Consider the following 70,870-nt stretch of genomic DNA (forward strand, 5'->3'; position numbering starts at 1 on the left):
AAGTGAAGTTTTTGTATCAAAAGTTAGTGGGAGAAGGGCTAACGAAATGGAGCCCAGACGATGAGCAAAACTTAGAAAACTTAAAAACTGATCTGGTGAACGCTCCAGTATTAAGTCTACCTGATATCAAAAGACCTTTCTATCTCTTTGTAAATACTGAAGGGGGAACAGCATTTGGTATATTAAGTCAGGATTGGGCAGGAAGGAAGAAACCTATAGGCTATCTGTCGAAACTACTAGATCCGGTTAGCAGGGGATGGCCCACTTGCTTGCAAGCTATAGTAGCCATGGCTCTCTTAGTCGAAGAAGCTAGAAAAATAACTTTGGGAGGAGAATTGAAAGTATATACGCCCCATAATATACGGGGGGTCTTGCAACAAAAAGCAGACAAGTGGATTACGGATGCAAGACTACTGAAATATGAGGGCATCCTTATACATTCCCCCAAGTTAGAACTCGAGACTACAAGTTTGCAAAACCCGGCCCAATTCCTGTATGGGGAACCGAGTGAAAACGTAACCCATAAATGTGTACAATTAATAGAATATCAAACCAAAATTAGAGAAGATTTAGAGGAAGAGGAACTGCAAGATGGGGAAAAACTATTTGTAGATGGGTCATCCCGAGTAGTAGATGGGAAGCGAAAATCCAGATATGCTATAATAGATGGCAAGACCCTAAAAGTAAGGGAATCAGGTCCTCTTAATGTGAGCTGGTCTGCTCAGGCTTGTGAACTATATGCTGTATTGCGGGCTTTACAAGTACTAAAAGATAAAATAGGAACTGTCTTTACCGATTCCAAATATGCCTATGGAGTGGTTCATATGTTTGGAAAAATCTGGGAGGAACGAGGTTTAGTGAACTCCCAAGGGAAAGGACTCATACATGAAGCATTGATCAGGCAGACCCTAGAGGCTCTGAGAGGACCTAAGCAAATTGCGGTAGTACACATAAGGGGTCACCAAAAGGGAGTGTTGCCTTGAATAAAGGGAAACAACATAGCAGGTGAAGAAGCAAAGAAAGCCGCTTTACTAGTACTAAAAGAGGCAGAACAAACACAAATTAAAGTAAATCATACCATGAGCTTTACCATCCAAGAAAAAGAAAAACTCAAGCAATTATGGGTCACTGAAAAGGAAGGAAAATGGTTTTTATTGGACGGAAGGGAAGTTCTCCCGAAGGGTGTTGCATGGAGAATAATGAGGGAATTTCACAGGCAAACCCACTGGGGGGTACAGGCGTTAGTGGACCAATTTGGGGCTAAATATATGTGTATAGGAATATATGATATAGCTAAGAAAATTGTTGGAGAGTGCCTCACATGCCAGAAAGTGAATAAGCAACAACTTAGAGAAAGATTACGTGGAGGGCGTGAGTTAGCAAAAAGACCCTTTTAGAAAATACAGATTGATTTTACTGAGCTTCCAAAAGCTGGGAGATATAAATACTTTCTAGTTCTGGTGGACCACTTGACTCATTTTGTAGAAGCCTTCCCAGTAGCTCGAGCCACAGCAAAAACTGTGGCCAAAACATTATTAGAAAATATTATACCACGGTACGGAAACGTAGCAGTAATTGACTCTGACAGGGGGCCCCATTTCACTTCAAAAGTTATTAAGGAGATTCTAGGTCCCTTAGGAACTAAGTGGGAATATCATACACCATGGCATCCTCAAAGCTCAGGGAGGGTAGAAAGAATGAATGGTGAAATTAAGAGAGAGTTAACCTAATTAATAATTGAAACAAAAATGAGTTGGGTAAAATGTCTACCTTTGGCCCTGTTAAATGTGAGAACACAACCCAGAACAGACACTGGAATTTCCCCTTTTGAGACGTTGTATGGAATGCCATATGACCTAGAAACACCTATCGAACACCCGAAGGTAGAGGAAAAAGTATTGCAGGAATATATTGTGGAACTTATGAAGAGAAGGTGGGAATTAATACAAAAAGGACTGATAGTACAAAGACCGCCTCTAGACATTGCAACACATAAAATTAAACAGGGAGATAAAGTATTAATTAAAACTTGGAAAGAATCTTCTCTAACCCCCCGCTGGGAGGAGCCTTTTCTTGTCTTGCTTACCACAGATACTGCAGTCCGGACCACTGAAAGGGGGTGGACTCACGCTGATCGAATTAAAGGACCAATTCGGAATCGTCACTGGGAAGCGACCAAGAATCCGGACAATCTGAAAATTACCTTTCGGAGGAAAACGGATGAGTGAAATTATCTTTTGTAACAACCTAAGCTGTATTTGTTATCCTTTTATTTGTATAAGTGTAGAAATTGTAAAGAAAAGTGGTGGGTCCATTGTCTCTATGGGAGTCCTCCTAGCGGTATTTGTCATAAGTGTTACAATAATGGGAGAAAACTAACTAACTGAGCACTTCGAGTCGGGGGGGTAGCAACTAGAAAACTGATAAGGGATTCTGAAGAGTGGTGGGATAATCTTACCAAAAAAAAAAAAAAAAAAAAAGAGGTATAAATCCTGGAAAGTATAGTTTCCAAACAGACGAATTTTGTCTGATAAAAGCTAAGACCGTACAGGTTACTTTGCTGAAAAGCAGTAGCTAGAGTGAGGTGTGGAGCTTGGGAAGTTGGGAAGTGAAAGATAAAAAAATAAGGGTGTATGTAAGTCAAGGCCGATTAAAATAAAGGAGGTTCCCCTGAAGAATACGACTGCTGCCAAGAAGATGGTACACCTTGCTGCTCTAGACAACAGAGTAGGCAAGGAAAAAGGCAGAGGCGTACTACTGTGGGGACTGGGGTTAATGAACCACCTCCAGGAAGGGCTCATGAGACTCCTTGACTTACAACTCCCAAAACAAACCATCTCAAAACTTCCCCGGAACCTCCTAGCCCTCTCTAAAAATGAATGTAAAATTCTAAGAGATTGTCAGAACGCCTGGAATGCTAATGGCAATAGAAAAGTCACACCACTCTTCTCAACCCTAAATCTAAGCATTTGGATAATAGGTCTATTACAAATGGTATCAGGGTCAGCCCAAGGAAGAGAAAACCCCCACCAACCTTATAAATGGAGCTTAATTAGGTGGGAAGAGCAACAAATCATTGCCCAGAAACCTGTAGTGGGAAGCCCCAGCTTTAAGACGACTCTTTGCCAACTGGTACCCATAAAACCATATCTAGACGTTAAGGGCTTTTACTTTTGCCCTAGCTCTAACCCTGGGAAAAGGTACTGTAACCATCCCAACTCATGTTATTGTGCCTATTGGGGATGCGAGACGGTAGCATCAGATTGGCCCCCAGGGGGAGGAACAGACAAATTCCTGTCTGTGGGGTGGGGACCCTATGGATGTATTCCTCCTAAGCGAGACTCCAATGGTGGAGTGATATTACCTGGGAATTGTAAGCATTTATACATTAATATATCCAATCCCACAGACCCCGCCTGGCAAATAGGAAAAACTTGGGGAGTAAGGTACTGGGAACCCGGGACAGATAGGGGAGGTCTTATTTTTATAAAGAAGGAAGTAGCGAGACCCACTCCTCAAGCAATAGGTCCCAATATAGTAGTTAAAGGACTAAAAAAAGTCATACCCTTTGAAGCAAACTACTTTGACTACTAGCAATTCCTTGATCACGACTAGTACCTTACTGCCCATGAGAGAAATAGTGAATGAAAATCCCCTATGGACAGTCATGCAAGCAGCTTATAGCACGTTAAATGAAACTAATCCTAATGTAACTACTAATTGTTGGCTGTGTTATGATACCAAACCTCCTTTTTAAGAAGCCATAGGGGTTAACAGCACCTATAACATAAGTAGTGATTCTTCCTCCCACTGTCAGTGGGATGATAAGAAAAAGGGAATAACCATGCAACTTGTCACCGGAGTAGGAGCTTGTATAGGTAAAGTACCGAAATCTAAGCAATCGCTCTGTAGTACTATCCAACCAGAAATAAACAGAACCGAAACATGGATTATTTCCCCGGGTGGGGCTAGATGGATATGTTCTGAAACAGGACAGAACTTAGAAAGAATCGAGAAATCAGTAACTGCGTTAGAGAAATCTTTAACTTCATTATCGGAGGTAGTATTACAAAATAGAAGAGGAATGGATCTCCTCTTCTTACAACAAGGAGGACTGTGTGCAGCTCTAGGGGAAGAGTGTTGCTTTTACGCAGATCACACAGGAGTAGTAAGAGATACTATGACCAAATTACGGGAGGGTTTAGAAAAACGAAAGAAAGAGAGGGAAGCAAAGCGGAGCTGGTACGAATCCTGGTTCACCCAATCCCCCTGGTTAACTACTTTGTTATCTACTATAGCAGGACCTTTAATAATATTAGCGTTAATTCTGACCTTCGGGCCCTGTATATTAAATAGAGTTATCGAACCAGTAAAAAACTGATTAGAAGCCGCTCACTTAATGTTATTGAAAAAAAACCAGTATGAGCAGATAGAAGAAGACAGAGTTGTTGAACACGAAACTTCCATCCTTTCTCTAGCCCGAGAATCTATTATCCGCTTTGATCAACAAAATGATAAAAATAAAAAGGAGGGATTGTAATAAACCCATGTTGTAAATTTGTTAATCAAACCGGTACGTTATCTTGTGCAAACATTTATGAAACAGTACAACTGGGGAAATGTATTGGAGTTGTGTGGGTGAGGTGAGCTGCGCGTGTCCGGAGGGGTGGGGTCGCCGCCTGCGGTGTGGAGGGAAAATGTTGCCTCCATCCCGCAACCACCGGAGAGCCTGAGGAGACCCCCCCGGCAACCAGACGTGGAGCCGCAGAAGACATCGGGCTAAACTGTATCAACTTGGAAATCTACCTGGAGACAAAAACACTATAAAAGAGGGACTCTGGTGGGGGTGGGTTGCGTGCCGTTGGTGGAGCTGAGACTCCCCAGCCGACCAGCGCTGTTTTGCCTGCTTGCTTAATAAATTTTAATTGGATAATTAAAATTGGCACATGATTCGCGATCCTCGTTTATACTACTGTTTTGCATGTTTAGTGCTTGCTTAATAAATTTTAATTGGATAATTAAAATTGGCACATGATTCGCGATCCTCGTTTATACTACTGTTTTGCATGTTTAGTGCTTGCTTAATAAATTCTAATTGGGTAATTAAGATTGGCATACGGTTTTGCTTATAACAGCCATGAATAAAACACAGAGTGGCACAGAGCTGATGTCAGACATCTGCTCTGGTTGTGGCTGGGATGGAGTTTTCTTCCCAGCAGCCCATGTGGTGCCGAGTGTTGGGTTTGTGAGCAAACCAGCGTTGCAGCTGCGAGCGCTGGTTGTGTTCGATGCTGTGGGCAGGAGTGCGGACCCAGCGTGTGGTGCCCGGGCCGGGTGCTGAGCTGGGCTGTCCCTTGGGCAGGGACAGGCTGGAAGGCTCGTGGAAAAGGGACATATTTTAAGGAGCAGAAACACAACCTCCTCACGTTTTCCTCAGCATTTGCTCCAAACTGAGAATCAGTGGCAACCAGGAGGATCCTCTTTGTCTGAATCCAAGCAGCAAGAAAGAGACACTAACGAGAGATGCCCCTTTGCGCAGACCGGGCTGAACTTTGCTCAGCTCTAGGGGGATGTAAGCAAACGACTTGCAGAGGGGCTGCAAGGCTGTTCCAGCCCCACAGTGACAGCAGGGCCACTCTGGTCCCTTCAGGGGGATTCGCTCTGGGGACAGAGGAGCGAGGGCGACACGGGCAGGAGCAGCCCGGGGCGAGGGAAGAGCCCGAGCTGCTGCGGCTCTGGGGCCATTTCTAGTCAGGCCGCGCAACGGACACCCCCGTTGCTATGGCAGCGGGGCTTTCCAGGGCCGGCCCCGCGCGGCGCAGCCCCTGTCGCTATGGGAACGGGTCCTTCCCCGAGGGCGGCGCGCTCCTTGCGGGCGGCGGGCTGGCTGAGCGCCGCGCCGTGCGGCGGCGGGGCCGGGCGGGAGTTCGGCACGGCCGGGGGGTGACGGGCCGAGCAGCCCCGGTTCCCCCGGGCGGGCAGTGGGAGCCGGTGGAGGTGCAGGGGGGGAAGCTCTCGGCCCCTGGATTCCCCGAGCGCGGCTGTCGGGGCGGGCTCAGGGAGGAGCTGGGCTGGGAGCTGCGAGGCGCTTCCCGCATCCATCCCTGGGGCGGGCGGGCTGGGGCTGGTGGGGCAGAGGAGCCCCAGGGGTGAGCCAGGGGGGGGTCCGCTGGCACCAGCACTGTCCCGCGGGTGAGCGGGAGGAGGGGCCGGTGCCGTGGCCAGCACGTCCCCAGCCAGGGCAGCACTGGGCGGCAGCAGAGGGGTCAGGGCTGCGACTGCGGAGCAGCCCGAGCTCAGCGTCCTGTTCCCAAATCCTCTGCGCACTTGGGGTGCAGCGTGCGGGTGTTGTGATGACAGCAACAGCTCTGTGCCGTCACCCCTCAGGGGCTCTCTCCGGGCAGGACCTCGGTGAAGGTGTCAGGAGGATGGAGCCAGGCTCTTCTCGGTGACAGCCAGTGGTAAGACAAGGGGTAATGGGTTCAAACTGGAACACAGGAGGTTCCAGTTAAATTGGAGAAGAAACTTCTTCTCAGTGAGGGTGACAGAACAGCCTGCCCAGGGGGGTTGCGGAGTCTCTTTCTCTGCAGACATTCAAACCCGTCTGGACACCTTCCTGTGTAGCCTCATCTGGGTGTTCCTGCTCCAGCGGGGGGATTGGACTTGATGAGCTCTCGAGGTCCCTTCCAGTCCCAGACATTCTGTGATTCTGTGATTCTGTGAAGGTGCAGGAGACCGCCGGGCAGTGGGAGCAGCTGCTGCGGCGGGAGAAGGAGCAGCAGGTGGCTCGGCTGCTGTGGCAGCGGCAGGACGCGAGGCAGGAGCGGGCAGAGCTGCTGGCGCAGCACCAGCAGCGCCTGAGGTCGCTGGAGCAGCAGCACCAGCTGGAGCAGCTGCGGGAGCTGCAGAGGTGAGAGCGGCACCAGCGGCACACGCGTGGGGCCGGTACCCCTGCTCTGGGCAAAGGAACCAGAGAATGGTTTGGGGAGGCGGTGAAAGGAGAAAATCAGAGTCCAGAAGCGCTGGGTTGTGGGCAACTGGGTGTCTCGTGGAGTGGGGGTTCGCTTTGTAGGTGGACACAAGGATCTGGCTGGAGACATCATGTCAGAGTGGAGGCGCTGTGTTTTGAAAGGAGTTGTACCCCATGTTTTCTCTACCCCAAATCCCTTTTGTTCGGGTGAACGAGTCACTGACATGTTTTGGGTCAATGAGAAATCTGGTTTTGGAGAAGCCCCTAACCCCCAGATGTGTCCGTCCCAGATGTGTCCGTCCCAGATGTGGATGCCGGTCAGTGGGATGCCCTGTGACAGCCCACCGTGCTGGCCCAGCTCCTGGGACCTGGTTCCACATACAGTCACACGTGTGCACACACACACATACATGTATACACACACACCTACATACACGCACATGCATGTGCGCACACACCTGTGCAGATATTCTCATAGAATCCCAGGATGGAGGGGCAAGGATCACCTGGTCCAACCTTTCCTGGCACAAGCCCGGTCTAGATGAGCTGGCCCAGCGCCCCGTCCAGCTGAATCTTTAAAGTCTCCAGTTTTGGAGAATTCACCACATCCCTGGGGAGATTATTCCAATGGCTGGTGGCTCTCATGGTGAAAAATTTCCTTCTTGTGTCCAGTCAGGATCTCCCCAGGAGTAGCTTGTACCCATCAGCCCTTGTCTTTTCCCTGGGACTCCTTGTACAAAGGGCATGTCCATCTTTGTAGCCACCCTGGAAACACTGGAACATGGTGCTGAGCTCTCCCTGAGCTGCCTTTTCTCCAGGCTGAACAAGCCCAGTTCTCTCAGCCTTTGCTCGTATGGCGGCTGTCCAGTCCTTTGATCATCTCCGTGGCCCTTCTCTCGACCCTCTTCAGCCTGTCCGCATCTGGCTTGGCTGAAAGGGACTTAATTTTCTTCATGCAGTTACATAATTATTACTGTGGTAATCTGAGGGTATGAGGGAAAGAATGATTTGAGGAGGACAGGACACTTTTTATAGCTGTCACGTGTTTTGCAACACAGTGTTCGTTGGTCCCTGCCAAGACGATCACAGAGGTGGTGGCTGGGGTTCTGTGATGGAAATGCTTTTGTTCTGGTATTGAAGCCCAAATCGCCTCTAACAGTCTTAGAGCAGTGAATCTGGAAGTGTTGGTTTGCCTCAGCAGGCAAAGCCTCTGCTCCTCAGCGGAGCTCTGTGACCGCTGTGTCACTTGTCAACACCGTCACTGAGTGCAATGGCAGTGTAAAAACCAGGTGCTTTGGAAAGCTCCCCCGCTCTCTGCTGACGTTCAAAACCTGTCTCATGTGCACCCTGAAAATACACGTTGAGGCAGTAAAGCAGACCTCAGGAAGGTCTGGCCCTGCAGGCTGGACATCCCCAGCCCTGGATCAGCCAGGTGATGCAATAGCACAGCCTCTCGATGTCATAGTGCGTTTCCGTGACACTCCCAGGCTGTCCCCAGGGTCCCCTGGCTGCTGACACCACAACCTCTCTTGCCAGATCTCTGGCTGCCCTCACTGCTCGCCACGCTCTGTGCCGCAGAGACGAAGCAGATGCAGACATTGTCATCCTCATCCCTTTCGACGGCCATGGCTGAGACAGGTGGAGTCCTGAGACTCCTCCTTTCCTGCCCTAGTTCAGCATCAGGGGTGAGCTGCATTGTGCCTGAGGGGATTTGCATCCCCAGGCCTTGAGCAAATCCACTGATGAGGAATCCACAACTGCTCTGGGCAACCTGTTCCAGGGTCTTGCCAACCTCATAGTAAAAAATGTTCTTTTATCGAGAACATTGGTATTCTCTGGTAAGACAGGACTCTCATGGTACGGGAACAAGATGTCACCAATGGGTGACTGAGATGGCTTAGAGAACCCCTGTCAAAGATATTAGCAAAAGTACTTTTAATATGATGTTGTAAAAGTGCAACTTAACCAAGTTTGATGGCAAGTTCACTCTATCAGTGTACGGCACAATCATTTGAACAGTGATTGAAAACTCCTAAGGCACAGGTCAAAGTACCAAGATGCACTTCTGCTCTTTCCTCAGGCTTTATCAGCATCTCGCAGCATGGACGGAGCCCGGGTGGGGACTTGGAGACCTCATGGCCCATGGGGCCCCATCTTGGCCCAGTTCACCAGCCCTGGACCCAAATACTCAGTTGGAGGAACAACAGGTAAAACAAGGATCAGAGAGGTGTGTTAGAGCACACCCGTGGTAAAATCAGCTACAAACCTGTTTCTCTTTTTCCCCCTTCTCAGAGAAGCCCCCTGCTCCTAAAACCTTCCCACACAAACCCAGTACATGTGAGGTTTGTTTGTTTGTTTTTTAGTTTTTATTTCTCTATGATTATCACTGGAGCCAGACTGTCAGAAGGTCCAGTTTCTCTTTAAGATTATTTAGCAGTGCAGTTGCAGAAGCTTTTATGCTTAGAGATTTACTGTTTGTTACTACAAGGCACAGTACAGCTCACCTTTATTACTCTTGGAGGAAAAAGGATGGGAATTTTGTGAGCTCTGCAGCTCAGTCTTCTGCAGCTTCAAAGGAGCTTTGAAATGGGGTTGCCTGCAGGTGGCCTTTCACATGCTGTTCTTCATAGGTTACCTGAACCACAACCCCCCAAAGCCCCCGCTTACCCCTGTCAAGGGGCAGAACCTCATCAGCTCATGTAGCTCATGTAGTGCTCATCAGCTCTCATGGAAATCTCCCTCCTGCTCTGAGATAAGCCTCATCTCTGCTCCTAGTCCTTGCAGGTTGAATTCGCTTTGCTTGATTGTCACTGTGGAGAGCTGGCAGTGGAGAAGAAGGTGGAGGAGAAAAATCCTCAGAGCAATTCCTGAAACATATTTCTGGCAGAAAAACAAACCCCTTCTTTCAGGCATCTGCTCTGAGCTACTTAGGATCAGGATTTCACATCCACTGGCCATAAAAACACACAAAGAGAAAAATGGCTGCCCACACCTCCACCAACTTGCAATAGAAGGGCTGTGGTGTTTCCAAATCCTTTACATTCCTGCAGAATTTAAAAACACTTGGGGAATACCCAGTGATGATCACAAACCCCTGGTGCTCTGCTGCTGTACACATGAACTCCCATAGTGCTCGAGATTGGTCCCTTGGCAACCTGGCAGTGTGAAGAGCCGGCGAGAACTGATGGGAACGGCTCCAGGGGATCTCCTCTAGGAGGTCACAGCTGCTGCAAGGCTGAGCTGTTGCAATGAAAAGTTGAAATCTGCCATCACAGATTCATAGAATCATTTTGGTTGGAAGAGACCCTCAAGATCATCAATTCCAACCATAACCTAACTCTGGCACTAACCATATCCCTAAGAGCCTCATCTGTATGTCTTTTAAACCCCTCCAGAGATGGTGACTCCCCCACTTCCCTGGGCAGCCTCTTCCAATGCCTGACAACCCTTTCTGTGAATAATTTTTTTCCTAATATCCAATCTAAACCTCCCCTGGTGCAACTTGAGGCCTTTTCCTCTTGTCCTATAACTTGCTGCCGGGGAGAAGAGACCAACACCCTCCATGCTCCAACCTCCTTTCAGGCACTTCAGAGAGCGATAAGGTCTCCCCGCAGCCTCCTGTTCTCCAGGCTGAACAGCCCCAGGTCCCTCAGCCGCTCCCATCACACTTGTTCTCCAGGGTCTTCATCAGCTCCATTGCCCTTCTCTGAACTCGCTCCAGCACCTCAAGGTCTTTCCTATAGTGAGGGGCCCAAAACTGACCCCAGGACTCAAGGTGTGGCCTCACTGGTGCCAATACAGGGGACAATCACTGCCCTGGTCCTGCTGGCCACACTATTCCTGATACGAGCCAGGATGCTGGTGGCCTTTTTTCCGCCTGGACACACCCTGGCTCATATTCAGCTGCTGTCAATCAACACCCCCAAGTCCTTTTCTGCTGGGCAGCTTTGCATCTGCTCTTCCCTGAGCCTGTAGCGCTGCCTGGGGTTGTTGTGACCCAAGTGCAGGACCCTGCGATTGGCCTTGTTGAACCTCAGACAACTGGCCTCAGCCCAATCATCCAGCCAGTCCAGATCCCTTTTTAGAGCCTTCGTACTGTCCAGCAGATCAACACTCACACCCAGCATGGTGTCATCTGCAAACATACTGAGGGTGCACTCGATCCCCTCATCCAGATCATTGATAAAGAGATTAAACAGAACTGGCCCCAATACTGAGCCCTGGGGACACCACTCGCAACTGGCCACCAACTGGATTTGGCTCCGTTCAACACAACTCTTTGGGCCCGGCCCTCCAGCTAGTTCTTTATCCATCGCATGTACACCATCCAGGCCATGAGCTGCAGCTTCTCCAGGAGATGCTGTGGGATACAGTGTCAAAGGCTTTACTGAAGTCCAAGTATGCAACATCCACAGCCTTTCCCTCACCCACAAGATGGAGCACCTTGTCATAGGAAGAGATCAGGCTGGTCAAGCAGGACCTGCCTTTCATAAACCCATGCTGACTGGGCCTGATTGCTTGGTTGTCCTGTGTGTGCCATGTGATGTCACTCAGGATGATCTGTTCCATGAGGTTCCCTGGCACCGAGGTCAGATTGACAGGCCTGTAATTCCCTGGATCCTCATTCTGACCCTTCGTGTAGATGGGCATCACATTCGCCAACTTCCAGTCGACTGGGACCTCCCCGGTTAGCCAGGCTTGCTGATACACAATTGAAAGTGGCTTAGTGATCACGTCTGCAAGCTCCCTCAGCAGCCTTGGATGGATCCCATCTGCCCCCATAGACTTGTGTGTGTCTAAGTGGTGTAACAGGTCACCAGCCAGTTCCCTTCGGATTATTGGACTACATTCTACTCCCTATCCCTGTCTTCTGGCTCAGGGGGGTGTGTACCTGGAGCATAACTGGTTTGACTGTAAAAGACTGAGGCAAAGAAGGCATTCCACTTCTTTCCAGCCTGCTCCAGTGTCTGTCACCCTCAAAGTAGAGAAATTTTTCCTCATATTCAGATGGAACCTCCTGTGCTTCAGTGCCTGTTGCCTGTCATCCTATCGTTGGGCACCACTGAAAGGAGCCTGGTCCAATCCTTTTGACATCCTTCCTTAAGATATTTATAAACATTGATGATATCGCCTCTCAGCCTTCTCCAGGCTGAACAGACCCAGCACTCTCAGTCCCTTCTCATAAGAAAGGCGCTTTAGTATTAGTATATTAGTAGTAGTAGTATTTTATTATTACATTGTTGTCTTATTAAACTGTTTTTTCTCAACCCACAAGTTTGTCCCTTCCCTTTCACTTCTCTCCCCTGTCCCCCTTTGGAGGGGTGGAGGAAGTATGTGACCAACTATCCTGGTCTTAGTTGCTGGCTGGGGTAAAAGCATGGCAGGGAAAAATAATAGTATCTCGGGAAATCTTGAAAATCACTTTCCAAGATGCTGACACTCTTTTTGGTGGTGGGAAACGGCATGAGAAAGGAAAGCCATAAAAAACTGCAGCTCTGGAGGTCCAGAGTGGATCTGAGGATAAAGAAATGTCATTCTGAGCATAGTGCTGTGGACATCCAGAGGAGTCTGGATCAGCCATGGCTTTGTGTTTCAAGGAACAGCTGGGGAGGATGGGGAGACAGCAGCACAGGAGGGGACATACTGGGATGAGAACAAGGTGGGGAAGCGCATGGGGTGTCTGCAGCCTGCAGGGAAACAGCCACAGGCCTGGGACAGTGTAGAACGGCCTGTGGTGGAGATGGCCAAGGGTGAGGCTGAATGTCCCTGGAAGGCCCAAGGTCTTTGTCCCCTTGGCTATGGCTGATGTCCCTGCCACTGAGCCCTAAGAGGAGACTCATCATTGTCATGGCCATGGGGCCTCATTGCTCCTTGTGCCTCCCCAAGGGAGGTTGGGAGGTGTCACATTGTTGTCCCTCACTTGGCATCGCACTCCCCACATCCCCAGCAAGAGCCCTGAGACACACAGGAGGGACAGGATCTCCCTTCGTAGGGGCAGGGGCTCAAGGATTGACCATCCTCCTTCATCAAACAAACCAAGGGTTTTCTCAGCATCAGAGCTGCTGCACTTTGCCTTTGCCTGATGTAATCACAGTCTCCAATTATCTGTTCTAACGAGTCCCTGGGGAGGCTTTGTCAGTGATGGCCTCAGTGGCACCCATTAATGCTTCAAGGAACTTTGGAGTTTGCTTCTGACTTGGACTTCTTGAGGAGATTCTTCAGTCTGCTCTTGGTATCTGAGGTTCATGGACTCAGCACCAAATACGCCATGGGGCTCATTAAAATACAAAAAGCCCTAACGAGCCATGTCTTTTCCTGTCATTTTCTTCAAGTCTGCAAGACTTGTACAACTATTTGGAGAGGTTTTGGTGGGTTACTTCGTGATGAAGATTTCAAAGAAGATTTCATAAGGGAGGGTTTTTTCTTTCAGTGGTACTTTCTATCATTCTTGATTTCATAGAAGAAGTGACAGCAGAATTCTACACTGGGCATTGATCCAGAGGGTCACCTGAATACACCGGGACAGGCAGGAGAAGCCTACCTTAAGGTCGAACACTGTATGGACAACCTTGCTCCTCATCCCTCCCCCCCAGTCTGCCAGTTCCCTCCTTGGCCACCTGGGACTTGCATCACTTTTCCTCACATCAGACTTCTCCACTGAGGTCTGCAGGTGGATGATGCAGCTCCTCTGCATCAGCTCCCACCTGCTCTCCTTAGAGACCTGGCTGCACTCAGGCACAGAAAGGTTTCTCTTCCATGCCAACAAGTAAACACAATACAATTTAATAGAGTAAAACACTTTCCACGACTGTCTAAGCTGCATCTGGTGAGGTCCACCGTCCACAAGGGACTGTTTTAGACAGAGTTAGGAAAGGATAGATATAAACACAAATAATGTGTTGACTGCCATGTTAATTAGAGCTCTGAAGAATGGGGCAAGTTTGTAACTCCCTGAAGCTCCAAACAGAAACCAAACAGTTGAGAGGCAACTGAATGACCAAAGAGGAAGCGGAGGAGAAAACCTGAGAGTGCTGGGATGGGTGTGTGTCCAGACAGTCTGCTGAAAAGTTTTCCTTTGACATGGACCTTGAATCAGGAGAGCTGGAAACTCCTGAATGACAAGGCAGATGAAATAATAGAGTGTTGGTAATAGAAGTACAGGGGAAGACCAATGTTCTCCTCCTTCCTGGTAATTCACATTTTGACATTTTTTTTAAATATGTAAAAAAGTAATACGTAAAAAGCTTGTCCGTGTAGCTGAAGACATGTGCGTCATATCCATTTCTGTTTCTGGAAAACACTTTCCTTTTTGAAGAAAAGAAAACCTCTCAAAGACTTAAAAAAAAAAAAGTATGTTGACATCTTTCTTGGCTTTGAATCTTTGTCTTCAGTTCTTCTTTTAAGTTTCATTGACATCAGCTGACATCTGATGGGCCTACAGGCATTAAGCCAAGATCATTTTCTGTCTTGTATAGCACCCCATGCCCTCTAAAACTTCTCTGCCCAGGACTCTTCACACTTTGCCCAGAGCGAGTCACACTGAGGCGTTGACTGGTTCACTGGTTGAGATGTTGGTTTAGATGGTCACCTACAGCACAGGTGGATTCATGCCCCATAATCGTCTGCTCTGACCAGTTAGAGCCCAACATCACAATGGGATCATATGAGAAGTGAAGTTGAAGGGCCCTCAGGAGTCTGCAGTCCAACCTGTCACAAACTGGGTCAGACCAAGGTGTTCAAGCCCTGATTCAATCAGAGTTTGAAAACCTCCAAGGACAGAGGCTGCTCAGCCTCTCTGGGTGACCCGAGGCAGCACTTGGCTGAGCTCCTAGGGCAGGGGTGTCAAACTCATTTTCACTGGGACCACATCAGCCTCACGGTTGCCTTCAAAGGGCCAACTATAGTTTTAAGACTGTATAAATGTAGGAAAAGTTGTATATATACAGTCCTAAAATTACATTCGTCCCTTTCAAGGCAACCATTGGGCAGATGTGGCCCCTGGTGAAAGTGAATTTGACACCCCTGTTCTAGGGAAAAAACTTTTCCTTATGTCCTGGCTGAACCTCACCTCTTTCACCTTCCACCCATTGTTTTTTGTCCTTCTGCAATGCACTACAGTGAAGAGCCTGGCTCTGCATTCTCCATCACCTCCTCGTTGGCACTGGCAGGCTGTGATGAGGTCCCTGTCAGCCTTCCCTTCTCTGGCATGGACAAGCCCGGCTCCCCCAAACTCTCCCCACAGGCAAAGTGCTCCAGTCCCTGGCTGTCCCCAGGGCCCTTTGCTCAACCCACTCCAGCTTGCCAATATCTTTCCTGAATTGGGATCTGAGATCTGGATGGAGTATTCCAGAGAATCCCTTCCCTCCACCTCCTGGCCGTGCTCCTGGTGGCACAGCCCAGGGTGCTCCTGGCCTCCATTGCACCAGGGCACACGCTGCCTCCTGCCCAGCTCCCTGCCCAGCCGGACCTTTCCCACAGAGCTGCTCGCAGCCAGGCAGCCCCAGCCTGTGCCATTGCCAGGGTGAGTCCCCTGCAGGGGCAGACACGGGTGTTTGTCCTTCTGGGGCTTCCTGAGGTTCCTGCCAAGACGTGCTCTCCTCCTTGAACCCCTTCATTGAGCAGAGAGGCCTGGGTGGGTGTTCCAGTAAAGACCCAGACACAGAAGGCATTGAGTCCCTCAACCCCAGCATCACTCTCTGCTGTTATTAAATTCCCCTCCCCACCCAGTAACAGCCCTGCATTTCCCTTGTTCTGCCTTGGTCTCTGATGCAGTGGTCTCTTTTCTTGCAGCCACCAACTCCAGGTGAGCTTTGCCCTTCCCAAAGTCATCCCTGCACAGCAAAGGCGATGCACATAGACTCCTTGTCTGTACTTGTCCTTGCTGTCACCCCTGGCAGCTGCTTTGTGGCCCCTGTCTGCACCCTGTGCTGTGACAGCCCAGCTCTGCTGCCCCACACATGGTCCCACAGCCCCACGGTGCAGGCACAGCACAGGACAGGGTGCATTCGGGGTGGGGAACGGTCTCCCAGTGTGATGCCCACATGGTCCTTGGTGCTTTCTCACCCCATGGCCTTCCTGTGTGGCAGCCTCTCCAAGCTCCTGGAGAGGCCGTGTCAGCTGTGGGGTTCACAGACAGCCCTGCTCCAGGGTCTGCCAGGGTCTGGGCCAGGACAGAGGCTGGGCAGGGCTGGCCATTCCCTGAGACAGGCCCTGAGCCCAACAGGAGGATGGAGATGGCCTCACAGGGAACCTCACCCGTAAACCTGGGCTGAGCGGCCAGTGCTGGAAATGACCCATGAGAGGTGGCCAGTGGCTGGGCAGTGCCAAAGGCCCTGGGCCACCTTCCTGGTCTGTCCATGCCACCAAGGTCACAGAGCAGCCTCCTCTCTCCTGCACCTGCAGGACATTGATCCCTCCCACAAGCCCTGGCTCTGCACCACAACCCCTGGTGTGAGTCTTCACCCTGCATGGCCATGCAGCACGACATACAGGCTGATGTTTTTCTCTCCCAGGTACTTTCCAGCCCAGCTCAGCTCCCTCGAGTCTCTCCCACCTCCCCTGCCCTCTCTCCACCTTCAATGTCCTCTCCCCAGCAAAGCCCAGTCGGGGCTGGTCCCACACCAGTGCCCACTGCAGGTGCTCTGGGCAGTCACCCCACAGCCTCTGCCCCTCTGAAGGGCACAGCAGCTCCTGGGGGTCAGAAAGCGGTCAGCCCCGGAGGTGGGTGAACACGCATGGCAAAAGGAAAAGGAGGCACCTGTGTCCTTTGCTCTCCTTTCCAGGATATCCTGAGAGGTCCTGAGCCCCTTCATGCCATCCCATCTCCCCAGACCAGCACAAAAGCCCTGGCCCTTGAGGTCCTCCTTGGACAGTGCCTCATGCCCAGAGGAACCAAATGTCCAACAGCAGCTCCATCACCCAGTTCCTCCTCCTGCCATTCACAGACACATGGGAGCTGCAGCTCTTGCACTTCTGGCTCTTCCTGGGCATCTACCTGGCTGCCCTCCTGGGCAACGGCCTCATCATCACCACCATAGCCTGTGACCAGCACCTCCACACCCCCATGTACTTCTTCCTCCTCAGCCTCTCCCTCCTTGACCTGGGCTTCATCTCTACCACTGTCCCCAAACCCATGGCCAATTCCCTCTGGGACACCAGGGCCATTTCTTATATGGGATGTGCTGCCCAAGTCTTTCTGTTTTTCTTTTTCACTTCAGCAGAGTATTGTCTCCTCACCATCATGTCCTACGACCGCTACATTGCGATCTGCAAACCCCTGCACTACGGGACCCTCCTGGGCAGCAGACCTTGTGTCCACATGGCAGCAGCTGCCTGGGCCAGTGGGTTTCTCAGTGCTCTGCTGCACATGGGCAATACATTTTCGCTGCCGGTCTGCAAGGGCAATGCCCTGGACCAGTTCTCCTGTGAAATCCCCCAGATCCTCAAATTGTCCTGCTTAGATGCCTACCTCAGGGAAGATGGTCTTATTGCTTTTAGTGCTTTTCTATTTTGGGGATGTTTTGTGTTCATCGTGCTGTCCTATGTGCAGATCTTCAGGGCCGTGCTGAGGATCCCCTCTGAGCAGGGACGGCACAAAGCCTTTTCCACATGCCTCCTTCACCTGGCCGTGGTCAACCTGTTTGTCAGCACCTCTTCTTTTGCGTACCTGAAGCCCCCCTCCATCTCCTCTCCATCCCTGGATCTGGTGGTGTCTGTTCTGTACTCAGTGGTGCCTCCAACATTGAAGCCCCTCATCTACAGCATGAGGAACCAGGAGCTCAAGGATGCTCTGAGGAAGCTGATGAGTGAATGTTTTCAGCCATAGCCTACCCACCTTCCTCTTCAATGGCTCCAGTGTACAACATGACAGGCCAATCTTTGTTTCCCTCTTATACATTTTTTTTCTTTTTCCACTTGTGATATTGTTGTTCTAAAAGAAATGCCACCCTACATCTCCTCCTGCTTTAATATCCACCCATGTTATGTGATCCAGAGACCTTGTTTAACCAGGGAGTGTCTTAAATACAAGTGAAATCAGTGAACATGATTTTTATTTTTTTTTAATTTTTTAGGGTTTTTTTCTTATGTCTGAGACCCATTCTCATTGTATCAGGGATGAATGGGAAATGAAAATGGTGGAGAGAGGGCAGGGGAGGTGGGAGAGACTCGAGGGAGCTGAGCTGGGCTGGAAAGTACCTGGGAGAGAAAAACATCAGCCTGTATGTCGTGCTGCATGGCCATGCAGGGTGAAGACTCACACCAGGGGTTGTGGTGCAGAGCCAGGGCTTGTGGGAGGGATCAATGTCCTGCAGGTGCAGGAGAGAGGAGGCTGCTCTGTGACCTTGGTGGCATGGACAGACCAGGAAGGTGGCCCAGGGCCTTCGTCACCCCCCAGCCACTGGCCACCTCTCATGGGCCATTTCCAGCACTGGCCGCTCAGCCTAGGTGTACAGGTGAGGTTCCCTGTGAGGCCATCTCCATCCTCCTGCTGGGCTCAGGGCCTGTCTCAGGGAATGGCCAGCCCTGCCCAGCCTCTGTCCTGGCCCAGACCCTGGCAGACCCTGGAGCAGGGCTGTCTGTGAACCCCACAGCTGACACGGCCTCTCCAGGAGCTTGGAGAGGCTGCCACACAGGAAGGCCATGGGGTGAGAAAGCACCAAGGACCATGTGGGCATCACACTGGGAGACCGTTCCCCACCCCAAATGCACCCTGTCCTGTGCTGTGCCTGCACCGTGGGGCTGTGGGACCATGTGTGGGGCAGCAGAGCTGGGCTGTCACAGCACAGGGTGCAGACAGGGGCCACAAAGCAGCTGCCAGGGGTGACAGCAAGGACAAGTACAGACAAGGAGTCTATGTGCATCGCCTTTGCTGTGCAGGGATGACTTTGGGAAGGGCAAAGCTCACCTGGAGTTGGTGGCTGCAAGAAAGGAGACCACTGCATCAGAGACCAAGGCAGAACAAGGGAAATGCAGGGCTGTTACTGGATGGGGAGGGGAATTTAATAACAGCAGAGAGTGATGCTGGGGTTGAGGGACTCAATGCCTTCTGTGTCTGGGTCTTTACTGGAACACCCACCCAGGCCTCTCTGCTCAATGAAGGGGTTCAAGGAGGAGAGCACGTCTTGGCAGGAACCTCAGGAAGCCCCAGAAGGACAAACACCCGTGTCTGCCCCTGCAGGGGACTCACCCTGGCAACGGCACAGGCTGGGGCTGCCTGGCTGCGAGCAGCTCTGTGGGAAAGGTCTGGCTGGGCAGGGAGCTGGGCAGGAGGCAGCGTGTGCCCTGGTGCAAGGGAGGCCAGGAGCACCCTGGGCTGTGCCACCAGGAGCACGGCCAGGAGGTGGAGGGAAGGGATTCTCTGGAATACTCCATCCAGATCTCAGATCCCAATTCAGGAAAGATATTGGCAAGCTGGAGTGGGTTGAGCAAAGGTCCTTGGGGACAGCCAGGGACTGGAGCACTTTGCCTGTGGGGAGAGGCTGAGGGAGCCGGGCTTGTCCATGCCAGAGAAGGGAAGGCTGACAGGGACCTCACCACAGCCTGCCAGTGCCAACGAGGAGGTGATGGAGAATGCAGAGCCAGCCTCTTCACTATGGTGCATTGCAGAAGGACAAAAAACAATAGGTGGAAGTTGAAAGAGGTGAGGTTCAGCCAGGATATAAGGAAAAGTTTTTTCCCTAGAACAAGGGTGTCAAATTCACTTTCACCGGAGGCCACATGTGCCTCATGGTTGCCTTGAAAGGGACAAATGTAATTTTAGGACTGTATATATACAACTATTCCTACATTTATACTGTCTTAAAATTAGAGTTGGCCCTTTGAAGGCAACCGTGAGGCTGATGTGGCACCAGTGAAAATGAGTTTGACACCCCTGCCCTAGGAGCTCAGCCAAGTGCTGCCTCGGGTCACCCAGAGAGGCTGAGCAGCCTCTGTCCTTGGAGGTCTTCAAACTCTGATTGAATCAGGGCTTGAACACCTTGGTCTGACCCAGTTTGTGACAGGTTGGACTGCAGACTCCTGAGGGCCCTTCAACCTCATTTCTCATATGATCCCATTGTGATGTTGGGCCCTAACTGGTCAGAGCAGACTATTATGGGGCATGAATCCACCTGTGCTGTAGGTGACCATCTAAACCAACATCTCAACCAGTGAACCAGACAACGTCTCAGTGTGACTCGCTGTGGGCAAAGTGTGAAGAGTCCTGGGCAGGGAAGGTTTAGAGGGCATGGGGCGCTATACAAGACAGAAAATGATCTTGGCTTAATGCCTGTAGGCCCATCAGATGTCAGCTGATGTCAATGAAAATTAAAATAAGAACTGAAGACAAAGATTCAAAGCAAAGAAAGATGTCAACATACTTTTTTTTTTAAAGTCTTTGAGAGGTTTTCTTTTCATAGAATCACAGAATCACAGAATCACAGAATGTTAGGGATTGGAAGAGACCTCAAAAGATCATCTAGTCCAATCCCCCTGCCAGAGCAGGAACACCTAGGTGATGTTACACAGGAAGGCGTCCAGGCAAGTTTTGAATGTCTCCAGAGAAGGAGAATCCACAACCTCCATGGGCAGCCTGTTCCAGGGTTCCGTCACCCTCACTGAGAAGAAGTTTCTTCTCAAATTTAAGTGGAACCTCTTGTGTTCCAGCTTGAACCCACTACCCCTTGTCTTACTGTTGGTTGTCACCGAGAAGAGCCTGGCTCCATCCTCATGACACCCACCCTTTATATATTTATAAACATTAATGAGGTCACCCCTCAGTCTCCTCTTCTCCAAGCTAAAGAGACACAGCTCCCTCAGCCCTTCCTCATAAGGGAGATGCTCCACTTCCTTAATCATCTTTGTGGCCCTGCGCTGGACTCTCTCCAGCAGTTCCCTGTCCTTCTTGAACTGAGGGGCCCAGAACTGGACACAATATTCCAGATGAGGTCTCACCAGGGCAGAGTAGAGGGGAAAGAGAACCTCTCTCGACCTACTAACCACCCCCCTTCTAATACACCCCAGGATGCCATTGGCCTTCCTGGCCACAAGGGCACAGTGCTGGCTCATGGTCATCCTGCTGTCCACCAGGACCCCCAGGTCCCTTTCACCTACACTGCTCTCTAATAGGTCATTCCCCAACCTATACTGGAACCTGGAACCTGGCTTCTCTGAGAAGTGGGAAAAAGGGAAACAGGTTTGTAGCTGATTTTACCACGGGTGTGCTCAACACACCACTCTGATCCTTGTTTTACCTGTTGTTCCTCGGACTGAGTATTTGGGTCCAAGGCTGGTGAACTGGGCCATGATGGGGCCCCATGGGCCATGAGGTCTCCAAGTCCCCACCCGGGCTCCGTCCATCCTGTGAGATGCTGATGAAGCCTGAGGAAAGAGCAGAAGAGTGTCCTGCTACTTTGATCTGTGCCTTAGGAGTTTTCAATCACTGTTCAAATGATTGTGCCATACAGTAATAGAGGGAACTTGCCATCAAACTTGGTTAAGTTGCACTTTTACAACACCATATTAAAAGCACTTTTGCTAATATCTTTGACAGGGGTTCTCTAAGCCATCTCAATCACCCACTGGTGACATCTTGTTCCTGTACCGTGAGAGTCCTGTCTCACCATAGAATACCAATGTTCTCGATAAAAGAACATTTTTTACTATGAGGTTGGCAAGACCCTGGAACAAGTTGCCCAGAGCAGTTGTGGATTCCTCATCAGTGGATTTGTTCACGGCCTGGGGATGCAAATCCCCTCAGGCACAATGGAGCTCATCTCTGATGCTGAACTAGGGCAGGGAAGGAGGAGTCTCAGGACTCCACCTGTCTCAGCCGTGACTGTCGAAAGGGATGAGGATGACAATGTCTGCATCTGCTTCGTCTCTGCGGCACAGAGCGTGGCGAGCAGTGAGGGCAGCCAGAGATCTGGCAAGAAAGGTTGTGGTGTCAGCGGCCAGGGGACCCTGGGGACAGCCTGAGACCGTCATGGAAACGCACTATGACATCGAGAGGCTGTGCTATTGCATCACCTGGCTGATCCAGGGCTGGGGATGTCCAGCCTGCAGGGCCAGACCTTCCTGAGGTCTGCTTTCCTGCCTCAATGCGTATTTGCAGGGTGCACATGAGACAGATTTGAAACGTCAGCAGAGAGCGGGGGAGCTTTCCAAAGCACCTGGTTTTTACGCTGCCCTTGCACTCAGTGACGGTGTTGACAAGTGACACAGCGGTCACAGAGCTCCACTGGGGAGCAGAGGCTTTGCCTGCTGAGGCAAACCAACACTTCCAGATTCACTGCTCTAAGACTGTTAGAGGCGATTTGGGCTTCAATACCAGAACAAAAGCATTTCCATCACAGAACCACAGCCACCACCTCTGTGATCGTCTTGTCACGGACCCACAAAAAACAGTGTTGCAAAACACGTGATGGCTGTAAAAAGTGTCCTGTCCTCCCCAAATCATTCTTTCCCTCATACCCTCAGATTACTGCAGTAAGAATTATGTAACTGCATGAAGAAAATTAAGTCGCTTTCAGCCAAACCAGATGTGGACAGGCTGGAGAGGGTCCAGAGAAGGGCCACAGAGATGATCAAAGGACTGGGCAGCCACTATACCAGCAAAGGCTGAGAGAACTGGGCTTGTTCAGCCTGGAGAAAAGGTGGCTCAGGGAGAGCTCAGCACCATGTTCCAGTGTTTCCAGGGTGGCTACAAAGATGGACATGCCCTTTGTACAAGGAGTCCCAGGGAAAAGACAAGGGCTGATGGGTACAAGCTACTCCTGGGGTGATCCTGACTGGACACAAGCAGGAAATTTTTCACCATGAGAGCCATCAGCCATTGGAATAATCTCCCCAGGGAAGTGGTGAATTCCCCAAAATTGGACACTTTAAAGATTCAGCTGGACGGGGTGCTGGGCCAGCTCATCTAGACCGGGCTTGTGCCAGGAAAGGTTGGACCAGGTGATCCTTGTCCCTTCCAGTCAGGGATTCTGTGATTGTATGAGAATGTCTGCACAGCGTGTGTGCACGTGTGTGCATGTATGTAGGTCTGTGTGTATGCATGTATGTGTGTGTGCACACGCGTGACTGTGTGTGGAACCAGGTCCAGAAGCTGGGCTGGCATGGTGGTCTGTCATGGGGCATCCCACTGACCGGCATCCACATCTGGGACGGACACATCTGGGACGGACACATCTGGGGGTTATGGGCTTCTCTACCAAAACCAGATTTCTCATTGACCCAGATTATGTCAGTGACTCATTCACCTGAATGGAAGAGATTTGGGGCAGAGAAAAGACAGGGTCCAGCCCCTTTCAAAGTACAACGCATCATGTCGATGTCCCCAGCCAGATCCCAGTGCCCACCTACAAAGCAACCCCCCACTCCGGGAGACACCCAGCTGCACACAACCCAGTACTTCTGGACTCTGATTTTCTTCTTTCACCACCTGCCCAAACCATTCCCTGGTTCCTTTGCCCAGAGCAGGGGTACCGGCCCCACGCGTATGCTGCTCGTGCCGCTCTCACCTCTGCAGCTCCCGCAGCTGCTCCAGCTGGTGCTGCTGCTCCAGCGCACTCAGGCGCTGCTGGTGCTGCGCCAGCAGCTCTGCCCGCTCCTGCCTCGCGTCCTGCCGCTGCCACAGCAGCCGAGCCGCCTGCTGCTCCTTCTCCCGCCGCAGCAGCTGCTCCCACTGCCTGTGGGTCTCCCACACCTTCACAGAATCACAGAATCACAGAATGTCAGGGATTGGAAGGGACCTCGAAAGCTCATCCAGTCCAATCCCCCCGCCCGAGCAGGAACACCCAGATGAGGTTACACAGGAAGGTGTCCAGACGGGTTTGAATGTCTGCAGAGAAGGAGACTCCACAACCCCCCTGGGCAGCCTGGTCCAGTGTTCTGTCACCCTCACTGAGAAGTTTCTTCTCCAATTTAACTGGAACCTCCTGTGTTCCAGTTTGAACCCATTACCCCTTGTCTTACCACTGGCTGTCACCGAGAAGAGCCTGGCTCCATCCTCCTGACACCTTCACCGAGGTCCTGCCCGGAGAGAGCCCCTGAGGGGTGACGGCACAGAGCTGTTGCTGTCATCACAACACCCGCACGCTGCACCCCAAGTGCGCAGAGGATTTGGGAACAGGACGCTGAGCTCGGGCTGCTCCGCAGTCCCAGCCCTGACCCCTCTGCTGCCGCCCAGTGCTGCCCTGGCTGGGGACGTGCTGGCCACGGCACCGGCCCCTCCTCCCGCTCACCCGCCCGACAGTGCTGGTGACAGCGGACCCCGCCCTGGCTCACCCCTGGGGCTCCTCTGCCCCACCAGCCCCAGCCCGCCCGCCCCAGGGATGGATGCAGGAAGCGCCTCACAGCTCCCAGCCCAGCTCCTCCCTGAGCCCGCCCCGACAGCCGCGCTCGGGGAATCCAGGGGCCGAGAGCTTCCCCCCCTGCACCTCCACCGGCTCCCACTGCCCGCCCGGGGGAACCGGGGCTGCTCGGCCCGTCACCCCCCGGCCGTGCCGAACTCCCGCCCGGCCCCGCCGCCGCACGGCGCGGCGCTCAGCCAGCCCGCCGCCCGCAAGGAGCGCGCCGCCCTCGGGGAAGGACCCGTTCCCATAGCGACAGGGGCTGCGCCGCGCGGGGCCGGCCTTGGAAAGCCCCCGCTGCCATAGCAACGGGAGTGTCTGCTGCGCGGCCTGACTAGAAATGGCCCCAGAGCCGCAGCAGCTCGGGCTCTTCCCTCGCCCCGGGCTGCTCCTGCCCGTGTCGCCCTCGCTCCTCTGTCCCCAGAACGAATCCCCCTGAAGGGACCAGAGTGGCCCTGCTGTCACTGCGGGGCTGGAGCAGCCTTGCAGCCCCTCTGCAAGTCGTTTTCTTACATCCCCCTAGAGCTGAGCAAAGTTCAGCCCGGTCTGCGCAAAGGGGCATCTCTCGTTAGTGTCTCTTTCTTGCTGCTTGGATTCAGACAAAGAGGATCCTCCTGGTTGCCACTGATTCTCAGTTTGGAGCAAATGCTGAGGAAAACGTGAGGAGGTTGTGTTTCTGCTCCTTAAAATATGTCCCTTTTCCACGAGCCTTCCAGCCTGTCCCTGCCCAAGGGACAGCCCAGCTCAGCACCCGGCCCGGGCACCACACGCTGGGTCCGCACTCCTGCCCACAGCATCGAACACAACCAGCGCTCGCAGCTGCAACGCTGGTTTGCTCACAAACCCAACACTCGGCACCACATGGGCTGCTGGGAAGAGAACTCCATCCCAGCCACAACCAGAGCAGATGTCTGACATCAGCTCTGTGCCACTCTGTGTTTTATTCATGGCTGTTACAAGCAAAACTGTATGCCAATCTTAATTATCCAATTAGAATTTATTAAGCAAGCACTAAACAGGCAAAACAGTAGTATAAACGAGGGTCGCGAATCATGTGCCAATTTTAATTATCCAATTAAAATTTATTAAGCAAGCAGGCAAAACAGCGCTGGTCGGCTGGGGAGTCTCAGCTCCACCAACGGCACGCAACCCACCCCCACCAGAGTCCCTCTTTTATAGTTTTTTTTTGTCTCCAGGTAGATTTCCAAGTTGATACAGTTTAGCCCGATGTCTTCTGCGGCTCCACGTCTGGTTGCCGGGGGGGGGTCTCCTCAGGCTCTCCGGTGGTTGCGGGACGGAGGCAACATTTTCCCTCCACACCGCAGGCGGCGACCCCACCCCTCCGGACACGCGCAGCTCACCTCACCCGCACAGCTCCAATACATTTCCCCAGTTGTACTGTTTCATAAATGTTTGCACAAGATAACGTACCGGTTTGATTAACAAATTTACAACATGGGTTTATTACAATCCCCCCTTTTTATTTTTATCATTTTGTTGATCAAAGCGGATAATAGTTTCTCGGGCTAGAGAAAGGATGGAAGTTTCGTGTTCAACAACTCCGTCTTCCTCTTTCTGCTCATACTGGTTTTTTTTTCAATAACATTAAGTGAGCGGCTTCTAATTGGTTTTTTACTAGTTCGATAACTCTATTTAATATACAGGGCCCAAAGGTCAGAATTAACACTAATATTATTAAAGGTCCTGCTATAGTAGATAACAAAGTAGTTAACCAGGGGGATTCGGTGAACCAGGATTCGTACCAGCTCCGTTTTGCTTCCCTCTCTTTCTTTCGTTTTTCTAAACCCCCCCGTAATTTGGTCATAGTATCTCTTACTACTCCTGTGTGATCTGCGTAAAAGCAACACTCTTCCCCTAGAGCTGCACACAGTCCTCCTTGTTGTAAGAAGAGGAGATCCATTCCTCTTCCATTTTGTAATACTACCTCCGATAATGAAGGTAAAGATTTCTCTAACGCAGTTATTGATTTCTCAGTTCTTTCTAAGTCTTCATCGACGGCGGCTCTTAAAGAATTGAAACCCTGTTTTTCTTGAATAAGAGAGGTTATCCCTGTACTTGCTCCTACTGCCCCGATTCCTAACAACGTGGCTATTGTGATAGCTGTGATTGGTTCTCTTTTTATGAGGTAATGTCCAGTATCCCAATGATCACACAGTACACTTTCCTGATGATACAATATTCTCGGGATAATGGTAGCTAGTATACAATACTCCCATGAGTCATTGAACATACTTAGAGATATACACGGGGTGAGTCCCATTTCAGAACATATCCATCTAGCCCCACCTGGGGAAATAATCCATGTTTCGGTTCTGTTTATTTCCGGTTGGATAGTACTACAGAGCGATTGCTTAGATTTCGGTACTTTACCTATACAAGCTCCTACTCCAGTGACATGTTGCATGGTTATTCCCTTTTTCTTATCATCCCACTGACAGTGGGAGGAAGAATCACTACTTATGTTATAGGTGCTGTTAACCCCTGTGGCTTCATAAAAAGGAGGTTTGGTATCATAACACAGCCAACAATTAGTAGTTACATTAGGATTAGTTTCATTTAACGTGCTATAAGCTGCTTGCATGACTGTCCATAGGGGATTTTCATTCACTATTTCTCTCATGGGCAGTAAGGTACTAGTCGTGATCAAGGAATTGCTAGGAGTCAAAGTTGTTTGCTCCAAAGGGTATGACTTTTTTTAGTCCTTTAACTACTATATTGGGACCTATTGCTTGAGGAGTGGGTCTCGCTACTTCCTTCTTTATAAAAATAAGACCTCCCCTATCTGTCCTGGGTTCCCAGTACCTTACTCCCCAAGTTTTTCCTATTTGCCAGGCGGGGTCTGTGGGATTGGATATATTAATGTATAAATGCTTACAATTCCCAGGTAATATCGCTCCACCGTTGGAGTCTCGCTTAGGAGGAATACATCCATAGGGTCCCCACCCCACAGACAGGAATTTGTCTCTTCCTCCCCCTGGGGTCCAATCTGATGCTACTGTCTCGCATCCCCAATAGGCACAATAATATGAGTTGGGATGGTTACAGTACCCTTTCCCAGGGTTAGAGCTAGGGCAAAAGTAAAAGCCCTTAATGTCTAGACATGGTTTTATGGGTACCAGTTGGCAAAGGGTCGTCTTAAAGCTGGGGCTTCCCACTACAGGTTTCTGGGCAATAATTTGTTGGTCTTCCCACCTAATTAAGCTCCATTTATAAGGTTGGTGGGGGTTTTCTCTTCCTTGGGCTGACCCTGATACCATTTGTAATAGACCTATTATCCAAATGCTTAGATTTAGGGTTGAGAAGAGTGGTGTGACTTTTCTATTGCCATTAGCATTCCAGGCGTTCTGACAATCTCTTAGAATTTTACATTCGTTTTTAGAGAGGGCTAGGAGGTTCCGGGGAAGTTTTGAGATGGTTTGTTTTGGGAGTTGTAAGTCAAGGAGTCTCATGAGCCCTTCCTGGAGGTGGTTCATTAACCCCAGTCCCCACAGTAGTACGCCTCTGCCTTTTTCCTTGCCTACTCTGTTGCCTAGAGCAGCGAGGTGTACCATCTTCTTGGCAGCAGTCGTATTCTTCAGGGGAACCTCCTTTATTTTAATTGGCCTTGACTTACACACACCCTTATTTTTTTATCTTTCAGTTCCCAACCTCCCAAGCTCCACACCTCACTCTAGCTACTGCTTTTCAGCAAAGTACGTGTATGGTCTCAGCTTTTATCAGACAAAGCTCGTCTGTTTGGAAACTATACTTTCCAGGATTTATACCTCTTTTTTTTTTTTTTTTTTTTTTTTTGTGAAATTATCCCACCACTCTTCAGAATCCTTTATCAGTTTTCTAGTTGCTACCCCCCCGACTCGAAGTGCTCAGTTAGTTAGTTTCCTCCCATTATTGTAACACTTATGACAAATACCGCTAGGAGGACTCCCATAGAGACAATGGACCCACCACTTTTCTTTACGATTTCTACACTTATACAAATAAAAGGATAACAAATACAGCTTAGGTTGTTACAAAAGATAATTTCACTCATCCGTTTTCCTCCGAAAGGTAATTTTCAGATTGTCCGGATTCTTGGTCGCTTCCCAGTGAGGATTCCGAATTGGTCCTTTAATTCGATCAGCGTGAGTCCACCCCCTTTCAGCGGACCAGGCTGCAGTATCTGTGGTAAGCAAGACAAGAAAAGGCCCCTCCCAGCGGGGGTTAGAGAAGATTCTTTCCAAGTTTTAATTAATACTTTATCTCCCTGTTTAATTTTGTGTGTTGCAATGTGTAGAGGCGGTCTTTGTACTATCAGTCCTTTTTGTATTAATTCCCGCCTTCTCTTCATAAGTTCCACAATATATTCCTGCAATACTTTTTCTCTACCTTCGGGTGTTCGATAGGTGTTTCTAGGTCATACGGCATTCCATATAACATCTCAAAAGGGGAAATTCCAGTGTCTGTTCTGGGTTGTGTTCTCACATTTAATAGGGCCAAAGGTAGACATTTTACCCAACTCATTTTTGTTTTGATTATTAATTTGGTTAACTGTCTCTTAATTTCGCCATTCATTCTTTCTACCCTCTCTGAGCTTTGAGGATGCCATGGTGTATGATATTCCCACTTAGTTCCTAAGGGACCTAGAATCTCCTTAATAACTTTCGAAATGAAATGGGGCCCCCTGTCAGAGTCAATTACTGCTATGTTTCCGTACCGTGGTATAATATTTTCTAATAATGTTTTGGTCACAGTTTTTGCTGTGGCTCGAGCTACTGGGAAGGCAGACAAAATGAGTCAAGTGGTCCACCAGAACTAGAAGGTATTTATATCTCCCAGCTTTTGGAAGCTCAGTAAAATCAATCTGTATTTTCTCAAAGGGTCTTTTTGCTCACTCACGCCCTCCATGTACTCTTTCTCTAAGTTGTTGCTTATTCACTTTCTGGCATGTAAGGCACTCTCCAACAATTTTCTTAGCTATATCATATATTCCTATACACATATATTTAGCCCCAAATTGGTCCACTAATGCCCGTACCCCCCAGTGGGTTTGCCTGTGAAATTCCCTCATTATTCTCCATGCAGCACCCTTCGGGAGAACTTCCCTTCCATCTGATAACAACCATTTTCCTTCCTTTTCAGTGACCCCTAATTGCTTGAGTTTTTCTTTTTCTTGGATGTTAAAGCTCATGGTATGATTTACTTTAATTTGCATTTGTTCTGCCTCTTTTAGTAATAGTAAAACGGCTTTCTTTGCTTCTTCACCTGCTATGTTGTTTCCCTTTATTCGAAGCGACACCCCCTTTTGGTGACCCCTTATGTGTACTACCGCAATTTGTTTAGGTCCTCTCAGAGCCTCTAGGGTCTGCCTGATCAATGCTTCATGTATGAGTCCTTTCCCTTGGGAGTTCACTAAACCTCGTTCCTCCCAGATTTTTCCAAACATATGAACCACTCCATAGGCATATTTGGAATTGGTAAAGACAGTTCCTATTTTATCTTTTAGTATTTGTAAAGCTCGCGATACAGCATATAGTTCACAAGCCTGAGCAGACCAGGTCACATTAAGAGGACCTGATTCCCTTACTTTTAGGGTCTTGCCATCTATTATAGCGTATCCCGATTTTCGCTTCCCATCTACTACTCGGGATGACCCATCTACAAATAGTTTTTCCCCATCTTGCAGTTCCTCTTCCTCTAAATCTTCTCTAATTTTGGTTTGATATTCTATTAATTGTACACAATTATGGGTTAGGTTTTCACTCAGTTCACCATACAGGAATTGGGCCGGGTTTTGCAAACTTGTAGTCTCGAGTTCTAACTTGGGGGAATGTATAAGGATGCCCTCATATTTCAGTAGTCTTGCATCCGTAATCCACTTGTCTGCTTTTTGTTGCAAGACCCCCCGTATATTATGGGGCATATATACTTTCAGTTCTCCTCCCAAAGTTATTTTTCTAGCTTCTTTGACTAAGAGAGCCGTGGCTACTATAGCTTGCAAGCAAGTGGGCCATCCCCTGCTAACTGGATCTAGTAGTTTCGACAGATAGCCTATAGGTTTCTTCCTTCCTGCCCAATCCTGAGTTAATATACCAAATGCTGTTCCCCCTTCAGTATTTACAAAGATATAGAAAGGCCTTTTGATATTAGGTAGACTTAATACTGGAGCATTCACCAGATCAGTTTCTAAGTTTTCTAAGTTTTGCTCATCGTCTGGGCTCCATTTCATTAGCCCTTCTCCCACTAACTTTTGATACAAAACCTTCACTTTGTTACTATAGTCCTCGATCCAGTGTCTGCAATAACCTACGAGTCCTAATAACTGTCTTACTTGTCTTTCGTTTTTAGGCATTTGGAGCGAGAGGATACCCTTCACTCGCTCAGGATTTAATTTTTTTGTCCCTTTGCTTAACCAATGTCCTAGATATTTTACTTCTTCTTCCGTAAATTGCAACTTGGATTTTGAAACTTTTAATCCCTTGAGATTCAAAAAGTTCAATAACCTAATACTCTCATTTCGGACCGCTTCTTGACTTTCCCCTGCTAACAACAAGTCATCTACCTACTGTACTAAGGTTACCTCCGGATCTGATTCGAAAGCCTCTAACACTTGCTCTAAAGCCTGCCCAAACAAGTTCGGTGATTCTGTGAATCCCTGTGGGAGTACCGTCCACCTTAGTTGCTGCTTATGATGGGTGTCAGGATTCTCCCATTCAAAAGCAAAATAATCTCTACATTCTTCCTTTAAAGGGCAAGCCCAAAATGCATCTTTTAAATCTATCACGCTATACCATTTCGAGTTGGGAGATAGCTGACTTAATAATACATAGGGGTTAGCTACAACAGGGAATCAGGTAAGGGTTCTTTTATTTACTTCTCTCAGGTCCTGTACCGATCGGTATGATCCGTCTGGCTTTTTAACGGGTAGAATAGGGGTGTTATGGGGTGACATGCAAGGTTCTAATAACCCTTGTCGCAACAACCTTTCAGTTATTGGTTGCAATCCGTTTCTGCCTTCTTGTGACATAGGATATTGCTTAACTCTAATTGGAATTTCCGGATTTTTAATAGTGACCTCGAAAGGGGCAATGTCTAATCGTCCCACTGACTCCGGAACATACCAAACCTCAGGATTAATTTTAGTTTCATCTTCCATGGTCAAAACACACAATTTTACCACTATTTCTTTTTCCTTTATTTCTAAATTAATTCCTAATTCGATCATTAGATCTCTTCCAAGCAAATTGTATTCTGCCTCAGGCACTAATAAAAAGGATCCTACTCCAAATCGAGATGGAGTTTATATTTCTACCCCCTTTATTATTGGAACTTGGAAGGGTTCTCCTTTTGCTCCTATTACTTGTAATTTCTCCGAGGATGGTTGACATCCTCGGGGCACCCTTTGGACAGTGGATCTTTCTGCCCCAGAGTCCACAAGGAACTTTCTCTCTTGACGCTGGGGACCTAGTTTTAATTTTATCAAGGGCTCTTTTTTCTTAGTAGTCCCCAGCAAGTAGAGCCCCTGACCCCCCTAATCTTCTTTAAACATTTGCTCATCTTGCATACGCTCTCTACAATTTCTCCTCATGTGCCCCTTCTTTTGACAGTAAAAGCGCTTGACTTGTCTTAAATCTCTTCTGCCGCCCTGGGCCCCTGGGGTCTTTCTTGTGTTCTTTCCCTTCGCCCCTGGGCACCACATCCCCCCGTGCGGGGCAGCGCACCCCCCTGCCCCTCCCGGACAGCTGCCACCAAAAACCTGGCTTGTCTCTTCTGAGTTTCTTCTTCCCTCCTCATGTACTCCTTCTGAGCTTCCCTTAACAATTCATCTAACCCTCGTTCTTGCCAGTCTTCTAGCTTTTCCAATTTCTTTCTTACATCTATCCATGATTTTGCTACAAACTGTGTTTTTAACAAGGCTTGCCCTACTTGAGAAGCAGGATCTAGCCCCGAGTAAAGCTGCAGGTTTTTTCGTAACCTTTCTAACCACTCAGTAGGGGTTTCATCTTTCTTTTGGTGTTCTCTAAATGCTTTATTAATGTTCTGTCCTCGGGGGACAGATTCCTTGATGCCCTGGACAATCATAGTCCGCAAGTCGGCCACATGGGCTCTGTGTTCGACATTTTGGTTATCCCAATTGGGTCGCTGTAGCGGCCACTTCATGTCTGCGCCTGGACCATGCTGGTCCTGCTGATCCCAGACTCTCATCCCTGCTCTTCGAATCATCTCCCTTTCTTCCACTGTAAAGAGTATGCTTAAAATTGCCTGCAATGTATACACCTGCAGGTGTATACATTAGGACCTAAAAATTGATCCAACCTTTCAGATACTCCTAGAGGATCCTCTAACAGGTTCCCCATCTCTTTCTTAAATTCTCTTACGTCCCCTGAGTTCAGGGGTACTGACACAAACCCCGTGCCAGGCTGTGGACCTCCCATAGCTATTTCCCTTAAAGGATATAGCCCTCTTTCTGACTGTTCTTTTTTCCTAGCCTGACTCCTTGTGATTCTCTGTGTCTCCTCAGGGGAACTAGGAGGGTCTAATTCTGGGTCCGGTGCTGTCGGGGAAGAGGAAGAGGACGGGATCGGATCTGGCATAGGTACAGGAGGAACATAAGGGGGAGGCGAGAAACAGGAAGTTCCTCAGGGGTTTTATTCTTTTTCTTGAATTTGCTTTGACTTAAAGCAAACACATGGATTTTGGTGTCTGCCCTTATCCATAAACTGGCATATTCGCTTTCTTCTAGACTGAAGGGTTCCTTAGAATTCACATATATATTTAAAGCTTGACCTATCCAATCCTCAAATGACCCAAACCCAGGCCAAAATACGCGATCCTTTCTTATCTGTTTACCACCCCACACCTGCATACAATAGTGTGCCATCTTTTCCCTACTTTTACCTTGCCTAAATGGCCACTCATCCCAATGGGCAATCCTTAATCCCAAGGGGGAATCCTGCGGGATATCGCGCAATCCTATCTTGGGACCCCCTCCCATGGAGTCAGGCGGCTTGCTTTTTTTTTTTCTTTTTTTATTCCGAAGTGCCTTCTCACACACACACACGCGCACCCCTCGTTCATGGCTCACGCCCTCGCGGGTAATGAGAACCGCACTACAAGAGGGTCCACACTCACTTCGCCCCTCTCGGGAGCGTCTCATTCATGCGCGCTTCGGGAGACCCACCCTGACCGAACGGAATCACCTTTTATACTTACTCTTCCCAGAGTCTTCGTTCGGCTCTTCATGCACAGAAATTACGGGGTACTGCAGTAATCTTTTGCCTGTTTACCAAATTTAGGGTTCGGAAGTAAAGGTCTCGGAAAGGATATCTTCGACTCCGGGGCCATCCAAGGATGCGGTGCCCCGCTGGGGTCTCGGAACCAAGCCAAGGAGCCTTTATCTGAGTCACGGCACGAAAATTGTTATAAACGAGGATCGCGAATCATATGCCAATCTCAATTATCATTAATCCAATTAGAATTTATTAAGCATGCAGTAAACAGGCAAAACAGCGCTGGGCGGCCGGGGCGTCTCAGCTCTACCAACAGCATGCAACCCACCCTCACAGAGTCCCTCCTTTTATAGATTCCTTGTATCCAGGTAGATTTCAAGCTGATACAGTCTTCTGCGGCTGCACGTCTGGTTGCCAGGGGGGGGTCTCCTCAGGCTCTCCGGTGGTCGCGGGATGGAGGCAACATTTTCCCTCCACACCGCAGGCGGCGACCCCACCCCTCCGGACACGCGCAGCTCACCTCACCCACACAACTCCAATACATTTCCCCAGTTGTACTGTTGCATAACTGTTTGCACCAGATAATGTACCGGTTTGATTAACAAATTTACAACATGGGTTTATTACACCTTGTTCCACCCCATGGACGTCAGGCTCAGGTCCCACATGATCCAATACGTCCTCACCAACCACCGCTCCCCTTCCCGCCCGTTGATGCCACACACAGACAGTTGCCCTGAGTCCATGGGCCGCCCCTGTGAAACGTCCATAAAATGTCACAGCTCCCCGTTGAGGTCATGGAGTCCGTGGGCTCCGTCTGTTCCGTGGCCACTCCGGACAGCACAGGTGTCCGTTCCGTGGGGTCACGGGCACCAAACCCAGCTCGGGTGGGAACCAAGAGGGTTCCCACATGTTCACGGCCCAAAGCGCCATCAGTAGCATCTGCCCGTCCTTTTGAGTGCCCAGAGCCTCCTTCTCGGGGCACAAATCCTCACGTTTAGGGTCCCAACGTGTCTTTTATCACTCAAGGCCTTTGTTCAGGGCCCACAGTTTCATTTTGAGGTGGAGCTCGTTGCCTGGCAACAACCAGCCAGAAGTTGGTGGGGAGTCAGTGCACCCAGGACAGCCAATGGCATTTGAGGAGGCGGGGCAAGTCATGTGATTGATATGTAAGCAGCCAATCAAACTTTGAGGCCTCCAGGAAAGGTGGAGAGAGTTGAACAAACTGGGCAGCGTTCAGGGGCGGGCTGTGCTGGCTGCACCAATCACGCCTGGTGGGAGTGCAGCACATGGATGATTGACACACAGTCTGCCCAATCACTTGATGGGCGGGCGAATGGGAATCCCAAACAGCCAATCAGAGGAAACATCAGTGCAGGGGAGAAGACTGACAGCCCTCCCGCCCAATGGCAGTGCAGCCCAAGCTGAGGAGGCGGTGGCTCTGCGGGCGGCCAGGCTGAGCTTTGCCGTGGTGCCCCTGGAGCTGCCCCAAGGCTGAGCAGCCCCCGGGCCAGCCCTGGGGCCCTTTTTCCTCCAGCTGGGGCCCTGGGGATGTTGTTGCTGCATCGGGACTCCACGGTCTCTTCCAACCAATATCTGTATTTCTGATCATTAAGTGGTACTTCTAATCATTAAGAAATCATGGGATCTGTATAGCTTAGGAAAATCTAGGAGCGTAGCAAATTTTTTTCAGACTATCCAACCACAATGTTCTTTGTATAAGCAGAACTTGTACCAGAGGTAACTTTGTGCTTAGTAATTGCACCCTATTGTTAGAATTGTCCCAGATTTACGGCATATTCTTCTGAAACAAGACTTATTCTTTAGAAATAGAACCTGGAGCAGGATGCTGATGTAATAATTAACCAATTAACCAATGTTACTTAGTGTTGCTTAACGGACGAGCTTGTGTGAACAGATATTTACTGCATTTGTTCAAAGAGCTGCAAATGCGGAGAGTTCAGTGATGAAGATGAGAGACGGCCCCTGAGGAGGAAGAAACGGCCCCCAAAAGGGCCGTAACGCCCACAGAAAGGTGTTAGACGGCAGCAGAGACTGGAGAATATGCACATGTTTAATTAACTGCATATTTATGTAATTAATTCTTGGAATAGGTGTGTGATATGTTAATGGTTTCTAAGAACTGTAACACATCTGTAATTTTTCTGTCAATATGAGACAAGTAAGAACAATCAGTCAGCGACGCGCTCAGGGAGAAGCATCCTGGTCCCAGTGCCGAATGTAAGGAAGGCTACTTTTAAAAACCTTAAAAAGTGGTTTTAAGAGATTATTAATTTACCGTTTTGACAGGATCACAACCAAAATTATTCTGTCTGGCTCAGGTGTGCATGGGCTGCTCTGGACTTGTTCTCCTGGGCGGGGGAAAGGGGCAGGGGGGCACTTGTTGGCTTTGGAGAGGAGCTGCTGCAGCTGGAGCTGGAAAGAGCAGGAGAAGGTGAAGCAGCTGGAGGATGAAGTGCAGGGGATCCCCACAGCTGCTGCTCCAGCTGCACAAGAGGCAGCTGCCCCTGTGGGTGAGGAAGGGTCCCTGTGAGCAGCCTCAGCAGAGCAGATCACAAACGTGCCCTGCAGGTCTGTGTGAGTGAGGAAAATTCCAGTGCGGCCAGGTAGCGTGTGTGTGTGTCTGGGAAGCCTCGTGCTGTGAGAGCTGTGAGACACCCATGTGTTCTCTGTGGTGGAGGACGGGCGAGAGACTGGAGCTACAGCAGAGGAAGTGAGGAAAGGACAGACAGACACAGACAGGAGGGCCTGAGCTCCACAACTTGCCTGGCCATGCAGAGAGCAGGAGCTCTGGTGAGTCCTGGCCCTTGGGGTCATGTCACCTCTTCTGTGTCCCAGTCCTTCCCTGCGCCCGCCCCTTTCCTCCTGCTCCCTCTCCCTCTTTCTGCCTCTCTTCCTCTTTCCCAGCTGATTCTTTCTGCATCTCTGTCCACATCCCTGTCCCTTTTTCCCTCTTGCTGTTCTTGTGTCCTTTTTTTATTTTCTGTCTTTCTTTCCTGTCCCCAGTCCTGCCCTTTCGCACTATATCCCCCTGTCCAGCTTGCGGCCCCTTCTTTCCTCATTCTCTTACTCTATTTTTCCTCTCTCCATCTCTTTGCCCTGCTGCCCACCATAGCTGGTTTTTTCCTTCACTGCTGTCCTGCCTCCTGTTCCTTTGCTGTCCCTGTTCCCTGTTCTGTCACTCTGTCCCAGTCCCAGTGTATTTTAAAAATTTTTTTCATTTCATTTTCTTCTTTCTACTGCTTTGTCCTGCTCCCTGCCCCTGTCTTTGTCTCTCCTTCCCTTTGTTCTGCTGCCCATCTCATTTTCCCTTCTTGCTCCAGCTCTCTGTTCTGCTCCCTGCCCCTCTCATTCCCCCTCTGTTTCTCTACCCTTCTCCCCGTCTGTCCTCCACTCTTGTTTTCTGTCCTGCTCCCTCTGTAGTTTTTCCACTCTCTCTGTCACTCTCTCCTGCTCCCTGTCACTTTAATTTCTCACTCCATCTCTGTCCTACAACTCGAAGCTGTTTTTTGGTCTCCATCTCTGTCCTGCTACCCAGCCCAGGCTTTTTTACCTCTGTCTGTGCCTGGCTGCCTGTCTCTTACTTTTACCCATCTTACTGTTTGTGCTGCCTTCCTGACCCATTTTCCTGCTCCATGTCTTTGTGTTTCTCTGACAATCCATCTCCTGCTTCATTTCCTTCTCTGTTTCTCTCCCATGAACTTCCTATCAATATTCTCTTCTCTTCTCTTCTCTTCTCTTCTCTTCTCTTCTCTTCTCTTCTCTTCTCTTCTCTTCTCTTCTCTTCTTCTTCCTCTCTTCTTCTCTCCTCGCCTCTCCTCTCTTTTCTCCTCTTTCAGCACAGTCAGTCAAATAACAAAGACACTGTTTGCCTGAAAGGAAAGGAGGGTTTCAGTTTCAAAAACAAGTTCAACAACACATAACATAATGAATACAAGTGTTGCTTATGTTGGAGTTTATTTTATCTTATTTTGTTGTTAATTTATTAATTTTCTTGATTTGATGTTATTTCATGTTATGTTTCTTCGTGTCATTTTTTTTCCCTTTGTGACTCTGTTTCAGAACCCAGGCTCACAAGCATTAGCTCAAGCCCAAGTGTAGGCAGGACTAGGCTGATGCATTCTTCAGTTTAGCATGAGAAAACATCCCTTGCAGGTTGGCAAAGGCAAGTCCCAGAGCTGCAGAGAGCAGCAGCAGGAATAGAGGCCAAGCTGTCCGCGGTTCCTGCAGAGGGAGAACCTTGACAAGGAGTTGTGGGACTGACCATGCACAAAAGAGGAGGAAGAAGAAGAAGAAGAAGAAGAGGTGAGTGGTCCCGTGGCATCTTTTCCAAAGCGTGACACGTAGCGATGACGAGCAGACTTTTTGCCTTCCACAACTTGTTTGGCTGCTGTGCTTCTTGGGCAGGGATGCATGAGAAGCGCTCTGGTCCCTGCCAGGCGCTTGTATTGCCCGCAGGGAGAGCTGAGAAGTGGCAGCTGCGGCTTCCAGCGTGGTGGAGCATGAGCAGCAGGCTCCCAGGCCAAATGGCCCAAAGAAACGTTGGCAAGGGGCCGTGCTGAGAAGTGCAGAGGAAGGCAAAAAGCCTCCGGGGACCAGTGCCAATGTGCCCCGGGGGAAAAAATTCCTTGCTGAGCCCAGTGCTGGCCATGGGCTGTTCCCTTAGCATGTGAGCCAGAGCTGGCTCCTTGTCCCACAGGCAGCTCATGCTTCCCAGGAGCTGCCCAAGCCCTATCCACCCTGGAGCTGGAGCTATGTCGCGGACTTGCCAGAGTGCCCAAGTGCCTCTGAGCTGATGGACCTTGTGGGCAAGAATCCTTGCTGTCCCTGTGTAGGACACCAGTGGGTGTTCCAAAGCACTGCAAGCCCTTGCAAGCCCTTGCAAGGCCTTGCAAGCCCTCGACATCCTATCTCTTAGGGCTCCTGAGCGTTGCTCTGTAGGAGATGAGGATGGTGAGCTCTGCAGTGCTCCTCAAGAAGGAATTGCCTTGGTCTTGCCACTGCTATCCAGTTGAAAAGGATTTGCATCCATGAGCCGAGCTTGGAAGGTGGCCCTGCCAGCAGATTGTCTTGCAGCGGAGAACCTCCAGCAGCCTCATGCAAGGTTTTTTTCCCTCAGGCCCTGGCCTGTGATTGCAGCAGCTCCTCAAGTGCTTCCTGTCAGCTGTGTTGGGGCTGCCCCCTGGCCAGCTCTGGCAGTGGACACGGGAGGCTGCTCCTCTGGATCCTGCGTGGGGCCTGGTGACCGCTGCGTTGCCGGGTGCTGGCATTGTGACATGGGGGTGACACAGCCGCATATGTGCAGCCCTTTGGAGGAAGCCTTTGGGGTGCTGGCTCCGAATCAGTCCCTGTAGCTACAAACCAGGGGAGTAAGCAACCTAATAGTGTCCCTTTTTTTGCAAAAAGACAGTGTGGATTTGTTGCCAGTGCAGCCTTCCTTCCAGTAGCAATACTGCCTGTGGTATCATGTATGGAGGCCTCAGGGCTCGCTCAGGGCTTGCGCCGCAGGTTTCCATCTCTTCCAACAGAGGGAGGTGTTCTCTCTCAGCATCTCCACAAGTCACCTTTGTCTTTGCAAGTTTTGTTAAGACTCTCTGTTACCTCGACATCTACAAATAACTTCAGAAACATCTGATTTATCAGGTTTATTAGACTTCTTGAAGCACAAAAGATCTAAGTTCCTTCACTTAATGGTACCTCTACAAGAACTTACTAAGCAAGATTTCAAGCTTCTCAGTACATAAAGGAACTGGTAACAAAGTCCAACTCACTCAAAATGAACGAAAACTTGTATATTCCTTTCAACACGGGTTCTGTGAAATTTTAAGTTAGAGCAGCATTTCTCTTAGACACATCCAATAATTTACCATCTCACGCTTTTCAGCTGAAAAGCCTCCAAATCACTCTACACATGCAGCATCACTAAGAGCTCTTCCCTTGAGAATGTGACCAAGACCTGGCAAACTCCTTCTACGTACAAGGAACAAGACCCCCAAAACAGGAAAAAACTCTACTTTTCTAAAGTATCTTTATGGGACACAGACATGCTCAAAATGCTCCCCACCTCTTGCACAAAACCATCAGCTGGGAGATCAAAAATACTTTCTAATGTTTCTCCTGGTAATAACAGGAGGCAGAGATGGGAAATCTGCTACTCAAAGTCTTTATACTACCAACCTGGACACAACGGTGCAGGCAGCAGCAGCTGCCAAACCGAGTGCCTGTGCATTTCAGCTCATTGCACTTACCCCTAAAGCCTTCGTGCTTCGAAATACCTTTGAAAAACAGTACAGAGCTGTAATTCTCGCAGAAAGGCAGACAATTAATTTCTCAGCCGGCTGAGAAAGCAATATGAAAATAAGACCTAAACCTATATTCACTTAAGTTTTGAGAAATTTTCCACTGACTTTTCAGAGACCTTCGTTAGTCAAAAGACCGAGACTATTTGTTTGGGAGACCTGAGACAGGTTCCTAACAGCAGAAATGAGCCACAGCCAGTCCAAAATAATTGACAAATGTTCAACTTCTCAGGCCATGAGTTAAACCCTTATTTCTGCACTAAGTACCATCTGACCCACAGCCACTACTGGTCAAATCTGCTTTACACATCAAGAAAAAAAGAAGAGTCAACACAAGCAGAGAGTTGTTTCAGATGATACAGACACACAACTTCAGTGTTTTGTTGGTTTGGTTTTTTTTTTTTTATGGTGGGAGCAGTCAGTACTAAAAGTTAATATCATAATGATCCGTGTGGAATTCAGCTCCCTGGAACAGGCTCCAAAGTCTGTGAGCAGCCATGCAAAATGCCACTGTGCCAGCTTTACTTACCCTGAGCCATCTTGCTCCTTCATTGGCAGTCTGCTGGATCTGCCCTCTTTTCAGGGTGTCACAGTAAACAGCTCCTTCTTGTGCTGCTTCACCTCCATCCTCAGTTGTGCTCTGCCAGGAAAAGGGCAAAGAAAAGCAAGTAAGAGAGAAAGGAACATGGTCCCTGCACAAGCACCAGCTGCAGACACCAGCATGCCAACACGAGGATCTCAAACCGCCTCAAAACCACTCACTTAAGTTGCTGCTTTTTGGCTGCCTTTAGTTACCTGGGGTTTTTGGACTTATAAATGAAAGCAGAGAGGAGCTGAGTGCACAAATTACCGTACAAGCCAAGGAAAGAGGCAAGAATTAAACCAGAGAGTACAGATCTCCTGAACCCCAGCACTAACAGCCACTGCATTAACATGCTGATACATGTTGAGGAGCAAAGAACAAGAGAATTGAAAATAGACGTAACAATTAACTTTAGAAATACATATACTGGTCCCTCTGCAACCACATAATGTTTTTCATCAAACATACATCTTGAGCAACTAAATTTCATTTCTCTAGTCACCAAGAGTAGCATTTACATTTTGCAGTCAGTTTTATCCATTCGTGCTCTTGTATATTGTTCTCACACTGTTCACAAACCAGCTGAATACAAGCATCCCTGGGCATAGATCCCAGTAATTCAAGTTGCTGTGGTTCAATATCTGCTTCCAGGAGGCAATTAATCCAAAGTGCCATGTTTGTGTTATTACAGTTTGTTGCAATGCCTCTGCACCGACCGCTATTTTGAAACAATCGTGTGATGCTCCTGTAGTCATCAAGGGGGATGCCAACCAAGCATGTGTGGAACAGGTTTTCTGGAGATGCCATAGCTAGACATATAGAGTCCTGGCCAGTCGTGTTGGCTAAAGTAATCCACATGTTAGTCTTTGTCTGTGCAGGCATTCAAAACGCAGCAGCTGCAGCAATCATCGTCAGGAAGATAACGCAGGATTCAAATTTACGCCAGCAACCATTCCGGCCCTTGATCTGTAAAGACACAAGCATAGCCTCTCCCCCAGGTTATCATTTGATTTGGCCCTTCCCATTGACCATTAACTAGTGATTTGACCATAACTAATGTAGGTTCTTTCTGATTTAGCATGTGTTTGGGTCATACTTGTAAAGTTTTTCATCACAGGGGGAATTTGGGCTGCACTACTTAGATATAAGTGGTTCATCACATACAATGCTTTTGACAATCAGTTTTGTGATGTTTCCTCTACTTCTCCCCCTTTTTGTTTTAAAAAAAATTTCAGAATCAAATGCATATGTTGGACCTTGACTACATACTCAGAATCACAAATCAAATTTAGAGATTCCTCCTTAAAAAGCTTTAAGTAATGTAAAGCTGAGCCAAGTTCTACTAATTGGGTTGAACCTTCAATAATTTTTGCAGAATGATGCCAATTGTTATCTTCATGCCAGACCACTACAGCTTTATGAGATTACCCTGAGCCATCAAGAAAAAACTATGCAAGCATATGAGATCAGACCAAATACAAGCATGGTCTGTGGCCTGATATGAAAGTCTTGTAGGTTCTGCAGCAATTTACATTTAGGCATGCCAAAAGCTATACTGTTAAGAAAATCAGCTAGTGCAATTTACAAGGACATAGATTGCAAATAAAAAAAATCAAAATTAGATTTCACAAATGGTACATATATGACAAAAAGATCATGGCCTATTAAGACTTAAATTCATTCCCTGCATTTCTTGATCAGAGTAACAATCAGTATATCAGTCTGTTAGCATTCTCATCATACTGTCCCACAATAGCCACAGGTTGTTTCTATGTTGTAGCTATAAATAGACAAATCTGCAAGTCCAATTGAATGCAGTTAGTCTGTAAGGTTGTAATAAATTTATTCATCAAAGTCTCTAACTCCATTTTGGCTGTCATATTTACTGGATATTGTTTTCCCTTACTGGACTGAAGTCCTGTTTCAGTTCTATCAATGTGGTGTTGGCTTTACCGAAACATTGTCTGCCAATACTGATGGATATACAGCATTCGAAATTTCCTTGGAGATTTCTCACTTGAAGCAAGCAGATCTGCACCATCCAAGCAGCTTCTTGTAGGACATGCAACTAAACAGAATTCTCAGAAAATGTTATTTGAGCTTACAATTTAATTAACAAATCTTGACCTAAGAGAGGTATAGGGCTTTCTGGCAAATACGAGAATTCAGTTATTAAAACTTTGTTCCAAATTTGTCATCCCACTGGTTTCAAAAAATGGCCTTTCTTTCTTTCTTTCTTTCTTTCTTTCTTTCTTTCTTTCTTTCTTTCTTTCTTTCTTTCTTTCTTTCTTTCTTTCTTTCTTTCTTTCTTTCTTTCTTTCTTTCTTTCTTTCTTTCTTTCTTTCTTTCTTTCTTTCTTTCTTTCTTTCTTTCTTTCTTTCTTTCTTTCTTTCTTTCTTTCTTTCTTTCTTTCTTTCTTTCTTTCTTTCTTTCTTTCTTTCTTTCTTTCTTTCTTTCTTTCTTTCTTTCTTTCTTTCTTTCTTTCTTTCTTTCTTTCTTTCTTTCTTTCTTTCTTTCTTTCTTTCTTTCTTTCTTTCTTTCTTTCTTTCTTTCTTTCTTTCTTTCTTTCTTTCTTTCTTTCTTTCTTTCTTTCTTTCTTTCTTTCTTTCTTTCTTTCTTTCTTTCTTTCTTTCTTTCTTTCTTTCTTTCTTTCTTTCTTTCTTTCTTTCTTTCTTTCTTTCTTTCTTTCTTTCTTTCTTTCTTTCTTTCTTTCTTTCTTTCTTTCTTTCTTTCTTTCTTTCTTTCTTTCTTTCTTTCTTTCTTTCTTTCTTTCTTTCTTTCTTTCTTTCTTTCTTTCTTTCTTTCTTTCCCATGATCTCAAAAACTAGCACAGTGAATTTACTAAGAAGTCTCTTACAACTAGTTACCACAGAATAAAAACCAAACTTTTTGGTTTAATTTCCCAGCTTCATTAGAACTATGAATCCACTGGCAATGCCTTTAAATTTCACCCTCAGACTCCTTCATGCAGTATTACAGTTCTGTAGCAGTAACATTGCTGGGGGGGGGTGTGGTGTGAATAAAGCCTCCCTCTCACCTCCGTATGAGATGGTAAGATCTCTAGCCCAGCATGAAAATAAATCAGTCCAAACTCCACATCAGACCAGCTTGGTTCCAATCCACACCCAAATCAGCACCAGTCTGACCCAGAGAAGCACTCAGCACTCTGATCCCCAAAGCTGACCAGCGTGAAAAAACCAACTTCAGCAAGGAGGCAAAACGATGAGCTCCTTACCCAGATGTGCCGGAACCTAAGAGACAAGATGGAAGCAAAAAGAAACAGCACCAACAACCCCTGATTTAGAGCTGAGAAGGAACACAGTGCCACAACAAGGACAGATAACAACACTCCAGGAAAAAAAGACAGAGGAGGGGGAAATAAAGCCCGCATTTCTCCACTTAGCAGCGGGCAACCAGGTTTTTATTTTTTTTTCTTTCTCTTCTCGCTGCAGTGTATCTATAACCAAGGCCACGCAAGTGCTGTAATCACTGGTGCTAAGGAGGAGTTGCCAGACTGCTGGGTTTAGGTTGCTCAATGTAGGTGATTTTTGGTTGAAGTTGCTTTCCCTTGGTTGTTTTAGGTGGGCTGTGTAAAGTTGTTTTTGGTGAGGTTGTTTTGAGTAGTTTGGATTCGGTTGGTTGAGGTGGTTTGGTTGAGGTTGTTTAGATGATTTTAGGTTGGGTGATTTATTCGGTTGTTTTGTTTTTTTTCTTTTTTTTCAGTAGGCAGTTTAGGTAGGTTGGTTGATGTCTGTGTTTTTTAGGTAGGTTGGTTTAGGTAGGTTGGATTTCCATGAGTGAGGTTGCTTGGAGGGTTCTGTTGAGGTTAGTTGAGGTTATTTGTTTGAGGTTGTTTGACTTGTTTTCAGGTAGGTTGGGTTAGGTGATTTGCTTTGGGTAGGCTGTTTGAGGTTGTTTAGGTGTTTGGTGGTGGTTTAGGTTGAATAGGTGGTCCAGTTTGGGTTTTTTGGTAGTTTTGTTTTTGTTTGGTGGTTTAGGTTTTTTTGGTCATTTGGTTGAGGTTGGTTTAGTTGTTTGGGTTGTTTGAGGTTTGTAGTTTTGAGTTGTTTTGTGCTGTATGAGGTTGGTTGTGTGTTTGTAGGTTGTCTGTTTGTCAGAGGTTTCATGTTGTTTAAGCTGGATTCTTTTAGGTCATTGAGGCTTACTTGTTTGTTTTTGGTTGGGGTTGGTTGCTTGAGGTTGCTTGAGGTTGGTTGAGGTAGTATGTTGTAGATTGTTTAAGGTTCTTTTGAGGTTGTTCATGGCTGGTTCTTTGAAGATTTTGAAGGTGGATTGGTTGAGGTTCTTGAAGGTTGGTTGTTTCCAATCATTGAATGCTGGTTGAGGTTAGTTGTTCTATGTTGGTTTGTTTTAGGTAGGCTGTTGTAGGTAGGTTTAGGGCCAGCATGGTGGAGAACAAGCAGCAGGCTCCCAGGCCAAATGGCCCAAAGAAGCCGTGGCAAAGGGCCGTGCTGAGCGCTGCAGAGGAAGGCAAAAAACCCCCAGAGAGACTTGCTGTCCCACATGGGGGGAAAAAGAAAGGCTTCCTCCCCGCAGCTGCAGGGCATGAGAGGCCATCTTCCTGGTTCTTGAGCTGCAGGCAGGAAGCGAGCCAAAACGGCCCAGAGGAGCTCTGGAAAGTGGTCATGCTCAATGCTGCAGAGGAAGGCAAAAAACCCCCTGGGACCAGTGCCAATGTGCCCCGGGGGAAAAAATTCCTTGCTGAGCCCAGTGCTGGCCATGGGCTGTTCCCTGAGCATGTGAGCCAGACCTGGCTCCTTGTCCCAGAGACTGCTCACGCCTCCCAGGAGCTGCCCATGTCCTCTCCTGCCTTGAGCTGGAGCTATCTCGGGGACTTCCCAGAGTGCCCAACTGCCTCTGAGCTGATGGACCTTGGGGGCAAGAATCCTTGCTGTCCCTGTGTAGGACACCAGTGGGTGTTCCAAAGCACTGCAAGCCCTTGCAAGCCCTTGCAAGCCCTCGACATCCTATCTCTTACGGCTCCTGAGCGTTGCTCGGTAGGAGGTGAGGATGGTGAGCTCTGCAGTGCTCCTGAAGAAGAAATTGCCTTGGTCTTGCCACTGCTATCCAGTTGAAAAGGATTTGCATCCTCACCTGCAGGATTACGATATAGTACAGGAAATGGCACAGAGTTGGCAGATTCAACAAGCGACGGCTCGGCAACGGTGGAAGGAACCGATATATTCTCCGATAGATCCCAGTCCCCTATTTCCATAGCTTTAGCCTTCACCTTTTTCCAAAAGTGCACAGGGTCTCGCAGTTTAACTGTAACCGAAGCTGGAGGTAAATCCCAGCTTTTTGGATAGTTTGTTTTACGCCCCAAAAGTCCACCCCCACCCTCAGGAATTTGCTCCACAGCAGCGGGGGAGGGGGGAGGGGGCAGGCTGGGGGGACTAGGATTTTTAAGAATTACGTCCCTGGGCTTGTTCTGGATCACCACAAGACTATCTTCCCCATCTGAATCCCTAGGCAAGGGAGGGTATAAAAAAAATGTCCACTTTTTTCTTCCGTGACTGGTAGCGGCGGGGCAGAAGCTTGACCCGTGATTAACGGCGGCGCAGCAGAAGGTTGAACTGTGATCGATGGCGGTGGAACAGGCGGTTGAACACACTGTCCTGAGTGGTGCTCAGGGGGCCTCTACCGAGACTATATATGACTCAACGCTGCTTTTTCATGTGAGTCCTTCATAGCTTTTACTTGGTCTCGGGGCCACACATACGTAGATGAGTCGTTCAAAGCTTTTGCCTGATCTCAGGGCCACACATATGTAGATGAGTCGTTCAAAGCTTTTGCCTGATCTCAGGGCCACACATGTACGCTCCTCATCTATTCCTTTTAACTTTGCAGGAGAGTGCTGTGGACTCTTACCCTTATCCAAATCATCAGATAACACGGACTTGAGCAGTGTTGACAAATCTTCAGTAACAGGGGGGCTCGGAATAGAACATAATGTTGCCTTTTCCTCCGAAGCTAGCCCAGAAGAACCAGGAAGACCATCCCGCTCCGCTGCCTCTGCCTGATCCCGTTGTTCTTTTAACCCTTTCAAAGTCTCTAGTAGCAAGCGCCACGTTGTTAACAGTTCAGTTGCTTCTTTGGACCCTTGGGTAGCATTATCAAACAGTTTATTTCCCAAGTCCATCCATTGTGACACACTAAATGCTGTCACCGTATTAACCCCTAGACCTTGTGTCTTGCCCCATAGTAACATTTTTCAGAAAGTCAGTTCTGGAAGGCTAATACCGTGCTTCTTCAGAAGCAGCTTCCATATAGGTAATATAACCCCCTCTTCTTTACATAAATTCTCCTCCATGTTCCCAGTAGCTCCCCTACTCTTGGCGTGGTGTCTTTTCAAGGATCCAGATCTTTGGCAGCTCCCCCCTGCTGCTCTATTAGCTGTACCAGGCTCCATCTCCCCAGCTCCTCATCGGCTGTCACAGCTTCACCGCTGTCTCTTCTTCATGCGAGATCCTTCTTCATGGAGGATCACGTCAGGGTCACCAGATGTCGCGGTTGAGTCGGACGAGCGACATGGACCAAGTTCTTCCAGGATGAAAGTAGTAGATGCCGTTTATTGCTACAAGTCCATTTTTATACAGTTTTACCAACTCATGTGTTTCTTCACCATTGGTTAAAAGTTACAGCAGTAACATCTCATTGGCTAAGTTGCTATCATCAATATTACTTTTCTACTCCCTTCTCTCTCACGGGTACATCCCTTCTCTCTCACGGGTACACTTTAATATCTCCGGATACTCCTTTACTCCCATGTCTTTCATGGGTAAACCTTAATATCTTCAAGGCTGATGTCTGTTCCCATACCTTCTGTCAGGGAATCCATGGACCCGCCTTAGTTTCCCCAACGGTGTAGTACACCAGTGGGTGTTCCAAAGCACTGCAAGCCCTTGCAAGCCCTTTACATCCTATTTCTTATGGCTCCTGAGCATTGCTCCATAGGAGATGTGGATGGTGAGCTCTGCAGTGCTCCTCAAGAAGGAATTGTCTTGGTCTTGCCACTGCTATCCAGTTGAAAAGGATTTGCATCCATGAGCTGAGCTTGGAAGGTGGCCCTGCCAGCAGATTGTCTTGCAGCGGAGAACCTCCAGCAGCCTCATGCAAGGTTTTCTTCCCTCAGCCCCTGGCCTGTGATTCCAGCAGCTCCTCAAGTGCTTCCTGTCAGATGTGCTGGGGCTGCCCCCGGGCCAGCTCTGGCAGTGGACACGGGAGGCTGCTCCTCTGGATCCTGCGTGGGGCCTGGTGACCACTGCGTTGCCGGGTGCTGGAATTGTGCCATGGGGGTGACACAGCCGCATATGTGCAGCCCTTTGGAGGAAGCCTTTGGGGTGCTGGCTCCAAATCAGTCCCTGTAGCTACAAAATAGGGGAGTAAGCAACCTAACAGTGTCCCTTTTTTGCAAAAATAAAGTGTGGATTTGTTGCCAGTCCAGCCTTTACTTCCAGTAGCCATACTGCCTGTGGTATCATGTATGGAGGCCTCAGGGCTCGCTCAGGGCTTGTCACGCAGAACTCCAGGCCTAACAAAGCAGAACTGCTCTCCTCTCCTCTCCTCTCCTCTCCTCTCCTCTCCTCTCCTCTCCTCTCCTCTCCTCTCCTCTCCTCTCCTCTCCTCTCCTCTCCTCTCCTCTCCTCCCCTCCCCTCTCCTCTCCCCGCCTCTCCTCGCCTCTCCTCGCCTCGCCTCTCCTCGCCTCTCCTCTCCTCTCATTTCTCCTCTTTCCATACAGTCAGTCAAATATCAAAGAGACTGTTTGCCTGAAAGGACAGGGGGGTTTCAGTTCCAAAATCAAGTTCAAGGACACATAACACAATGAATACAAGTGTTGCTTATGTTTGAGTTTATTTTATTTTATTTTTTGTTAGTTTATTAATTTACTTGATTTTATGTTATTTCCTGTTATGTTTTTTCATGTCATTTTTTTTCCCTTTGTGACTCTGTTTCAGAACCCAGGCTCACAAGCATTAGCTCAAGCCCAAGTGTAGCCAGGAGTAGGCTGAGGCATTCTTCAGTTTAGCAGGAGAAAACATCCCTTGCAGGCTGGCAAAGGCAAGTCCCAGAGCTGCAGAGAGCAGCAGCAGGAATAGAGGCCAAGCTGTCCGCGGTTCCTGCAGAGGGAGAACCTTGACAATGAGGCATGGGACTGACCATGCACAAAAGAGGAAGAAGAAGAAGGAGAAGAAGAAGAAGGAGAAGAAGAAGAAGAAAAAGAAGAAAAAGAAGAAACAGAGGAAGAAGAAGAAGAAGAGGTGAGTGGTACCGTGGCAACTTTTCCAAAGTGTGACACGTAGCGATGCTGAGCAGACATTTGCCTTGCACAACTTGTTTGGCTGCTGTGCTTCTTGGCCAGGGATGCATGAGAAGCGCTCTGGTCCCTGCCAGGCAGTTTTGTTACCCGCAGGGAGAGCTGCCAAGTGGCAGCTGTGGCTGGTGCAGCCAGCCCTGAGCCCTTTGAAGCATGGGCTGTTATAGTGGAGGTTTTTGGTTTTGGTAGCTTGGTTGAGGTTGTTGAGGTGGTTTGAGGTTATTTGTTTGCGGCAGGTTCTTTGAGCATGGTTGTGAGAGGCTGGTTGTTGAGGGCTGGAGGGTTTAGGTTGCTGGATGTAGGTGAATTTTGGTTGAAGTTGTTTTCCCTTGGTTGTTTTAGGCGGGCTCTGTGAAGTTGTTTTCGATGAGGTTGTTTTGAGTAGTTTGGATTCGGTTGGTTGAAGTGGTTTGATTGAGGTTGTTTAGATGATTTAAGGCTGGGTGATTTAGGTTGGTTATTTTCGGTTGGTTGTTTTTTTTTCTTTTTTTCTCAGTAGGCAGTTTAGGTAGGTTGTTGGATGTCTGTGTTTTTTAGGTAGGTTGGTTTAGGTAGGTTTGCTTGACATGAGTGAGGTTGCTTGGAGGGTTCTGTTGAGGTTAGTTGAGGTTGTTTGGTTGAGGCTGGTTGAATTGTTTTCAGGTAGGTTGGCTTAGGTGATTTGATTTGCGTAGGCTGTTTGAGGTTGTTTAGGTGTTTGGTGGTGGTTTAGGTTGAATAGGTGGTCTAGTTTGGGTTTTTTGGTAGTTTTGTTTTTGTTTGGTGGTTTAGGTTTTTTTGGTCATTTGGTTTAGGTTGGTTGAGGTTGTTTGGGTTGTTTGAGGTTTGTTGTTTCCAGTTGTTTTGTGCTGTATGAGGTTGGTTGTGTGTTTGTAGGTTGTCTGTTTGTCAGAGGTTTCATGTTGTTTAAGCTGGATTCTTTTAGGTCATTGAAGCTTGGTTGTTTTTTTTTGGTTGAGGCTGGTTGCTTGAGGTTGCTTGAGGTTCGTTGGGGTAGTATGTTGTAGATTGTTTAAGGTTCTTTTGAGGTTGTTCATGGCTGGTTCTTTGAAGATTTTGAAGGTGGATTGGTTGAGGTTCTTGAAGGTTGGTTGTTTCTAGTTGTTGAAGGTTGGTTGAAGTTAGTTGTTCTATGTTGTTTGGTTTTAGGTAGTGTTGTGCTTTGATTGCGGGGTGACAATAAAACCGTGGCAGATGTATTGTTAACCTCATTTCCCCCCCTTTTCCCCTTCAGCCCCTCCCTCTCCCCACTTCCCACTAAGGACAGGTGATTGGGAGGGAAAGAAGGACAGAGAGAAGAGAGTTGGAAAAACTTAAAAATGTTTCACTAATGCTACTAATAAGAAATAGAGAAAATAATTCAAAATATACAACACCAATCTTGAAAGTCCTGGCAACTGCTCCGGCAGATGTAGGGCCGGCACCCGAAGTCCTGGACTGGACTCTGCAGCCAACCAGAACTGGATTCAGTCTGTCACTGGGCCTCAGTTCGCAGGGACAACTCACAAGGTCCTCTCCCAATGTCGGCCATAAGGAAAACGGCAAGATCCTTGTGATCCCCCACTTTTAAAGGAAGTATGATGTGAATGGGATGGAACACTTTAGTTGGTCAATTTTCAGTTCACCTCCTGCTTGCACATCTCACGGGATGCATCATTATCAATGACCTTGGATTCCATTGCTATGTCTTCCAAAACATGTACCTAACTTTCAGGAAAACTGCAGTTAGTAAGAAGACTTTAGCTGACAGGGAAATTCACTAAAAGAGAAACTTGTTTTTAACAAAACCAGGACAGTCCACCCCTTATGACATGCCATTCACAGCATACTTAGACCTTATCAATACAATCTAATTAATGGCTACTACTATATATGTATACATATGTACATATATACACAGGTGTAATTCATCATTCTCTTAGTCCGTGGTCCATCCTTCGAAAAGTTCATTAATTTCATTTATCACAACAGTCTCCCAGGGCAGGAAAAAATGATACATCTAGTGCATCTCATGACCACTGTTTGTGGGTTAAAGACATCAACTTCGAGGAAGTTGTCAGGCGCCACTCGTAGAGGCTAGCTCTGGTTTCATCACCACTGTCTTGATCTGAAAGACACTTATTAGAAACTGTTAGTAGAGGCAATTAACATTATGCATTTCAGTATTGAATATTTTCACCTAAAATCAAATCCCCTTGAGGAAGCCAGGACAGGTAGACTGTTGTAGCTAGGTTTAGGGCCACCATGGTGGAGAATGAGCAGCAGACTCCCAGCCCAAATGGCCCAAAGAAGCCATGGCAAGGGGCCGTGCTGAGCGTTGCAGAGGAAGGCAAAAAACCCCAGAGACACTTGCTGTCCCACATGAGGGGAAAAAGAAAGCTTTCCTCCCCCCAGCTGCAGGGCATGAGAGGCCATCTTCCTGGTGCTTGAGCTGCAGGCAGGAAGCGAGCCAAAACGTCCCAGAGGAGCTCGGAAAAGTGGCCACGCTCAATGCTGCAGAGGAAGGCAAAAATCCCCCGGGGACCAGTGCCAATGTGCCCCGGGGGAAAAAATTCCTTGCTGAGCCCAGTGCTGGCCATGGGCTGTTCCCCGAGCATGTGAGCCAGACCTGGCTCCTTGTCCCACGGGCTGCTCACGCCTCCCAGGAGCTGCCCATGTCCTCTCCTGCCTTGAGCTGGAGCTATCTCGGGGACTTCCCAGAGTGCCCAACTGCCTCTGAGCTGATGGAGCTTGGGGGCAAGAATCCTTGCTGTCCCTGTGTAGGACACCAGTGGGTGTTCCTAAGCACTGCAAGCCCTTGCAAGCCCTTGCAAGCCCTCGACATCCTATCTCTTATGGCTCCTGAGCGTTGCTCGGTAGGACATGAGGATGGTGAGCTCTGCAGTGCTCCTGAAGAAGAAATTGCCTTGGTCTTGCTACTGCTATCCAGTTGAAAAGGATTTGCATCCTCACCTGCAGGATTACGATATAGTACAGGAAATGCCATACGGAAGTGGTATGCCTATTTGGAGGGAGTTAGTCAGTTGTTGCCATTGAAAGAGGGTCCCGTTAAAATTTCAAAACTCCAACAACCTGTGAACTCTGATCCAGTCCTGCTGAGCCTGCCTTATAAGCCCTCCCCAATTACAGAAGCACCTGAGTTAACCCGAGACTCAGACACACAGGGGGTCTGGTTTACGGATGCATCATCCCATCGGATAGGGACAAAGTGGCAGTATAAGGCAGTAGCCTTGGAGATTGCCACCGGGAAAACAATAGTTGAAGAGGGGGAAGGTAATGCTCAAGTAGGATTGTTACGTGCTCTCTTGTTAGCAGCAGAAGAAGGAGCCTCCGCAATTTACACTGATTCGTATGCAACTTATAAAGGTGCAACTGAATGGATATGCCAATGGGAATGCAACCAGTGGGCAGTAGGTCGCACTAGAGTGTGGAGAGCTGAAGACTTGCAAAGACTATTAGAGATAGGCAGGTCACGGCCCTTGAGTGTGGGCTGGGTAAAAGGACGTGCAAAAGATGGAACCCCGGCTGCCAAATGGAACCAACAGGTTGATCATCTGGCCCAAATTAGAGTGGTTAAAGGCATATCCGAGGAATGGTCACGGTTGGCCGAATGGCTACATATTAAATGAGGCCACTCTGGGAAAGCAGATCTGTATTATGAATGCCGATCTCGGGGATGGCCAGTGTCCATGGGGACACGTGAAGCAGTTTTGACAGGCTGTCCGCAGTGTCGGATAAGACTTAAAGCTGATCACCCAAATCAGGCCCCAGCCCAGCACATCAGACGGGGCAAGGCTCTCTGGAGTACGTGGCAAGTTGACTATGTCGGGCCAGTAAAACCCTCTCATGGAAAAAAATACATCCTGGTGGGAGTTGAGGTGGTATCAGGACTATCAATGGCTACAGCTGTCAGCACTGCCAATGGAGACCAAACAGTGCAAGTATTGTGTGAGTGGTTTAGTGTTCTGCCTGCCCCTGAGAACATCCAAAGTGATAATGGCACACATTTCACAGCTGCCACGGTTCAAGATTGGGCTAGGGGGGAAGGTATCAAGTGGGTGTTTCATACACCATATTACCCCCACGCCAATGGGATCGTGGAACGGACCAATGGTTTGATTAAAAAATATGCAGACGTCTCACGACACGGCTGGGACACACGGCTGACATGAGCTGTCTTCCTTGTTAATAACCGCTGGGGAAGCTATGGGAGCCCCAAAATTAGGGCATTTTGCCCTGATAGGCCAGTTACCGAGAGTGGCTCTACAACAGACAAAGGGACAGACCAGCCCCCAAGAACACAAGTGGGTCAGCCTGTCATGGTGAAACTACCCTCCACTGATATTGTACCCATGACTTTAACAAAACCTAGGGGGTTACATGCTTGGGAGGCCCTTGATGAAAATGGGAAAACCCACCGCATTAGTGTCTGGTGGATAGTTCCGGACTTTTAAAGCCCGGTTCCAAGGGACCAAGGCCTGTCTTTGTGTTCTCTTGCAGGACAAAAGGAAGACAACAACAATCCTGACCGCTCCAACATATGGACGGGGTGGAAGAAGCTCCAGCTGAAACTGGGTGGTGCTTAAAATCAGTCTTTGGAATGAGAGTCACGCCAGGGCGACACCATTGAGGAAGATTAGTGCCTGCGTGTGTAAGCAGTTGTTCTTAACAGAACCCTGTTACCTGAAATGTGCTTTTAGAGTTTCTGTAATGCTGGCTTGTCATCTGTACACTATATGAACTCTATGCATGATGTCGCATAGGCTCCCTAAACAGAATGACTGTCCAAAGCCAGGCCATGTTACACTCGATCCTATTGAAGAAAAAGGTGTATACCGGAAGCTGTGTCTACCTCCTGAGCATCTGGGTGCCATCACAAGAACCGCTACAAGGAGAAATAACAGAGGACACAGGGGCAATTGTTGCCATACTGGGGACCAACTGGTTTTGTTTCTGGACTCAGGGCAATTGTTGCTATACTGGGGACCAACTGATAAGAACTTTTACTGTATTTGTTTTCTTTATCAGGATGGCTAACCAGCCTCCTCTAATATTTGTTAATAACTGTAACTGTTGTAATTTGCACTGTTCTGTTGTTTATTAGCAGGTTGGTTTGTGATGATAATGATAACAAGGAGGTGACACATAAGGTATGGTGATCCACAGTGGACATTAAACTCACCAACAGAATGCCCCCTTTGACTTTGGAGGCAAGACGTGACTGCACCACCAGTCCAAAGTGGTCTGTCAGATCATGACTGTGGTCACGGGGTGGATTGTGTGGCAGTTGCACTTTCCCCACCTCGTCCTGAGAACTGGTGTGGCAGTTGCACTGGTGACTGCCCATTCCTTCCCCCCCGCTACTCAGGACTGGGGCCTTCGATGGAACAGCTGACGGCTTTCTTTGTGGAGACTCAGAGTCAGTGGATAGGGTCTTCAGCAGAGGAGGGGCTAAGAGTGCCCACAGCTCAGAGAAGGCGGGAAGCTTCTCGAAGGCCCACACTCGGGGGCGGGGTGTAGAGAAGCTTCTGGAATGCCCACAGTCAGATCTGATTAGACTATAAAGCGGGTTCCTGCTGGCGACTGCCCTGTGTGTGGTCTCCTCGGAGCTGCGGGTCTGCCATGCTGCCCGAGTCCCTCCCCTGAGACGGGGAAACCGTCTAAGGTAACCTCCCGGGATTGGGAGCACCTCACCTCCGCATTTAGGTGAGTGGTAAATGACTAAACATATGTTTTAATAATTCCTCGTCTGGGACAGACGAGTGTGAAGTCCTGGCCGCAGTAGCCAGTGTTCCTCTTTGTGCACAAATAGGGCAGAGAGGGCTCCGGTTTTGTTTTGTGAGTGCGTGTATGCATGCTGTGGATCCTCATTCTTATTTTGCTGTATCCCAAATAATCTCCTAACTTGATATCTGAACCTGTATTTTATGTTACGGAGTGCTAGTTAGTTGCATAAACCCCGTCCCTAATGGGTTTATCGGCGATGTTTCTCTTGCCAGAATAAAGTTTAATTTTGGACCTTGTAGTCCACCTAAATTTATTTTTGGGGTGCCTCCGTGACACCATGCCCTATCCTCCCCTGAGCTGGAGCTATCTCGCGGACTTGCCAGAGTGCCCAAATGCCTCTGACTTGATGGAATTTGGGGGCAAGAATCCTTGCTGTCCCTGTGTAGGACACCAGTGGGTGTTCCAAAGCACTGCAAGCCCTTGCAAGCCCTTGCAAGCCCTTGACATCCTATCTCTTACGGCTCCTGAGCGTTGCTCTGTAGGAGATGAGGATGGTGAGCTGTGCAGTGCTCCTCAAGAAGGAATTGCCTTGGTCTTGCCACTGCTATCCAGTTGAAAAGGATTTGCATCCATGAGCCGAGCTTGGGAGGTGGCCCTGCCAGCAGATTGTCTTGCAGCGGAGAACCTCCAGCAGCCTCATGCAAGGTTTTCTTCCCTCAGCCCCTGGCCTGTGATTCCAGCAGCTCCTCAAGTGCTTCCTGTCAGATGTGCTGGGGCTGCCCCCGGGCCAGCTCTGGCAGTGGACACGGGAGGCTGCTCTTTTGGATCCTGCGTGGGGCCTGGTGACCACTGCGTTGCCGGGTGCTGGCATTGTGACATGGGGGTGACACAGCCGCCTATGTGCAGCCCTTTGGAGGAAGCCTTTGGGGTGCTGGCTCCGAATCAGTCCCTGTAGCTACAAAATAGGGGAGTAAGCAACCTAAGAGTGTCCCTTTTTTGCAAAAAGACAGTGTGGATTTGTTGCTAGTGCAGCCTTCCTTCCAGTAGGAATACTGCCTGTGGTATCATGTATGGAGGCCTCAGGGCTCGCTCAGGGCTTGTCACGCAGAACTGCAGGCCTGACAGAGCAGAACTGCTCTCCTCTCCTCTCCTCTCCTCTCCTCTCCTCTCCTCTCCGCTCCTGTCCGCCAGTCAAATATCAGAGACTGTTTGCCTGAAAGGACAGGGGGGTTTCAGTTCCAAAATCAATGTCAAGGACACATAACACAATGGTTTTTCTTTTATTTTGTTGTTAATTTATTCATTTCCTTGATTTTATGTTACTTCATGTGATGTTATTTCATGTCATTTTTTTCCCCTTTCTGACTCTGTTTCAGAACCCAGGCTCACAAGCATTAGCTCAAGCCCAAGTGTAGCCAGGAGTAGGCTGAGGCATTCTTCAGTTTAGCAGGAGAAAAGATCCCTTGCAGGCTGGCAAAGGCAAGTCCCAGAGCTGCAGAGAGCAGCAGCAGGAACAGAGGCCAAGCTGTCCGCGGTTCCTGCAGAGGGAGAACCTTGACAAGGAGTTGTGGGACTGACCATGCACAAAAGAGGAAAAAGAAGAAGAAGAAGAAGAAGAGGAAGATACAAGGAATTAACTAGTTGACACTTTACTAATCAATACTTAAAGAACTAACACTTAAGGAGCTAATGCTTAGAGAGCAAATCCTTAACCCACAACGCTTAGAACCCTTAACCCACATTACAATTGCCTAGCTTTGCTTAACCTTGTGTATGAGAAACAAAAGTTTATTGATGACTTTACAGGCCTTGCAGGGGAACAAAATCTTGGATGCATCCTTGGTGCATGCCTGGGTGAATTAGATAACCAAAACTTGGACACAGGGCAGGAGATACGCCAGTTCTAGCCAACTCAGCAGTCTGAGTCCCAGCCAACTCGTCACACCAGGCCAGAGGTGAACGTGTACAGAGAAGATGACCCCGGTCAACGATCACTGCGCAGGTGCAACCAGGAGGGGCCAAGGGTGGAGACTATGGAAATGATTTCCCGGAACTCATTGTAATAAGAACCGCCTTCTCGGGGAGAGGTTATGAATATGTGTAGGCGTTCCTAGAACTTTCACGAATATGTAACAGTTTATGGTATTTAACTAAGCTCACAGCTACTGGAAATTTGCACACGTCTTTGGTGAAAATTATTTCCCCGTGTGTCCAGTGCTGAAATAAACATACCTGCTTTACAATCTTACAGGTTGTAAGGTCACTTTCCGCCCGTCATTCGGCGAGCCAGCCAGGAGGGAGTTCTGCTTGGCTGCATGAACAGCTGAGAACGGACGACTTTGGCGCACCCCGAAGCTTTTCTTTCTGAAGACCTCCGCTCCCAGCTGGTCATTGCAGGAGTAGACTGAGACCTCTGGCTTTACAGCGGGTAAGGCATGTTGCAATAAATTGCAATTGCATTTTAATGCGGGGGAGCCAGTAAGCCGTAGTGGGATGCCTTACGCATGGCCAGGGTTTCCGCAGTGGTGTACCTGGGAAGTGGTGGGGGTTTGCTGTCCGAGAGTCGGCCGCTAGTGATCCTGGGAGTGGATTGAGCAACCCTGAGATTCTGCGTCCCGGTTTCGGAAGCCGGGACGGACCTCTGGTAATGATTTTAGCAAAGAGGAGAAGGGTAATGCAGAATCAGTTTTGCAGCTGCTGAGAAGTAATAGTCAGTTTGTAACTGTGTGTTATCTCTTGTAAGTGCCCGGGCATTCCATGCATTCCATTCTAAGCAGTATCCAAGATAGCTATCTGTCATAAAGTTAACCAGCTGGTAAAAGTGTCTGTGTGTCTGTGTGAGTGTGTGCGTGTGCTAATTACAGTAATTACTGTTTAAATGTATGGTGATACACTTTAGCCTGTGATCTGTATAAAGCGGAAGACGAGCTTTAAACACCTTGATTTAAGTTATGTGGCAAGAGTTAAATTACAGTGTGCGCGGTGTAAGAAAGTATATGCAGATATGTTTTTCACCCTCTGAAACCAGGGACTTAATAACAAAATGGGAACCGGTTCCGTTAAAATACTAAAATACCATTTTCCTCCCCTTAGGATGCATCCTTACACATTAGAGTAATTTGGGCAATCCTGATAAAAGAAAGTTTGAAACAATATTGTATTCACTTGTGGCTTGAATGTGGGATTATAGCAACTAGTGGCAATTAATGTTGTTCTGCAGAACTTGGGAAAAATAGGATGAAGTACAGTACTGAAGTTAATTTGCTCTTATTGTTATCTAATGATTTTGAGACCAGAAAAGGATTTAAGTTGTTAAACTCTGATTCGTATTGAATTTATGTGCTAGTTGGAGATATGGAAAAAACAACAAACTAAATGTTATGATGGATGTGAGCTTGGGAGAGGTTGTATTTAAAAGTGGTTTAAAAGTGGCTAGAATATGAACGGAATTGGATCTAGGAAAATGGAAGTAATGGACTTATGTTTAATATGCTGTTTTTCTGGCATTTGTAAGAAATTGCAAAAGGTAAATGGGACTGAGGAATGTAACTATTGCTGAACTAATTGGAATTGCATATAAAGTGTATTATGACTGGAATTAAATGAAAAAACAACAACAAAAAACAAAAATAAGAAAGCGAAATATCCCAGGCCTGGGCTGTACAGCTTGAACATAAATTTCAGGCCTATGCCAAGCTGTAAGACAAGCTCAACCTCCTCCGTCCGCGTGGCCTTGCCTTGTGTCTAAACTGCAGCAAGAAGAAAAAAGAAAAAAAAAATAGAGAAACCGCTGGTAGAAGCAGCGAAGTGGGGGGGAGGAACGTGGAGCGCTGGGGGAGGACGGGACCGTGGTGGGGGCAGTCGGATACCTCTCAGGGTAGCCCTGTATCCTCTCACACCCGAAACAAGGAAACATTGCAAGCTCCCCTCAGAGGGGCAGTGGCCCAGAGGGGGAGTCAAGTCTTGATAAGGGTACCTTTCTCTTCATTTGATCTTGAAACATGGAAAACAGTAACCAAGAATTATCGGAGTGATTCTGTGGGGGTTACCAGACATTTCCAGTTTTTCATCAAACAACATAACCCCGATGGGAAAAACATACAATTGTTATTAGAACGTACGACATAAACTGAAAACCAGCTAATATTGAAAACAACCCAAGATTTGGCTATTAACTAAATTGGCGATGCAGGAAGAGATGTGAAAAACTACTTCCCTTTACAGGATCCCCATTGGGATCCAAATAGGGGAGCACACATGGGATTATTAAACCAATATAGAGACTGGGTTGTGAAAGGGATGGAACGAGCCATCCTGCAAACGATTAATTGGTCAGCCTTATACAGTATAAAGCAAGGGCCAAAAGAAACCCCCACAGAATTCCTAAATAAGTTGCGAGATACCATGAGAAAACATACACCTCTTGACGCGGGTTCAGAAGTAGGGATACAGCAGTTAGTGTCATTATTTACAGGTCAGTCAGCAGATGAAGTTACCGAAACTGAGAGCAACAGAAAGTAGAAATTTGGAAATGTTGTTAGATGAAGCTTGGAGAATATTTAGTAACAGAGAAGAGTAAGATTGTCGAAAGGGTAAGAGTAGGGAACTAAAGAGGTTGGAAGGCTTTGAAAGCCTTTAAAGAGAGATCAACATAGAGTGGGAAAACGAATGTCGGAGAAGGTACAGAGGAAGTAGGCAGAGAGAGAATTGGACAGTAGCAAGTTTTCAAAAGGACTGATGGGACGGGAACCTGGGGAACCTAGCGAATCCATTAGTTATAATGAAGCTAGGGAAAGAACAAAAACAAGTGGAATTTTTGGTAGATTGCCAATAAGTAACAATTACATAGTAGGTAAAGGGAGTCACTGACCAAAGTGAAAAAGCATATTTTGTGAACCTCTGAAATACAAATTGGATAAACAAGTGGACATTCATAAATTTTTATATATGCCCAATTCCCCGAAAACTCTTTTGGGGAGAAATCTGTTGGAACAAATGGGTGCAGATTTGAAAAAGGAGAAATTACTCTGGAGGTAAATGATCAGCAATATGTGCAAATAATGAGCTTGCTTTTAGCAACTATTCCCACAGAGGGCAAGATTAATGGAGAAGTCGTGAACCAAGTGTATCCTGGGGTATGGGCTACTGATGTACCTGGAAGGGCCAAAATTGCTCCACCTGTCGAGGTAAAAATCAAAGAAGGACAAAAACCAGTAAGGATAAAACAACACCCTTTGAAAAGGGAGAGAATTCAGCCGGTGATAGAGAATTCCTGCAAATCGGGTTATAAACAAAATAACAGAGGATCTCTACCCAGTGGTAGCAAACCCATACACCATTCTGACTGTATTAACCCTGATTTGGTTTACTGTTTTAGATTTAAAAGATGCCTTTTTTTTGCCTCCCTCTCCATGAAGCCAGCCAGACAATATTTACGTAAAACCCAGCTCACATGGATGGTGTTGCCACAAGGATTTAAGAACAGCCTGACAATATTTGGAAATCAGCTTGCTAAAGATCTTGAATCTTGAGAAGCCCTGTCTGACGAAGGACAGATGCTACAATACGTGGATAATATTTTGATCGCTACCAGAATAAAGGAGATGTGCATAACCTGGACCTCACAGAACAGAAACACCTACAATGGAATAAAGAAGCTATGCAAGCCTTTGAAGAACTTGGTAAGGCTTTGATGTCAGCCCCTGCTTTAGGACTCCCAGATGTGAATAAACCATTTTTTCTATTCTCTCACGAGGAGCAGGGAATAGCCTTGGGTCTTGGCCCGTACCGACGAGAAGTGGCCTGGATGCCTACGGGCAGTTGCAGCAGTGGTACTGAACATACAGGAGGCCCGGAAATTTACCATGGGTCAGAAAATGACTGTGCTAGTATCCCACACGGTGTCTACAGTTTTGGAAGCAAAAGGGGGACATTGGTTTTCCCCACAAAGATTTCTTAAATATCAGGCTATAATGGTGGAACAGAATGAGGTAGAAATCATCGTCACTAACATTGTCAACCCAGCTTCTTTCCTCAGTGGTAACATCGGAGAACCAGTTCATCACGGTTGCCTGGAAACCATCGAAGCAACATAATCCAGCTGACCCAATCTAAAGGACAATTCTATGGAAAACACTGAGGACTGCTTTACGGACTGAAGCAGCTATATCCTGAACAGTGAAAGGCATGCTGGTTATGCTATAACGACTAGCCACGAAGTGATGGAATCTGGACCTCTGCCTAGAAGCACTTCCGCACAAAAGGCAGAAATAATCACCCTTACTTGTGATCTGGAGCTAGCTCAAGGTAAAACTGTGAACTTTTATATAGACTCTAAGTATGCTTTTAGGGTCGTGCATGCGCACGGAGCAATTTGGAAAGGAAGAGGACTCTTGAACTCTCAAGGCAAACATATCAAACATGCAAACGAGATCTTGAAATTATCGGAAGCAGCAACTTCCTAAGAAGGTGGCAATCATGCATATCAAGGCACACCAGAAAGTAAGCTCAGAATTGGAAAAAGCGAACGAGTTGGCGGACAGAGAGGCAAAATTGGCAGCTACGCAAAAGGTAAAAATAGAAAGTGCCCTAGTCCCCGATGGGCAGGTCTCTTTGGAAGGTAAGCCAGAGCATACTAAGGAAGACCGGAAACTTCTTATAGATTTAGAAGGATCATATGATAAGGAAAGGTGGGCTCACACCCCACAAGGAAAGCTTATTGTTCTCTCCTATTTAGTTTGGTCTTTAGTAAGGGAAGAGCACAGAAAGGGACATTGGGGAGCAGAAGCACTATATAAACATTTGATCAGAAAATAATAGCTAGAAATTTGTATACTACCATAAGACACAGCAATGTGATCTTTGCCTCCAGACTAATCCCAAGAATACACCCAAGCCAGAAATAGGTCAAATTGGGAAAGGAAAAGGACCTGGGCAACAATGGCAAATTGATTTTTCGGAACTCCCAAGAAAAGGGGGGTACCGATATTTGTTGGTACTGATCGATACCTTTTCAGGTTGGCCAGAAGCATTCCCTACCAGAACAGCAGGAGGTAACTAGAACATTAGCACAAGAAATAATACCAAGGTTTGGAGTTCCAGCTGTCATATTCTCTGATAGAGGGCCATATTTTATTTCAAAAGTTATACAGCAAGTCAGTCAGCACTTGGAAATAGACTGGCAGCTACATACCCCTTACTGTCCTCAATCCAGTGGCCAGGTAGAAAAAATGAATCATCTAATTAAACAACAAATTGTAAAACTGAGGCAGGAGGTGAACTTAGCTTGGCCTCAATCTTTGCCTTTGGCCCTCTTGCATATACAAACAAGGCCAAGAGCAAAGGAAGGGTTAAGTCCTTTTGAAATCCTGTATGGGAGACCCTATAATGTATAGAAGCCGATGTCTACACAAATAGGGGATGAAATTATGGCTTCTTACATGGTGACATTGGCTAAACAACTTAACAAAATTGGGAAACGTGTTTGGGACTTGGAGCAGGAGTTTGGATGGGCCAGTACATAACATCCAACTGGGAGATTATGTGTATGTGAAGTCTCTTGCAGAAAAGACTTTGGAACCACAATAGGAAGGTCCATTTCAAGTCCTCCTGACATCTTTCACTGCTATCAAGATTAAAGAACAGAATGCCTGGATCCATCATTCTGAAGTGAAGAAAGCCTGCAAAGCACCATGCAGGGTAACCCAGGTGCAACCTGGAAAATTGTATTTCTTATGGTCATAGCCTTAGCACATGGGTGGGATAAAAATCATCACAGGCAAAATCTAAATAAAACCATGGGGGGACACTTTAAATTGGTGCTTTGGAATCAAACCAATCAGAGTATATATGTTACATTGCCCACTTCTGCAGGAGAGAGTTTGTAAGGTTGTAAGGTCATTTACTGTGTGTCAATCTTATGTTGTTTTAGGATGTTCTTTGGCATTTCACCACGTTTCAGATGTCAGACCAGGGTCAATCAACACGCTGCCCAAAGTACTCTTGCTCTGAAACAGCTCGTAAAAGGCAGCATGTTTGCATTCGTTAGAACTTTCTCTTGGAATACATGCTGGGAGATGCAGACAAATGTCTGCAGGGGAAATTGGTCATTTGTGCATTAGAGCCTTTGTTCCAGCCCCATGAAAACATCTAACGCCAGCAAACCCTGCACAAGCCTGGAAAACACCGGCACAATCTGGGAACACAGGCACAACCTGGAAACACAGGAACAACCTGGGAACACAGGAACAACCTGGAAACACAGGCGTGAGCTGGAAACACAGGAACAACCTGGGAACACAGGCAGCAGGAGGCCAAGACACGAGCGTGGAGAACTGCCCAGAGCAGGAGGAGGGGGCTCGGTGCCCACAGGCTTCTGCTGGTGGCCAGAGGGCAGGGGTGGCCATCGGACAGGGCAGCACTCACAGACCAAGGGAAGAGCAAAGTCTGGGTCCAAGCTCAAGACATTTAAGAACATCCGCTGCCTCAGGCACCTCTGGGGTAGAGACATCTCACCTGAGGTTGAAGTGCCTGTGGCTTCCACATTTCAGTTTTAAACTCCAGAGCTTAATAGGAAATATTTAAACATGTTTATATATGATATATATTTAAGACCTGGAGGAATTCAGATGATCAGGGAAAAAGAAGAATTACAAATTGGAAAAGGATTCCTGAAAGTTGCCTTTGCAAAGAAAGGGCAGAGACCACTCAAGCCTGGATGAAGGGGGAAACTGTTCAGAGCCCAGACCAGCACATCCAGATGCTGAAGGCTGTTTCCCTTCCCTGCAGTAGCTGAGCTGCGTGGAAAAGTCTGCTCCAAACAGCTAAGGAAAGAAGGGCACAAGGACTCTGCCTTGGGCAAAGCAGCTCTGTTCCACTCCCCTCCACTGGCCTGGCGCTCAGCCCAGGCTGCTCTGCTCAGCCACATGTTTGCTCTGATGTGAAGGAGAAATTCCAATTGTAACCACTCGGCAGTGGTAATTTGTGACCAGGGAAGCTCTGCTTCTCTGCCTTTTTGCAACAGCAACTGAAGCTCCTCAGCTCTCCTCATGGAGGATGAGAAGGGGCCAAGCAGGCTGGAAGCAGGAATGGCAGAGCCAGAGGGGCTCCATGTCAGGGAGGGAGGTTTCCCTGGCTGGCAAGGGGAGAAGCTCAGCAGTTCTCCTTGTCCTGTAGCTGTGGTGCAATGTCGGGGAGCTAACAACACCTTTGGCCAGCAGAGCTGGCACTGGAGCATGGACTCTACACCAGGCTGAGGCACCCCATGCTGCTGCCCAGCAGATCAGTGTTGGTGCCGGTCTCTGAAGAACAGCCACAAGCAGCTTAAAGCTTCTTGTGGGTAAGAATCAGAGACCAAGTCAACAAAGGAAACCATGTGGATGGTGTCTACGACAGGCCCCCTGATCAAGGGGAGACTATTGATGAAGCCTCTTAGTCCAGCTGCAGGAGGCATTGTGCTTGCAGGCTCTTGTCCTGCTGGGGGACTTCAACCGTCCTGCCACCTGCTGGAAAAGTAGCATGGTGAGCTGTAGGCAATCCAGGAGCATCCTGGAGTGCATGGAGGATAAGTTCTCAAGCCAGGGAATAGCCCCGGGGGATGAAAGATTGGACATGAGCTGGCAATGCGTGCTTGCAGCCCAGAAGGCCTGTTGTATCTTGGGCTGCACCTTGGGCTATGAGGCCACAGAGCTGTGCTGTGTCACGTCCTGATGTGCAGCGCTGTGCTGTGGCACCACTCCGGCAGTGCTGGCAGTGACGGCAGCAGCAGTGGCGACAGCAGCAGTGGTGGCAGTGCCAGCAGCAGCAGTGGTGGCAGTGGCTGAAACATTGGCGGCAGCAGCAGCAGTGCCATGGTCCAGGCACAGGGGGCTGTAACCCCCACTCTACTCTTTTTCCTCCTTCTGGTGGCCCTGCAAGTCCAGGACGTCAGGGCTGCTCCGTGGCAAGGACAGGGATTAGGTAGGGGGCAGCAAGGCTCAGCACCCAGGCCTGGCAGCAGCTGGGGGTGACAGTGGGGCTGGGCTGTGGTGGGGCAGGGCTGGGAGAACATGGGCCGGGCTGGGCCAGGTGAGCCGTGGCAGCTCCGTGGGCAGTGGGAGGCAGATGCCCCGCAGAGAGGTCCAGGGGGCTGCAGCTGCTGTGGGGGCATTTTCCAGCTGAAAGGTGGGGCCGGGAGCAACGCTGCCAGGAGACAAACTGTCCCTAGAGCTGTCCCTGTGCCACCCTGCCCTGGGGCAGCCTTCCCCCAGCCTGCATGTTGGGGCTGGAGCGGCACCGCAGGCCAGGCAAGAGCCTGTGGGAGCACTTCATCCCCAGGCTGCTCACAGCCGTGCTCGGGGCTGTGGCTCTGACGCTTCCCAGCTGGGTCCTGCCTTTCAGCCCCAGGGATGTCTGTCCTTGGGAGATGTCTGCTTAGGAAAACAGGAGCACTCCTGCTCTTCCCCTGCAGTGCTCTCCTTGGGGCAACCCAGGTCCTCATGGGACACAGCCTGGGGAACAGAGGGGGCAGTGCTGGTGCGGCCTCTCACTGCCAGCGGGTTCTTCTCCATGAGATGTGGAAATGATCATTTTTTTCCTCCAGTGCTTTCGTGTGGGCTTCTTTTGTGCACAGTAGAGATCTCCCAGTCAGATATCCCTGAGGGATCATATGATTGTCCTTGAAGGGTGTTGCACATGGCCTGGAAACAGTATTTTGAGAGCTGCCAGGTGCCAGCAAACAGGTCACCCCAGCTCCTCTGCAGCTTTGGGTATCTCCACCCACGTCTGGGTGCCCTGTCATTACCTGACACCCCCTCCAGTCACTGCAGGTCACTGAGAAAGAAGTAGATGACAAGATCTAATGGAAATGTGCTTGATTACAGCTGTGCCTGGAGCAAAGGGCCACCCAACTTCCCAGCCGGATCTCGTCTGGGAGCCTCAGGGCAATCCCCCAGGTCTGTCACTTGAATCAGTGAGCCTTCAGGTTTAAATATCCTCTTCATATGAAATTTTATTTAATATTTTCTTGGTCTATGCTCGGACATGCAGAAGAGCAGGGAGGGAATGGGTGAGGCCCAGTGATGTGCCCCGGGGCACTCTGCCTTGCAAAGCTCTTTCCCAGCCTCTCTGACCCTGCGCTGCTTCCAGTGCCTGCTGCAAAGCCAGTGGGTATGAGGGAAAGAATGATTTGGGGAGGACAGGACACTTTTTATAGCCATCACGTGTTTTGCAACATGGTGTTTGTGGGTCCCTGACAAGACGATCACAGAGGTGGTGGCTGGGGTTCTGTGATGGAAATGCTTTTGTTCTGGTATTGAAGCCCAAATCACCTCTAACAGTCTTAGAGCAGTGAATCTGGAAGTGTTGGTTTGCCTCAGCAGGCAAAGCCTCTGCTCCCCAGCGGAGCTCTGTGACCGCTGTGTCACTTGTCAACACCGTCACTGAGTGCAAGGGCAGCGTAAAAACCAGGTGCTTTGGAAAGCTCCCCCGCTCTCTGCTGACATTCAAAACCTGTCTCATGTGCACCCTGAAAATACGCATTGAGGCAGGAAAGCAGACCTCAGGAAGGTCTGACCCTGCAGGCTGGACATCCCCAGCCCTGGATCAGCCAGGTGATGCAATAGCACAGCCTCCCGATGTCATAGTGCGTTTCCATGACGGTCTCAGGCTGTCCCCAGGGTCCCCTGGCTGCTGACACCACAACCTCTCTTGCCAGATCTCTGGCTGCCCTCACTGCTCGCCACGCTCTGTGCCGCAGAGACGGAGCAGATGCAGACATTGTCATCCTCATCCCTTTTGACGGCCACGGCTGAGACAGGTGGAGTCCTGAGACTCCTCCTTCCCTGCCCTAGTTCAGCATCAGAGATGAGCTCCATTGTGCCTGAGGGGATTTGCATCCCCAGGCCGTGAACAAATCCACTGATGAGGAATCCACAACTGCTCTGGGCAACTTGTTCCAGGGTCTTGCCAACCTCATAGTAAAAAATGTTCTTTTATCGAGAACATTGGTATTCTCTGGTGAGACAGGACTCTCACGGTACAGGAACAAGATGTCACCAGTGGGTGATTGAGATGGCTTAGAGAACCCCTGTCAAAGATATTAGCGAAAGTGCTTTTAATATGATGTTGTAAAAGTGCAACTTAACCAAGTTCGATGGCAAGTTCACTCTATTACTCTATGGCACAATCATTTGAACAGTGATTGAAAACTTCTAAGGCATAGATCAAAGTAGCAGGACACTCTTCTGCTCTTTCCTCAGGCTTTATCAGCATCTCGCAGCATGGACGGAGCCCGGGTGGGGACTTGGAGACCTCATAGCCCATGGGGCCCCATCATGGCCCAGTTCACCAGCCCTGGACCCAAATACTCAGTCCAAGGAACAACAGGTAAAACAAGGATCAGAGTGGTATGTTGAGCTCACTCGTGGTAAAATCAGCTACAAACCTGTTTCCCTTTTTCCCCCTTCTCAGAGAAGCCCCCTGCTCCTAAAACCTTCCCACGCAAACCCAGTACATGTGAGGTTTGTTTGTTTGTTTTTTAATTTTTATTTCTCTATGATTATCACTGGAGCCAGACTGTCAGGCGGTCCAGTTTCTCTTTAAGATTATTTAGCAATGCAGTTGCAGAAGCATTTATGCTTAGAGATTTACTGTTTGTTACTACAAGGCACAGTACAGCTCACCTTTACTACTCTTGGAGGAAAAAGGATGGGAATTTTGTGAGCTCGGCAGCTCAGTCTCCTGCAGCTTCAAAGGAGCTTTGAAATGGGGTTGCCTGCAGGTCGCCTTTCATGTGCTGTTCTTCATAGGTTACCTGAACCACAACCCCCCAAAGCCCCCACTTACCCCTGTCAAGGGGCAGAACCTCCTGCAGAAGGCAGCTGCTCGCCAGGTCCTCGATATTGTGTGGAGCCTCCATGGCCAGGAATGGGGAGTACGTGGCTCCAGCCTCTCCCATGGGTGGACTTCCCGAGATAAACTTCGAGATCATGCTTGGACCAAGTGAGTAACATTTCTCCAACTGTTTGTTCAGATAAGACTAGGATATTTTCACATTTCCCTGCAATAGTGGCACAAAAGTAGATGGTTGCAAAAGAGAGATGGGTACAAAAGGCTCAGCTCACCCCTTCAATGAGCTGTAGATGTTTTCCAGCAGCTGGCACTTCTGCAGCGGTTAAGGAGAGCAGCTCTTGTTGAAATTGCCTCCTTGGCTTGAGAAAAAAGGCCACATCTTCACTGCTTTTGTGCTGTTGTCCTCTGCCCTAGGCGATTACTGCCCTGAGAAGTCCAACAGACACGTCCTTAAGTGCCCTCCTGTGCAGTCCATGTCCTTCCGGCACAGGGGCATCAAAACCGACCTCCCTCCAGGTAAGTGACTGCGGGGAGACGCCTACCCTTGCGTAGCGTGTGAGGCACGGACTCTCAATAAGGTGCAGGGAGAGACATTTATTACAAATTCAGACTTGTATTTATACTTGATAGGATGCTTGCTCAAGCATTGCTGATTTGCTAAGTTAGGCATTACATAAGCGATACATTTTGTGTTCCTACCAAAGCTGCTACCAGAAAAGCATTTTTTGATCTGTCACAAGTTACCCCCTGTCCTTGATGTATCAGTCCTGTCCCAATGCTTGTTCCCCCGCCATTGACTATTGTAGTTTCTCACAGGCTCGATGTCAGAATACCACCACACCCTTGCAGCTCAAGCATCCTCTACTGACAATCTGCTGCTCAGCTTGTTAACCAGGGCCAGTTCAAAGCCTCCACTGCAGGACACAGCTGTTTCCTGACAAGCTTCCTTCATGTGCAGCAGAAGCAAGTGGGGAGTGCTCCTGGTTGGCTGCAGCTGCCTTGGCAGGTGCTTGTGCTCATCTCTCAGCCCCAAGGTCTGATCTGTGCCTTTCCCCCCACCCAAGCTGTGCTGCTGGCTCTGAGGAAATAGGGGTACAGCGGGCGGATGGTTTTACCAGAGCTGTGAAGTTCCAGTGAACCCCTCGGGGATTTTTTCTTCCTGGTTCTTGCAGTTCCAGCACAAACTCATCTCATCCCACAGAAGCACTGACAGCTCAGTTTTGGAGCTGCCAACAGTGCCCCAGCGTGGCAGAAGGTGGAAGGATTGGGAAAGGGGGCAGACATCCTTCCTGCTCCTCTGAGCAGGTGTCACAGAGGCACCTCAAAGTCAGTTTTAGGTGAATAACAAGTTCAAACCAGACTTTATTCTGGCCGGAAAAGTGTAGCAAATACACCGACTAGAAACAGGGTTTATACAATTAGGTAGCACTGCAACAACATAAAATACAGGTTCAGATATCAGTTGAGGGGATTATTGTGGTACAACAACATAAGAATAATGAGGATGCACAACATGCACGCATTCAGTCACAAGAAACAAAACCAGAGGCCTCTGAGTCCAGGGAACCCACAAGAAATAACCACTCGCCTGGGTTAGGCGAGGGCTCACACTTGCCTGGTTAGACAAGGACTCATTCAAGGATCTATCCAGTAAATAACCACTCACCAAACGAGGAGCTGAGGCGCTCTCGAATCCCGGGAAGTCTCCTTAGACAGCGTACCAGTCTAAGGAAAGGGCTCCAGTTCACTGACCCGCACCTCCGAGAAGACCACCCAAAGGGGTCTTCTGTGGGAAACCCGTTTTATAGTCTGGTCAGATGGGGTAGGGGAGGATGTGACTGACAGCACCTTGGTACTGCTCTGGTGCGTATGTGGGGACAGGCACAGTGGGGCACAAAAGGTGATAAAGAGCCATCAACTGCCTCAGTGAAGGCTCCAGATCTCAGGGGGATGTGCAACAGCCACAGCAGCCTTTGCAGGGTGCCTGTCTCTGCCCCAGAGGTTTCTTCTCTTCCCATTCCTCTTGCAGGTCCAGGCACCTACATGTTGCCCAGGGTGCTGGGCCCCAGCACAGTGCACACAGCTGCCAGCCCATGCGATTCCATGAGGTGGAAGAGTCAGCAGAATCACTACAGTGCTGATCTCGCCACAGTGAGCTCTGCTTCTCTGCCTTTTTGTAACAGCAGCTGAAGCTGCTCTGCTCTCCTCATGGCAGAAGAGCTGCAAAGCCTGCAGGATCCTTTCTTAGCACATCCTTGGCTGCAATAGGAGCAGAACCCAAGAGTGCACGTGCCCGCTGGCAGGGCCACAGGATTCTCCTGCCATTCCAGCAGGACAGGGGAGGCTCTGCCTCCACCGCTGTCCCTTGTTTTCTAACAGTTTCAGTTTTGCTGATGTAGCGCTCATCAGCTCTCATGGGAATGTCCCTCCTGCTCTGAGATAAGCCTCATCTCTGCTCCTAGTCCTTGCGGGTTGAATTCGCTTTGCTTGATTGTCACTGTGGAGAGCTGGCAGTGGAGATGAAGGTGGAGGAGAAAAATCCTCAGAGCAATTCCTGAAACATATTTCTGGCAGAAAAACAAACGCCTTCTTTCAGGCATCTGCTCTGAGCTACTTAGGATCAGGATTTCACATCCAGTGGCCACAAAAACACACAAAGAGAAAAACGGCTGCCCACACCTCCACCAACTTGCAATAGAAGGGCTGTGGCGTTTCCAAATCCTTTACATTCCTGCAGAATTTAAAAGCCTTGGGGAATACCCAGTGATGATCACAAACCCCTGGTGCTCTGCTGCCGTACACATGAACGCCCATCGTGCTCGAGATTGGTCCCTTGGCAACCTGGCAGTGTGAAGACCTGGCGAGAACTGATGGGAACGGCTCCAGGGGATCTCCTCCTGGAGGTCACAGCTGCTGCAAGGCTGAGCTGTTGCAATGAAAGGTTGAAATCTGCCATCACAGATTCATAGAATCATTTTGGTTGGAAGAGACCCTCAAGATCATCAATTCCAACCATAACCTAAGTCTGGCACTAACCATATCCCTAAGAGCCTCATCTGTATGTCTGTTAAACCCCTCCAGAGATGGTGACTCCCTCGCTTCCCTGGGCAGCCTCTTCCAATGCCCGACAACCCTTTCTATGAATAATTTTTTTCCTAATATCCAATCTAAACCTCCCCTGGTGCAACTTGAGGCCTTTTCCTCTTGTCCTATCACTTGCTACCTGGGGGAAGAGACCAACACCCTCCATGCTCCAACCTCCTTTCAGGCAGTTCAGAGATCAGAAGGTCTCCCCTCAGCCTCCTGTTCTCCAGGCTGAACAGCCCCAGGTCCCTCAGCCGCACCCATCACATTTGTGCTCCAGAGTCTTCATCAGCTCCATTGCCCTTCTCTGAGCTCGCTCCAGCACCTCAAGGTCTTTTCTATAGTGAGGGGCCCAAAACTGACCCCAGGACTCAAGGTGTGGCCTCACCAGTGCCAGTACAGGGGACAATCCCTGCCCTGGTCCTGCTGCCCACACTATTCCTGATACAAGCCAGGATGCTGGTG

At 48.5% G+C, this 70,870-nt stretch overlaps 1 protein-coding gene and 1 long non-coding RNA gene across 2 annotated transcripts; one reads left to right on the top strand and one right to left on the bottom strand.

Annotated features, from left to right (window-relative positions):
* Positions 1–5,781: 5,781 nt before the first annotated feature.
* On the top strand, positions 5,782–12,575 carry LOC135994167 (uncharacterized). The gene is made up of 4 exons (XM_065644502.1): positions 5,782–5,997; positions 6,726–6,910; positions 9,051–9,177; positions 10,553–12,575. Exons 1-4 carry the CDS (start codon positions 5,782–5,784, stop codon positions 10,943–10,945), a joined length of 921 nt encoding a protein of 306 aa, XP_065500574.1. The 3' UTR covers positions 10,946–12,575.
* A 4,503-nt stretch (positions 12,576–17,078) lies between these two features.
* On the bottom strand, positions 17,079–24,502 carry LOC135994346 (uncharacterized). Its single transcript, XR_010606986.1, has 6 exons — positions 24,388–24,502; positions 23,924–23,997; positions 23,470–23,654; positions 21,202–21,328; positions 18,876–18,888; positions 17,079–18,166 (listed from the first exon to the last, which is right to left on the bottom strand). It is a non-coding gene; the product is annotated as an uncharacterized LOC135994346 (long non-coding RNA).
* Between the last annotated feature and the right edge of the window lie 46,368 nt (positions 24,503–70,870).

The sequence above is a fragment of the Caloenas nicobarica genome, chromosome 14, assembly GCF_036013445.1.
Source record: "Caloenas nicobarica isolate bCalNic1 chromosome 14, bCalNic1.hap1, whole genome shotgun sequence".
NCBI classification, from domain to species: domain Eukaryota; kingdom Metazoa; phylum Chordata; class Aves; order Columbiformes; family Columbidae; genus Caloenas; species Caloenas nicobarica.

Excerpts from the sequence above, each read along its gene's own strand:
- LOC135994167 (XM_065644502.1), top strand. The coding sequence starts at position 5,782 with ATGGCAGCGGGGCTTTCCAGGGCCGGCCCCGCGCGGCGCAGCCCCTGT. Across the intron at positions 5,998-6,725 it reads GGCAGTGGGAGCCGGTGGAG|GTGCAGGAGACCGCCGGGCA; the intron begins GTGCAGGGGGGG and ends GATTCTGTGAAG. Across the intron at positions 6,911-9,050 it reads CAGCTGCGGGAGCTGCAGAG|GCTTTATCAGCATCTCGCAG; the intron begins GTGAGAGCGGCA and ends CTCTTTCCTCAG.